The sequence below is a fragment of the Odocoileus virginianus genome, chromosome 22 (assembly GCF_023699985.2).
Source record: "Odocoileus virginianus isolate 20LAN1187 ecotype Illinois chromosome 22, Ovbor_1.2, whole genome shotgun sequence".
Taxonomy (NCBI): Eukaryota; Metazoa; Chordata; class Mammalia; order Artiodactyla; family Cervidae; genus Odocoileus; species Odocoileus virginianus.
The window spans coordinates 31,834,465-31,892,000 of NC_069695.1; the positions used below are offsets into that span (position 1 = coordinate 31,834,465).

Below are 57,536 nucleotides of genomic sequence, written 5' to 3' on the forward strand. Positions count from 1 at the left end.
CCCCCAAACTCAACGCTACAAGAGGGTGTTTCACTATACCACAGGAGTCCTTTGGCATCTTTTTTCTAAGGATGCTGCGCATCATGTACTTCTACTATAAAACCAATCAGGGTGGTAAGGTGCAATCAACACTGAACTGAGACTCAGAAGCCCCATGGTTGAGTCACAGCTTCCCCTCAAAGGGGCTGCGTACCTTTGGCCAAGACACCCAACCTCGAAAGGCCTCACTGTGCCCCACATCTGGACACACAGTTAGACATGATGTCACCAAGTTTCTTCCAGTGCAGAAACTCTGCAAATCGTAACTGGCTCCTGAATATTATTTTCATAACTTTGGTTGTAGAATCTAAAGCTGGAAGTCATGCTATGAATTACATAAGGTTTTTTTTATTTTGAACTATATGTTTTATTGGACTTTGCTGTAGCTCAGATGGTAAAGAATCTGCCTGCAATGCAGGAGGCCCAGGTTCAATCCCTGGGTCAGGAAGATCCTCTGGAGAAGGGAATGGCAACCCACTCCAGTATTCTTGCCTGGAGAATCCCATGGACAGAGGAGCCTGGTGGTTACAGTCCCTGGGGTCACAAAGAGTCAGACACAACTGAGCTAATAACACTACTACTACTGCTATAGGTTTTATTAGGAAGGAATCACCTTAAAGCAGGGCAGTTATTAGCTGTGAGAGGATATATTTTATCAAGTTGATAAAATCATTAAAAACAGCTACATAGCTTTTATCAGATAAGAATTTTCATACACCTATGGTGATCTTTTGTGCTATATATAAGATGTAAACATTACAATAAAATATTCTGGTTCTTGGAAAGTAAATAAGGTTGGTGGCAAAGCATATAGATACTATCTCACTGTAAGCTGAAAACAAGCATCAAGATTTTAAAATATATTTAGAACTAACTTGTCAAACCTCTCACTTAAAACAATGCTATTCTGATATGTGGAACAGAATTTTGTTTTTATTTATATAATTGACAGGAAAATTTCTAGAAGTATAGGCTATAAGGGAAAAAAAATACACTTATCTGATTCGTTTTTTTACTTGTATTAAACAGAATACCCTAGACAGCCTTAAATGACTGGTATTAGTACTGCTTGTTATAGAGCATTAAAAAATGTCTTCATCACACCAAAAGTTACATAGAAGCAAACCTCATCTTTATTATTTTTTGTTAATATAAATGGCTACGAAATTATAAATTTTAACCCCCCCAGTGGGAAAAAATGTATTTTTGCCTTCATATACCTACAGACTTCATGATGAACTAAAAAAATAAATGTTCCATTCTAAGATATATCAGGGCTTCCCTGGTGGTTCAGTGGTAAAGAGTCTGCCTGCAATGCAGGAGATGCAGGTTCTATCCTGGGTTGGGAAGATTCTCTAGAAGGGAATGGTAACCCATTCCAGCATTCTTGCCTGGAAAATCCCATGAACAGAGGAGCCTAGCAGACTACAGTCCACAGGGTCGCAAAGAGTGGGACATGACTGAGTGACTAAACAACAAGATATATCTCTATTACCCTAGTATGACCTACAATTTTAATAGCCTTCCAAATAATATCTCCCTGTAGAGTTGTAGCATAAAAGTCCTGCTCTCAAAATATTTCATGGCTCTTGAGACTCTATGATGCTCTCCTTCTTTCAAAGATATTTCTCTTTTTTAGAGAACTTTTGGATCCTGAGTATACAGTTCTTATGACTCCTGTTATACTTAAGCATTCAGGGAAGAATCCTTGTAAAGCAATGAACCTGTTGTTTGAGCTGCAGTGATATTTCCTTTTCTTTCCCACTTGGGATTGAGGTTGGAATTCTTCACTCACAGAGAGCAGCTCTGATGACAGGGTTGTCAGAGGAGAGACTGGAGTGAAACCTTCAGATATTACCTGCCTGAGAAATGTTGGTCCTGCCTTTCTACACAGAAAATTATATGGCTTCCAAACGAAAATGCCACTACTTAATATACCTTCAATTACAAACAAAAGTGGTATAATTAGGCTTGAACTTGGCATCTCCCTCTGAGAACAGCCATTGCTTTCCTCAATTATTTTTACAAGTGTTATTGAGGGGAGAACTGCTTATTAATAAATTGGTCCTGGGTGTGCAAATGACTTCGAAAACTGACTTCAAAAAGATAAGTTATGCAGGTGAAAAATAGCCTTGTTCTGTGGCTACAACTTGAAATACACTCAGTATGAAAGAGAGTAATATGTATTTCAACACTGCAGTCCGCACATGTAATGACTTAGATTCTCCATATCATATATAAAATCATCATATTCCCTCTAGTAGAAAGTATTTTAAAAGAAAACTAGACCCAGAAAAAACTTTAACAACTTGCCAAAAATTAGATGGCTAGGGAATATTATATATCCTATTATTCTTTCTAGAATATACACATCATAAAAGGTTGGAACTTGTACACAAAAGATAGTGCCTGTCACATAATATTTTGTCAATAAAAATTTGTGAATGAATGCATGGGTTTAATTTCTAATTTATCTTTCTTACCAAGTCACTTTACCATATTTCCCACCTATACACAACAGGCAACTTCAATGGGGCTGTGAGTTTCAAACTGAGTTTGAGGGTTAAAAATTGAGACAACCAAGGGGTTGGTCTCTGGTATCAGCTCTGTCACTGCCATCCCATTTCACCACCTTCCACTAGCAAAACATCTTACAGGTAACAAAGTTATTTCACACACATAACAAAAACCCTGAAAGATAAATAGAGATATCCTCATTTTATAAATAAAATTGGGGGGCATAAATGACTCATAAATGTACCATAAGGGGTACAGTGGAATTTGAACTCAATATCACATGTCCCAAACTCAATCTACAGTTCCAAAATGGACTCCTTTCCCGAGATGAGCCAACACTGTATCCTGCACATGCTTCTTTTACAATGTGTATGATATTCCAGTATCTTTTATCATCTGTTTTCCTCCCTCTTTTAACCTGTGAGCTCTTTACCCCATCTGAGTCTTCATCATATTCTTGGAGATTAGCATAGGCACATACATTTTAGTTTCCTTGGCATTTTTACATTGCTAGAAAAGGTCCTATTCAGGTTACTAAAGTTAATACCATTTATTTTAAGGACCTTCAGAGAAAAACAGGAAGACAGGAAACTCATCAACTGGGGCACAGAGACTGGGAGTGGCATTTCTGGGTCATATGATAGTTCTAGTTTTGGTTTTCTGAGAAACTTCCACATTATGCTCCATTGTGGCTGAACCAGTGTACACGTCTATCAACAGTGTACTAAGGTCCCCTTTCCTCCATATCCTCACCAACATTTGCTATTTGTGGTCTTTTAAATGATAGTCATTCTGACAGGTGTTACTTGATATCTCTTTATGGTTTTAATTTGCATTTCTCATTTCATCATGATTAATGATACTGCACATTTTTTCAAGTACCTGTTGGCCATATGAATGTTCTTTGGATAAGTGTCTATTCAGGTCTTCTGCCATTTTTCAATTGGGTTTTGGTTTTTTGTTTGTTGATGTCACCTTGAATAAGCTATTTACATATTTTGGATCTTGACTCATCGGTCATATCCTTTACAAATGTTTTCCCCCATTTTAGTACTTGTCTTTTTATTTTGCTGATGGGTTCTTTGGCATCAAATGACTACAACTTTTGGATTCTACTGGCTACATTTTAAAAGTAGTGTAACAGTTTTATTTCAAAATATCAACATTTACAATATTCTTAAATTCCATCCTTTACAGCTATCTAAACTCGTGATGAAATTTTTTAGATGTCTTAGGTTGTTTTCCACTGTATCCACCCTAGTTTCTGCCTACTTAAAAGTCTGCAAGGTTAATGCTGGATGTGTGTCATATGAAAACACCCGCTGGAGGATGGACCCAAAGCACTGATTTTTTGTTTAATTAATTGTTTAATTAATTAATTTAATTATTTATTTAATAAATTAAAAGATTAGGTTAAATTTTTTAGAAAATTTTGAAGAAGCACATCATTTTTCAAAAAACATTAGGGCCACATAAGCAAAAATTTCTGAAGATTTCTGTACGACAGTATTAGGAATAGTTCAACACAAACATCAATATTCTCCCAGTCAGAAGAATAATTATGTGACAGCAAGGTTTAAGCAAAACCAGGGCAATTTGGCAAAATAATATCAGGTGATTCAAGAGAAGCTTTAGGCACTGAGTAAATGAATTGTTAAAAGATAAACTAAAACATATTAAAATTTTAGAATTTATTTGAACAAAAACTGATTCAAATCAGGCATAACCAAACTGTAAGCAGTTAGAAACACTCTGCCCACAGAGGCTAGGGGAAAGCTTTTATAGAGAAAAAGCAAAGTACAGAAATTACTGGTGCTGCAGTCTAAAGCCTGGGATTTCCCAGGTGGCTCAGTGAGTAAAGACCTGCAATGCAGGAGATGCAAGAGGCACAGGTTCGATCCCTGGGAAGATCCCCTGGTGGAGGGCATGGCAACCCACTCCAGCAGTCTTGCCTGGAGCATCCCATGAACAAAGGAGCCTGGGGGGCTACAGTCCACAGAGTTGCAAAGAGCTGGACACGACTGAAGCCCACAAACACAGCCTAAAGCCTAGTGGACTATTTGTGAACAGCTATCCTTGAGGCATTTACAGGCTTAGATTTTGGTTTGCTTGCCTCAACACCAGAGCATCAGAGCCACCCCAGTTTAATAGCCTCCTGCTTAATTAACTTAACAAAAAGAGTCAGTAATTTGGATCCATCCTCCAGCAGGTGTTTTCATACCACACACATCCAATATTAACCTGGCAGACTTTTAAGTAGGCAGAAACTAGGGTGGATACAGTGGAAAATTACTGCCACATTACTCACTGAGTTATGAGCAGAACCCCGCTAGGACTCACTCTCACTACCTTCCAGTTAAAATTAGGTTACTGGGTTGATTATAGCTCAGAGAGGAAGTAGCATACTGAGGCTAGCATGATTCTCAGTCAAACCTAAGACAACATCAGGTAGGACAAGAGGAATAGGTGGAAGAGAATATCAAAGGAGAGAGAAAGAAGGAGGAGAAGCCGAGGAGAGAGAGAAGAGAGACGAGGGGGAAGTGAAGATGAGGACAGAGAGCTTCTTAGTAACTGTGGGCTCACATGCTGAGCTCACCGAGCATCTGACATCCACCAAGACCACCCTTAACCTCTCACTAGAGGACAGCACTTGAGAATCACATGTCAGTTTCGTCTCCAGCTCTAAATCACAGAATCTGTCAGTTCTCTGTTATCCTAATATCCTGATACCCTGAATGGAAGACATCTACTAAAGTGGTACATGAGGCAACCTTCAAAATATACAACGTCTCCATGTATTCACTGACATGGACCTTTACCCCAATAATCAGTGCAAAAACAAAATTATCAAATGGCATGTTATAATATGATTTCTTTTTGGTTAAAAAAAATTACAACTTGTATATGTGTTTAAAAAAAAAAAATTCCTGGAAGAATTTCTCCAAATATTAACTATGGTGATTTCCAAGTAGTGGGATACTGTGTGATTTTTTTACTTTCTTAGACCTTCCAGAATCATCTATTTTTCTAACAAAAAGAATACCTAACTCCCAAAAAGCAATATTAAAAAAAAAAAAAGCCTACTTATTTATTTATTTGGCTATGTTGGGTCTGAGTTGCAATACTTTGGATCTTCGTTGTGTCCAGGGGCTTAGTTGCCCTGCAGCATGTGGGATCTTAGTTCCCTGACCAGGGATCAAACCTGCATCCTTTGCATTGGTGGATTCTTAACCACTGGACCACCAGGGAAGTCCCCAAAAGGCAATATTAATTACAAAATAAGACATCTTATGCAACCAATTAAATCTGCTCAATAATAAACTTTCTTCCCAGGCCTAGATATTTTACTATGTCTAATAAAAGTATACATGAGTGAGAAAGTAAGTTAAAAGGAAATACTGGGCCCTACTGTCAAATTTCTCCTCCGTATTTTACCCTCTCTGGACTCACCTGTCATTCCAAATCCCCACCCTACCCTCCCTCTTAGCCCCCCATTTCACACCTGCAAAATCTGCTCTGCGCCCCTCCACCAGTCCCAGGCTTCTGTCTCAGTTCACTGACTCTCTGGGGTTCACAGTCGTGTCTGATCCCCTCCCTGCATCTCTGCTCTGTTCTTGACCACAAACCCCCAAACCAGAACAGCCCTCGTATTCTTTGTCCACCCACTCCCAGACTGTCAAGTACAGCTAGAAAAGGCACAGAACAAATGCACAATGAGCGAATAATCATTTCAAGAATGCTAGGCGGGCCGACGGCTCCTCTCTGACTCGGGCTTGTTGGGCTGGCTTCCTGTCACCTCCCCTCTGGCAGCTTCCAGAGGCCTTTGACAGTCTCTTCGAGCCATCCCCACGCCTGCTCACTCCAACTGTTCAGAACTACGGAGTAGGTATGCGTGTAGTTGTCCTCCAATTACACCTCCAAATGATTTTCTCTCTTCATTGTCTTCTTTTGACCCTCTGTTTCAAAAGAAGAAACAGTCTTCCTCCCATCTGGTCTCTTTCACCCACCGTTCTGATTCAGCCATTCCTATTCTCTCAATCAGGGCTTCCCGGGTGGCTCAGTGGTAAACAGTCCAACTGCCAAAGCAGGAGACATGAGTTCTACCCCTGGGTTGGAAAGATCCCATGGAGAAGGGAATGGCAACTCACTCCAGTATTCTTGCCTCGGAAATCCCGTGAACAGGGGAGCCTGGAGGGCTCCAGTCCATGGTGTCTCAAACAGTTGGACACAACTGAGTGACTAAAGAACAACAAAATTTCCTCAATCACAGTCGTAACCACCTTTGATTTCTTCCCCCTTCTCCCCCTCCATTTCCTTTCTCTTCCTATCACTCTTTCTCCACAGTCCCATTTCCTCTCCCTGTAGACTATATATTTGATCATGGTGTCCCAAAATATGACTTGATCTAGTTAAATCCTCACTGCATCTCACACTTTTAAAATCTCTGAACTTGAAAATGTAATCTATAATTGCTATTTCCATTTTTCTCAATAACTTATTTCTTGACTCCTGTAATTGGATTTATGCCCCTGGGAAAAGTTAGCAAAGACTGACTACTTTAGATCCCATGATGTCCTCATTCCCATTCTCCTTGTCCTTGTTACGGCATGTAAACCACTAAATATTCCCTCTTTGTCTAACTCAGCACCCCAGTCCACTCACTCTGCCTGCTCTTTGGCTGCTTCTCCTTCACCTACTTATCCAACTTCTTTTACTTTCTGAACTACACATCCTCTCCAGCCCTCCACTGCAAGGACCATAACCCCTACCCCTTCTTAGCATTCTCACACTAACAGAATCTGCTGCACACCCACAGCCCTGATCCCTTGACCTCTCTTTTCTGTTCGTCTCAGGGTGCCCTCTGTTTTCAGACTTCTCCCTTCTGACCTCTGCACAATACAAGCAGTTCCCATTAGATTCCGATCCCTGCCTACTTCTTTTATCTTAAGCTGTTTCAAGACATAGCCTCAATTCCTTCAACTTTAAACAGAACTCCTGTTTGGATAAATTCTACTTCTATAGGTGGCATACTTGGTAAAGAATCTGCCTGCCAATTCAGGAGTCAAGAGATGTGGATTCGATCCCTGGGTTGCGGAAGATTCCCTGGAGAAAGGAATGGCTACCCACTCCAGTACTCTTGCCTGGAGTATCCCACGGACAGAGGAGTTTGGTGGGCTACAGTCCACAGGGTTGCAAAAAGTCGGACGCAACTGAGCACACACACACATATAGCTTTTATATCTACTCCAAATTTCAGAAACCCACTGAAAACAAATAAAACAAACTTAGGTCACCATCTCCCTGCAGTGATAATCTCCTGCTGAATTTTCTGTTTCTATTAATAGTACCTCAATTCTCCAAGAAAGCCTCGCTCACCTTCCTCTCTTCTGCCCCGCAGCCCACAAGCTTCCATCCTCTCCCCTTCCCAGTGCCACCTCAGCACCGATGTTCATGTTCTATGCCTTACCTAAGCAACTGCTATCTAAGGCTGTCAACTTCAAGCACTTTCTCCTTGTAATCTCCTCTTTGTGTCAATGACGTGTTTTAAAAATCATGTTCTCATCACTCCCAGTCTCTTACCCAGTAAAGTCTAGACTCTTGAGCCTGGCATACAAAACTTCATGATCCAGCTCCAAGCTCACATCTAAGCCTTGTCACCCACAGTCCTCATCATTTCCTCTAATTCCTCAAGTCCCTTGGACTGCAAGGAGATCCAACCAGGCCATCCTAAAGGAGATCAGTCTTGGGTGTTCATTGGAAGGACTGATGTTGAAGCTGAAACTCCAATACTTTGGCCACCTGATCCGAAGAGCTGACTTATTTGAAAAGACCCTGATGCTTGGAAAGATTGAGGGCAGGAGGAGAAGGGGACAACAGAGGATGAGATGGTTGGATGGTGTCACCGACTCAATGGACATGGGTTGGGGTAGACTCTGGCAGTTGGTGATGGACAGGGAGGCCTGGCGTGCTGCAGTTCAAGGGGTCGCAAAGAGTCAGACATGACTGAGCGACTGAACTGAACTGGCTGAATATTATTTACAATTTCCAGAACATCCTCTAAAACTTAGTGCCTTTACAACTGTACTTGTGATTTCCTCTTGCGAAAATTTTCTTCCCCTTCAATTCCTCTTATCAAAGCAGGTTCATCCTGAAGACCCTTTCAATGGCCTCCTCTCCTATGAGTCTTTCCCAGGATTCACCTTGATAACTTGAGTGGTCCACTCTGTCCTTTCACTGAGCCCATCAGTATCTATGTTGAAGTATGTATCCTAACCTGCCTTGCTTTAAGTTAAAATTTTGTCTTCCCTGAAAGTTAAGCCTTTAGAGGGCAAAAAGCCTGTATTTTTCATTTTGCATTACCCATGTTTATTCCATATTATTAACAAAATAGTATTTAACAAATGAATTAATGAAAACTCTGTCAATGCTTTTCTGGTATTGCTTCCTTTAAATTATGAAAATTTATGCTTATATTTTTCCTTCCATAACAGGTGGTGCTGGAAGTAAACAGTGAATTTGTTGTTGAGGTAATGTATAATAAAACTATTTTTCAATTTAAAATCAAAAGAAAAACTGAATTTTGTAATGCATCATATATCAAAAATCAGAAACCATAACAGTTGAGATAAAAGATGAGAAAGAACTTCTTCCAAGTTGAAATAGCAATGGTAAAACCTATATTCCCCAATAGCCATGCATTTAGCCATGGTTTGTGACAGCTCAGTGCAGTAACTCCTACTTATCAAACTATGCCATCAGCTTATCTATACATTTTCCAACCTAAATCAAAGAAAAAGAAGCAAAGTTACATATTAGAGTGAGAAGAGGATTTTTTGACAGTTACATCAGCAAGAAGATAACTAACAGTAAATCAATGAGTAAAAGATACAAAAGTAAAAAATATGTAATCACAACTAAACAAAACAACAGAGAATCTAGTGCAGATTCTTAGAGCAGGAGTCAGGATATAAAGCTACTATCCTCTATCTCCAGCAGGACTTTATTTCAGTAGTTAAATTTCCATTTTGAGAATCTGAAACTTTTGAAAAAAAAAATTAGTTTTCTAATCTCTGTTGCAAACAGGGGAACATTTGTATCAAATGGAAGTTGCATCAAAATGGGGCAAAAATGAAAAATTCTTTGATTCTTGAAAGAACTTAAGAATTCTTTGATTCTTGAAATTCACTGATTTCTTTCCCAAAGTGGTAATTAAAGTCTTGATTAAAGCAAACACACTTATCCACATCTTGATAAATATATTAGGAGTTACTGCTAAAAATCTCTACACATAAGTACACATGTATACAAACACTTAAGTAGTAATATTTCTAAATTCTTTTCTTCTTTATTTATTTTTAAGTGAAGGATAATTGTTTTATGATATTGTGTTAGTTTGTGCCATACATCAACATGAATCAGCCACAGGTACTATACATATGTCCCCTCCCTTTTTGAGCCTGCCTCTCACCTCCCATGTAAATTCTTTAACGATAAAATTCTTAAATATCCTCCAACAATAGCAACATAAGACTACAGAGAAAAACATATAGCAAGCAAAGATATAAACAGACAATGCTGAGAAGCCATCTAGGCGTCCATGGGATTACTGCAGGTACCATCAACTCAGCTAAAATATCCCTCTAATCCTGCGCTAATCTATTTGGATGCCAGGGCAGTGTCCTTATCAAGAGGGAGAAAACTCCCTTCCCTCTCTTAGCTGAGCACACTCACCAGCACAAAGCTCTTTTCACAGGGGATATACTAACACGGAGCACTGCAGTTTTTACACTCTGGAGACCAGGAATCCTGGTCACAGCAGAGTGAAGGGTGAGGTGGGCAGGACTCCTCACTTGGCGAGGAGAGAGTGAAGAAAGAAAAACCACACCTGTTACCCATTTGAACATACTATAAGCTCCATACAAAGCTAAGAAAATTTGTTTCACTAGAATCCTATAGTTAGAAAGAGATCATTCCAAGAGAAGTTGCTAAGTCAAGGTGACCAGGCTGTGTCCATCCAGAGTTGTGAAATAGTAAACACTTTCTTTGTTTCTCAAATTCAACACTGTTGCTTTCTCTGGGTGCACCTTACAGTGTTGAATAAATGTCCTTACTGAGTAAAACTGCTCTAACACTGTGCAAAATGGGAACGCTTTTTGCTTAAGGTGAAGGAATTGGACGTAGAAAATGGCACCGCAAAATGGCAAACGGTCAGAAGACAGAAGCGGGAGTGGATCAAGTTTGCTGCAGCCTGTCGAGAAGGAGAAGATAATTCCAAGAGGAATCCGATTGCCAGAGTAAGTGGTGAAACAAACAGGAGGAGGCTGTGCTGATAACAAAGGCTTCTGGAGGCAGAAAAGGCCCCACACATGTTGAGGACTTGCAGCCTCCAGGACACCATAGTGACTTAGGAAGATGGGTGATGTGGAGCAATTTGTTCACATTGTTGAGACACTGTTTTGAATATCTGGGAGCTGATAATACAAAGCAGAGGGTCTTTGAGTGATCCGGGGAGATCTGGATCTCCTGCACAACTGAGCTTTATCTGTTGGTTTGCATTCTGTGTACTGTCACATGTCTATGTTATAGGAGGGGTATGCATGATGTATGCAATAGTTTTATATTACAAAATCAAAGGTTTACAGTATTGACTAATTCCCTCCAAGTCAGGATAGTGTCAAAAGTTTCCACTAGATTCCTGTCTGAAGTCACTTCCGTCGTGTCTGACTCTGCAACCCGATGTGCTGTAGCCTGCCAGGCTCCTCTGTCCATGGGATTTCCCAGGCAAGAATACTAGAGTGGGTTGCCATTTGCTTCTCCAGAGGATCTTCCTGACCCAGGAAATGAACTCAAGTCTCGCGTTTCCTGCACTGGGAGGCGGGTTCTTTACTACTAGCACCACCTGGGAAGGTTTACAGTATTTATTAATCCCTTCCAGGAGAGTCAGGACAGGGTCAAAAACTTCCACTAGATTCCTACATCCAGAAATTAGAAGAGTCTTAAAAGGTACTCTAAATACTGGCAATCAGTAAGGAAGGAGAGTGAAGAAAAGAATATATAATAAATTGATTCGTGAAGGAGGGGACCCGCATTAACAGCCTCATTAGCGCTTTCTGGATATCTTGGCCCTGCCCTCATGGTGAAATCAACAGTACAGTGATCTACCAGAATTCTCTCCTTAAATATTACATATATGCATTGCTTAAAGCTTTACACATATAAGCATCCCACTGATATTAAAGATGTAACCTCACCTCAAGAAAAGAGATTATTTTCTCTCAGAAGTTTTCAAATTCTTGGAAATTTTTGGAAAGCTTTAAATTGTTACCATTTCCATTCAACTCACAGTTACAGCTTTCTGTTATCCCATTTGTGTGACATTTTGTGTCAGTCGCTCAGTCGTGTCCGACTCTTTGTGACCCCATGGACTGTAGCTACCAGGCTCCTGCGTCCATGAGATTTCCCAGGCAAGAATACTGGAGTGGATTGCCATTTCCTTTTCTTCTCTTTTTATTCACATTTGGGGGATTTCCTGGATTTTCACTTACATAAATAAGATCTTTAGATTAAGGGGAACTAATCTAAGTTGTATTTTCAGCTGTCATTGTTCTAGTGTAGATATTTGGGCAACAAATCTTAGTATTTTACTGGGTGTTCTCATCTTCAATATACAGGTGAGATTTCAAAATTGAAATATCTTTCTTTAAATTTATGAATAGCATATACAAAACTACTCAAACAAAACCTATATGGCAGAATATTTGTCACAAAATCTGTTTGGCAAATGAGTGACACAGTAGGCTTCAACTGATAAAATTATTGCCAGTATCTCTAAACACTGTACTTCTCTTCTGGCTTTCCTAATTTATTGGTAATTTTGATTAAATCTCTAACAAAAGTCTAGGCTGTTCATATTAATGTGAAACACCTTTTTAAAAAACAGTAGAGATGGCGCTTTCTTCTCTCAAATTCTTTCTCCAGGAGCAAAGAGAACCAGAAAATTGAAGAATGTTTTCATAATAACAAGTGTAGCATCAAGCACATAAGTGCCATATGCCAGGAGTTGGGGTGAAGTGAGGAGGGGTGAGGTGACTATGTGCTACCTCATACAATCACCAGAGCAAACCTAGGGTATAGGTGGTATTAACAAACCCAGGGTATAGGTGGTATTATTAATATCTCATTATCAGCTGGTGCTTGGCAAAGCTAAGTGAATTTTCTAAAGTTACACAGACATAAGTTATGGCTCCAGGTTTTGGTTCAAAGCCCACCTGACTACAAAGCCCATTCCCTTCTCGGTCCACTACACTCGGCAGATTATGACCTGCTCTAAATTAAATCACACTTCTGGCCATTTTCTTCATAGATTCGGTCAGACTGTGAAGTGAGTCAGAAGATTACATACCGCATCTCTGGGGCAGGAATCGATCGGCCGCCCTATGGAGTGTTCACCATTAACCCTCGGACGGGGGAAATTAACATCACTTCAGTGGTAGACCGAGAAATAACACCACTTTTCTTGGTAAGTCACAGCAGTGCTCTGAGTTATGCATATTTTTTTCTTTAGAAACTATCATCGCAGGACTAATGCTTACTTTTGATAAAACACAGTAGACTAAAATCAAATAAATGACTTAAATAGATGAAAAGAGTATGAAAATATAAATTTACAGTTCAGGATTCTCTCATGTGTTACATTATGTATATAATCAAATATCTTGATAATATTTAAATCACTAGATTGTAATACAGTCTGAATTTACTGGGAAAATTGTTGCTTTGCACACTACCTGATATATTTTCAGGCTTTTTTTGGTGAAAACAGGGTTTTGGGTTTTTTTTTCCAACTTTCCACAGATTTATTGCCGGGCTCTGAATTCACGAGGTGAAGACTTAGAAAGGCCTCTTGAGCTTCGAGTCAAAGTTATGGACATAAATGATAACCCCCCAGTCTTTACACAAAATGTGTACACAGCCAGCATTGAAGAAAACAGCGATGCAAGTAAGTAGAGTGACATGTCTTCACTGTGTTACACCATCTATTTGTCTTGGTCAAAAGCTTTAGTAGATTGAAATACAGGCAGTTTCAATATCAGAAAAAGCCAAATTTGCATTTGAAAATGGAAAGTAATTTTTAAAAATTGTATTAAACAATTTTTAAAGTTTTTTAAAAATACATTTGCAGAAACGTGAGACAATGCCAACCATGTCACTAAATTCCATTGTGATATAGTTCATTTTTTATTTAAAAAAATGTGACTCATAAACATACTGAGTTTATTGTTGTCACTTTAAATAAATTAATAAGTACATTTTAAAACAAAGATTATTGATTATTTAAAAAGATTCCTATATTTTGCTAATTTGCCACCTAGTCATTTAAGGAGTATAAGTACTTTATAAATGGTAAAGGATTTTATAGAAGGAAACCACCATTATCTTTGTAATCAGCAGTGAAGCAGAAAGTCATGGTACTATATTCTCATGGAAAACAGAACAAGAGAATTCAGGAGAAGGCAGACTACTCTTTCTTCCTATGCCTGATGATTTGCAGAATTGATTCTAACAGACTCCCAAACCTTCTTCGCCTCCGTCTTCATTTCTAGACACCCTGGTGGTAAAGCTAAGTGCCACAGATGCAGATGAAGACAATCATCTGAATTCTAAAATTGCCTATAAGATCGTGTCTCAGGAGCCGGCGGGCTCACCAATGTTCATCATGAACAGGTACACTGGAGAAGTGCGCACGACGTCCAATTTCCTCGACAGAGAGGTAAAGCCTGCTGTGAATGAATTTTTAAAAATAAGGAATTCAGTTTTGAAGAGACAAAGATGAAATGATTCATGTGTGCCCATGCCTTTTTCGTGTAAAGGAGAAGACTAAAAATAGTCCAGCCATTACTTTTTAATGAAAATGATGAAAAGAAAAAAATATTGTATTAAAAGATGACAGAAAACTATAAAAGAAAATGGAATAATCAGAATGTGTTGGATTGTATTCCAAACTAGGTCAAAGTCTTAAAATTCTCTTTCATCTTAAGCAACACAGCATGTATAACCTCCTCGTGAGGGGCTCAGATCGGGATGGAGCTACGGATGGACTGTCTTCAGAGTGTGACTGCAGAATCAAGGTTTTAGACGTCAATGATAATTTCCCCACTTTGGAGAAAACTTCCGTGAGTTGTTACTCTTCTACTCCCTTTTTCCCCATAAGGGTCGATAACAGATTTACTTTCCTGCTAGTTTGTGAACCGGGTTCTATGACACATATGCTGCTGTACTGTGCGAAGTTGTGTCTGTAGCCCAGCAGGCTCCTCCGTCCATGGGGTTATGACACATGCAGACGTACTCAACTTTCTCACTGTATAAACTTTGGAACTTCTTACGTATAATCATATACAAGACCCGCTGGAGAAGGAATAGGCTACTCACTCTGTATCTTGGGGGCTTCCTTGGTGACTCAGCTGGTAAAGAACCCACCTGCAATGAGAGAGACCTGGGTTTGATCCTTGGGTTGGGAAGATCCCCTGGAGAAAGTAACGGCTACTGGAGAATTCCAGTAGCCTGGAATTCTAGCCTGGAGAATTCCCTGGACTGTATAGTCCATGGGATCACAAAGAGTCGGACACGACTAAGTGACTTTCACGTTCACTGAATAGTATGTATGCCTTTGAGTCACTATTCTGTGTAAATCTCTTCTTTGGCAGCAATGAACTATCTCCCCCACACTCTACTCACAGAAATGCAGCAATTTATGAACATAACTCTGGGAATCATGTAACAACGTTGATGTATTTTTCCATGCCTGATGATTTGCTGAATCAATTCCAGAAAAGTCCCAAACATTCCAACTTTCATATTCATAAAGAGGCACACAATTGAAAACAGTAGGGCCAAACCTGGCTCACTGCCTGTTTTGGTTAAAATTAAAATGTTTTATTGGGCCACAACTGTCCCATGTTGTCTGTGGCTGCTTTGATCTTAACAACAGCAGAGATGAGTAACCGACACAAACGCTCTGGTCCACAAAGTCTAATATAATTACCATCCCCCCCTTCACATAAAAGGAATAACTAACTTAAGGAAAATTTAAAATAAGCAAGAAAAATAAAATGAAGTGCCTGTTTGACCTTGATTCCACCTGCAGCACAAGAAAATAAGTTTTATTATCTTGTAATCATTTTATCCTTTTATTTCTGATAGGACAGATGGCTGATGCAAAAATCATTGGCATAGTCTGTTGTTAGCACTTCAAATAATAATTATGATAAGTCAATCTCTTTCCCTTTGAAAATGCATTGATTATAAAATTGATCTGTGCCATTTCAGTACTCAGCGAGTATCGAAGAGAACTGTTTAAGTTCGGAATTGATCCGATTTCAAGCAATTGATCTTGACGAAGAAGGCACTGACAACTGGTTGGCAAAATATGTAATTCTTTCTGGAAATGATGGGAATTGGTTTGATATTCAAACAGACCCACAAACCAACGAAGGCATTTTGAAAGTCATCAAGGTACAGTATGGGATCTGCAATATTTGCTTTCCAAGAAGGGCTAAAATACTGAGAGAGAGAATGTCTCTGTAACAAATATACCATAACCTTGCATACTACTTGTGTGGGCAAGTATCCTGAGTTAGTGGACTGTGTCAGTTCAGCAATGCAGTGTTTATTACTAAGAGAAATAAGAAGTCTGTTTTGTACTCACAGTGCCCAACATCTAGTTGAAACAATAAGGCAGGTACTTCCAAACGAGGTAATAATATGAGTTAAAAACCAAACACATAGTAGATGCTATGGTATTAGGCATAAACTGGAGTGGGTTGCCATGCCCTCCTCCAGAGGATCTTCCCGACCCAGGGATCAAATCCATGTCTCTTACATCTCCTGCGTTGGTAGGCAGGTTCTTCACCACTAGCACTACCTGGGAAGCCCCAGTGAATAGCCAGATGGGTGAAATATGAAATAAGTGCTAACAGATAAGATCTTTCTGAGCAAGAGGTGGCTGAAAGAGTTTCAGTCATGGAATCAGGTTTAAGACTTCATAACTGAGATTGTTAATGTGGGTAACAAAATGCACAAACACACAGGTGAGAAGGCAAAAGGCATGTTCAGGCATGATGAGCAGTTCTGTGGGGCTGTTGCAGAGTATTCATGGAGAAAAGTGATGAGATGCAAGAACACATGTTAAGAACCTTGAGTACTAGACTGTAGGGTTTGACTTCTTTCTTATAGATTAATTTTTCTTGAACTACTTTATGCTTTATGGACAACAATAAAAACTAAAAATACAAATAAAACTACAGACCAATAAGATTCAAATTAGCATTAATGAAATAAGTGAAATCAATTTTTCACAAACAAAATTACCACTAACAACATAAACAGAACTTATAGCTATGAAAACATATACTAGTAGACCTGTGTATGTATTTATTTTAGCATGCAGTGTGAACTGTGATTATTCAGTTGTTACTACTTTTCTCTATTCCAGTTACTGTGATACCTTTTTCCAGACAGTAAATTAGGAAGCCATTTAGCCCTCATCTGATGCAAACATATTCTTTATATATTGAATTTTTTTTCTGTCCTTTTTGCAACTGTTTGGAGAAATTAAAGTATTACTACAAAATATTTACTACAAAGTATTTACCACAAAATACAACCACTAGCACAGAAATCACGCAGTGTATCAATTTACAGGCAGTCATCAAAAACATGGAAAACATCTGTATGTTCTTTTAAAATTGCCATTCAAATCAATATACGACATTTCAGAATTCCTTAAGAGAAAACAAAGACTCCAAGAATACGCAATGAACTTCCTGTTTGAGAAACATGGCTCTGGGCCAGAGATCAGCAAACAGCAGCCAAATCTGACCTGCCAATTTTGCAAATAAAGTTTTGCTGGAACACAACCACACACATTCATTCATATATTTCCTATGGCTGTTTCCACACTCCATTGGCTGAACTGAATGCTCAACATGGAAACTGTATCTGACCTCCAAAGCCTAAAATATTTATATCTTCCCTTAACCAAAAAAATTCACCAGCCCTACTTATACACCAAGAAAAGCTTTAGGGTATATTTTTAAATAGCCATAACATTATAAGCTTAACTCCAGAAAGATGAAAGAAAATAATTATTATGTTGATGAACTCTTGAAGTTAGGAACCTGATCTAAAGTGAATGAAGTCAAAATACAAATTAAGGAAAAAATAGGAGCCACTGCCAAATGTGACATGGATAGAAAGAGAGAGGAGGTTGCCTGTCACCTCATCAAATTCTGAATATTTAGTCACATTTCTTACCAGGGATCAGAATTTGTTCTACCTTGCATCTTAGTTAAAAATCAAGATCTAGACATGTCATGAAATTCTTATCTATCTTCTTACCACCTTTATCACTGTCTTCGTATATTACTTGCAATATATAACTTTTTTTTGCTTTTAATCTGCCTCCTAAACTTCTAAAATGAGAGCAAAAAAAAAAAAATCTTTGAGCACAAACAACTTGACCTAAATATCTTTCCATCCCTTGAACCTGGTCCCGTGTTCAGAATATAGCAGCAGCTCACCAAACTTTGAGAGTAATGATGATGCCACTTACTGAAACTGCTGCTTTCACCAAAACAGGAGGCACTGAGCTTGAATGCAGAGTTCATCATTTCTACAAAATTAGAAAAATGAAAACACATTCATCACTCAGGCAGTGCACTATCTGTGACATACATAATGTTTTCTGTGAAAGCTAAAACTTTTTTAAAGATCTATTTACACTATTGCAAAAAAGAAAAAAAAAACTACTGGAAATTCAATTTCATGAAAAATTGGTCGAGGTAGTATTAGACATGGTGTAAACAAAATATGTATATTTTTTCAGAATGATAACTTCCCAAGTTTCTTACAAAGAGCAGAAAACAATATGCTTTAAAACATCAAAATAATGTAGAAGGGCTAGTAAAATTTAAAATATTTATGTGTGTGCCCTGATGCTGGGGAAAGATTGAAGACAGGAGGAGAAGGGGATGACAGAGGATGAGATGGTTGAATGGCATCACCAATTCAATGGGCATGAGTTTGAGTAAGCTCTGGGAGTTGGTGATGGACAAGGAAGCCTGGTGTGCTACAGTCCATGGGGTCACAAAGAGTTGGACACAACTGAGCGAGTGAACTGAACTGAACTGAATATGTGTGCTAGCACACAGCCAAAAGAGCTATGTATGTAGAGGATATATGTGCAATTTTCCAAGATTTGGCATTTGGAATGAGGTCACTAATGTCCTCTGGGACTCTCTCCATATTCACTCTAGCTATCACTTAACCCCGTAGATACTGACCTCTAAGTCACAAGTTTTTGACTAAGATTTCTAGAACCCTTTGTTTAGTCTGAGGACATTACAAATAATCCAGTTCAACCCAAATTTGAGAAATAAAGGGTGCCGGGAATATGAATCAGACATGGTCCCAGTTCTCCAGGAACTATCCCACTTTATAACCATCGCACTTATGAATCACTCATAAGGATTTTCTGAGCAGAAAATCCTAACAGATTCATCCTCACAGTTTTCCTTTTGTTCTGGAAACCTTGTTCTTTTCAGGGCTGTGATATCCTTAGTTTAGCAAACCTTTTTCTCCTTTTCCCCACCAGCTCTCACTATTGCCCATAATTAATTAACCCCATTTCTTGGGTATGGAAGCCTGGCAGTCCTACCCTCCTTAGGATTAGCCCCTGTGGTATAGCTGAACAAGAGAAAGATCTCTAAGAAAGTGAAAATCTTTTTGTCAATAATAATTTTTTTTGTATTTATGAACACGTACGTATAGATAACAAAGAATATAAATAGATGGGGGAGTATGCACACATTCACTTGAACATCAAGAAGAAAAGCAAAATACTATCCAACTGGAATTCTAACAAAGAAATACTGGTTGTGTATTTTTATAATAACTCTAATCAAGATTTATTACACATGTGCTGACCCTGTTCCTGCATGGCACATGGCAAAGAATCCACATGCCAATACGAAAGAGGCAAGAGATGTGGGTTTGATCCCTGGTCGGGAAGATTCCCTGGAAGAAGAAATGGCAACCCACTCCAGTATTCTTGCCTGGAAAATTCCATGGACAGAGGAGCCTGGTGAGCTATAGCCCATGGGGTCACAAAGAGTCATACATGACTGAGCACGCGAGCAAGCAGTCTCTGGACACCAGTTATTGGGCTATATTACGTGTATAAAGGCTCTATGCATATTATCTCAATCATCAGAACTAAGGGAAGAAAATATTATGATTCTTTTTTTTTATAGAAAGTGAAACAAAACCAAAGAGGAAAACTAATTTGTCTAAGTTCACCTAGGCAGCAAATGACAAAGACAAGTTCCAACCAGATCTCTCTGATTCCAAACTCATACTTAACTGCCACCTCTGTGCCCTACAGTGTAATCCGTAAACAGTAAACCAAGTTTTAGGAAAGAACAAGCATCTGAAGATTTTTCCCTCTATTGATCTCTGTAAGATCTTTCCCGACTGTGTGTGCCCTGCTGGTCTCTTCCAAACACATCTGTACCAGAAAATGTCAATTCCTGGGAATTTCAGCAATTGATATCCCCAATCTCAAGGGTTTTAGCTGAATTTTAAGTGAGGCATGTTGAGCCAGCCCCAAACAAGAACCCTAGTAAATTCCTGTGAATATTTTTATCTTATTACCTCCTCTGAAGAATTTAACCAAAATCTAGAAGAACATTCATGAGGTTATGGAATTTCCCTGAGAAGCAGAGATTCTTCTAAAATTCTTGCTGATGGTACTTATGTTTTATCTTCTGTTATTGGTAAATGTGTTGCAATTATGTTTATCTAAGCTCCCAGAGCACTTCTAACAGCACCCAGTACTCCCTTTTATACAACTATTTTTTTTACAAATGGAAAAAATGGATCTCTCCCAGTTGAAAATTCATTTTTGAGCCCACAATTCATTTCAGCTCTGTGCTGAATCATTGTTGGTGACTTCTTATGTCACCACATCAGTCATTCTGGATCAAAAGATTCTATTCATCTTTTATCCAAAGAACCCAGCTCAAAGGTGACTTTTCTCATTTGAATGTGCCCTATGAAGGAGTCTTCTTGTTCACCAGACTCAGCCCAATTAAGTTATAGTTGAGGGCTCTAATAGTCTATAATAGCTATAGACTATAATAGTCACAAATTCTCCTTTAGAAGTTGTTTGCATCATTTTTCAAAATTACAGTTTCAATTACATCATATATACTGGCTTCTAGGTTCTCTGATTATACTTCCAAGATATTCTCAGATAGGCATTCTACAAGAGCCATGGCTACTATTTATTCATTTAATAACTGAATATTTTTATTTCATTCTAAGTTTTACATATTATTTTTCATAAGCACCTCATTTGGAAAGAAGGATCATCTTTCATTTTAGGGTTTTATGTAGGAAGTTTGAAACTAGAGTTCAACTTAAAGTCACAGGCCTAAATGATCCATGTACCATGCACCTGATTATGCCAAAAGATAAAGGAAATAACATGTCTGATATATATAAGTGAAAGTGAAAATGTTAACCAATCAATCGTGTCTAACTCTTTGTGACCCTATGGACTGTAGCCCACCAGGTCCTCTGTTCATGGAATTCTCCAGGCAAGAATACTGGAGTGAGTTGCCATGCCCTCCTCCAGGGGAGCTTCCTGACCCAGGGATCGAACCAGGGTCTCCTGCACTGCAGGCAGATTCTTTACACCTGAAACACCGGGGAAGCCCATGATATACATAATGCGGTAACAAACAAAATTTGATCGGTTCAAGAGCAGAATTGCATAGCTTCTGGCCTAGTTATTCTAGTGTACTGCTTTTTTAATCTTGACTTCTAATTCTATCAAGAAAGTCTTTTTGCTGTTTCAGAGTTTGTTTTGTTTTTTTAAACTTTCTATCATTTCAGATGCTGGATTATGAACAAGTGCCTAATATTCATCTTAGCATTGGAGTTAAAAACCAAGCTGAGTTTCACCACTCAGTTGCCTCTCAATTCCGAATGCACTCAACCCCTGTGAGAATTCAGGTTGTTAATGTGAGAGAAGGACCCGCATTTCATCCAAATTCCATGACGTTCAGTGTGCGAGAAGGACTGAAAGGAAATTCCTTATTGAATTTTGTGCTTGGCACATACACAGCTATAGATTTGGATACAGGAAATCCTGCAACAAATGTCAGGTACTGCAGATATTTGGCTCGTGTTAAAGAGATAAACCTCAGCTCTTCCTATATTAATTCACTAGAAGGTGCTAGTGTGTGTGGGTTGAAGTACTTTTGAAGTTTTGCTTTGCTTTTTGTCTTCGTTTTAGAAGACAACTGCAGTATTAACTTTATTTCAGAATTTTAATAGTGCTTTAGAGGCAGTAAGGACTCCAATGGGTTAAAGGAGTAATTGCGTCCAGTGAGCAATTGTAAGATCAAAGAGCCACCTACAGATACTCTGTGAGTCTCTCTGACCTTTTGTGCCCGGCTGTACTACCCTGGCCCCAAGATGATTAAGCTATATTATAAACAATAAGACATCATAAAAGATGAGTCACTTTTTTTCTTAAAATCTGTGTTATCTAATGACTTTGGGGCTAATTTTAATCTCCTACTTGACCTAAAATGAAAAAGAAAAAAAAAGAAGAGGCTGAAACAGATGTTTCAGAAATTTGATGAATCTTAAGAGAATCAGAACTGAAAAAATAGAAAGGTAGGTATTAGGGTCACTAGATACACAGATTATATATGAGTTAGATCTATGTACGATATCCTGGAAAATAACTATAGCAAAATATACAAGTATTCTCTATATCTTTTCCTTCCAATATTTTTGGAATGAGCAAAGTCTACTGACCTATAAATTACTTTTTTTTTTTAGGATGGTGTAAATTACTTTTGACATAAAAATTTTTGATTAATTAGCTAATAAATTGGTAGACAACAAAAATTATGATGTCTATCAGAGGAAAGAATGTGCCAGATAAATGTCTTGGACGTTTGAATTTATGCCTGGTACAGAGAACAGATGTTCTATCAGTAAGGTCAAAAGCTTTGAATCCATTATATGTGGAAAAAAAAAAAAATCCACATACACAAGCAGACTAGATGATACCACAACCCCTAACAGGCCAACAATGAGGGGCTCTGAAACCAATATGCATTAAAATCTAAGAAAAAAATGTATCACATGTGAAAATGAATAAAGCACATTCTCACATTCTTTCAATAGACACTGCTATGATTTTATAAACAACCCTGAAATAATTTCATACATTCTATTAACAATTATATTAGGAGCCAGAAGAGTAAGAATTATGAGATTATAAAATTCTTTTGTGAATCTGTACATAAATATGTTCAATACTGGAATTTTATTCTCTATATATTTTATAAACTGACTCAGTTGTCACTATAAAGAATGCAAATACCATATATAAGATTAACACATTGTGCAGCTTAAAATGATTAACTTCTATATAAGCAAATAATGAATGTATTTATCTAAAAACAGGTATATCATAGGACATGACGCAGGCAACTGGTTAAAAATAGATTCAAGGACTGGCGAGATACAATTTTCTAGGGAATTTGATAAGAAGTCAAAATATATTACCAATGGGATATACACAGCAGAAATCCTGGCTATAGATGGTAAGAAAATTTATTGTCAATTCTTAATAAAATTATTACTAATACATTCAGTACAAGTAATATTCTTTTTTTTTTCATTTATTTTTATTAGTTGGAGGCTAATTACTTTACAATAGTGTAGTGGTTTTGCCATACATTGACATGAATCAGCCATGGATTTAGATGTGTTCCCCATCCCGGTCCTCCCTCCCGCCTCCCTCCCCATCCCATCCCACTGTGTCTTCCCCGTGCACCAGCCCTGAGCACTTGTCTCATGCATTCAACCTGGGACAAGTAATATTCTAATGTTGCTACTAGATTGACTCAAATCCAACATACAGTTTATTGGTGTCTTTAAGACTTACAGAGAGTTCTAAATACCTTAGATCAAGGACTGAGTTCAGTATCCTTATAATCATAATTTACATTTAAGTCATAATTTATTTTACCTATTTACAAAAAAAAATTGTATGTGATTTACAGTGTGAAGCATAAAAGTTAAAATATATAAATAAAATTCAGTTTCTGCTTTAGCCCTCATCTTTTGAGACAATTAATCAGCTTGTAGAGTATGTCAGAAATGTTTACTTAAGTAAGCGATACAAAGTGTGCTCAAAATTCACCAGCAGGTAAGGCAGTGTCCCAAAGTGTATAGTTATTTCAGAACCACTAAAATTGAGCTACAGTAAGAGGCCTGTGTGAGTACTGTTGTCCAAAGAAAAATGTTGAAGACCAAGAAAGCACAAGGTTATTCCAAATATAAGATTCAAATTACATTCATAAGTGCAGATGCACTGAAGTAACTTGTAATTGAGCAGTTCCTCACGTGGGAAAATCTATTAAGCATTCCTCTTGGTGAGTAGCAACAGGAATTTGTTTGTTTAGCAACAGTTAATGATTCTCCAGAGCAAAGGCTACTACTGCTATTTCCTAGCAGTAGCTAGGAAACCAGCCACTATGAAACAAAACAGCAGAAAAAGGCCAGTAACCAGGAAAGAAGAGAGACGATAGATGTCTCAAGTACATATCTAATAGAAGATAGATATTGCAGGATTGCATTGTTTATACCTGAAATTTACAGTAGCCAAACAAACAGAAAGATAAACAGTCAGTATAGGATTGAAAGAGAAACCATGGTAATACCCAATTACAGTCCATACATTCTGGTCTTCATCCTATGAGTGTCACTTTCAGCATCTGTGTGAGTTATATAAATATTATATCCTATTTATTATCAGTATTCTGAAAATGAATTCTAGCCAGGTTGATCACAGCCAATAGGTCATACGAGAAAATCTAATTCTAGTTCAAAAACTAGAATAAAAAATTAGTCAAGTAAATAAAAAGAAAACTACATGAAAATGTACACACAGAAACCTAAAAACAAGGGCCACTGTTTATTCTCCTAAACCAAGTATCTGCCCTGGCACAAGCCTTCCAGATACTTGGAATAAGTTTGCTCAAGGATGCTTGGCCAGTAGGTAAAGAAGCAGAGCTCTGCCTACAGCAGACACGACAAGGAGCAGATGCTGTCGACAGTAGCTTTAGCTGTGGTTTGCCACAGAAAGTGAAAGTCGCTCAGCCGTGTCTGACTCTTTATGACCCCACGGACTATACAGTCCGTGGAATTCTCCTGGTCAGAATACTGGAGTGGGTAGCCTTTCCCTTCTCCAGGGGACCTTCCTAACCCAGGGATCGAGCCCAGATATCTCGCATTGCAGGCGGAGTCTTTACCAGCTGAGCCACGAGGGACGCCCACGGCCCAAGGCCATAAGAAAGTTCCAGAGGATGAGAGAACAATACAGCACATAATCTAATCTGCGGGATAACCTAGTGTCTCTCTAATGAACCTAAATCTAGAATAGCAAGTCAACGCCCAAATCGGGTATAAGAATATACTGTGCAAAACCATATACAGTATGAATAGGCTCCTGGTTTGTTATCATTCGAGTAAAAAATGACTCTACCATTTAGGCAACAGAAAACATCTTTAAAAGACATTTATTAACTTCATAAAGAGTGACCAAGCCAAATACCTAGAGATGATAATGTTCTGACTCACAAATGAAAATACTACGACTCTCTGCAAGTAAAAAACAAAACAACTCTTTATTCAACATAAAGTATAAAAGTAGACTAAAAGCCCAGACTCCTATTTCTTGGTCCTCTGTCCCTTCTAATAACATACTAACCCCAAATTTGTTTCAAATGGGTTAGGAAAAAAGCAAATATATTTGTTTTCAGAAGTGCCATTTCAGAGAGAAACAGTGTCTATCTAATGGATGGATTTAAACAGTGAAAAAGGAAAAAAAAAAATACTCAAGCAATTATTTAACTTCAACTGCAGTTATTTCCACAAACACCAGACTCAGTAAGTACCCAGAATGAAAGGCTCTAAACTGGACTACAGTGGTCTCCTTTGGGGAGATACGGTGGACTAGAAAGCAGGAAACCTTCTCTGAGAAAGGACACTGAATTTTGCATTCTGAGATATGTAGCTGAATGAAACAGGGATGAAAAACATTTTAGGAAGAGTGACTAGAAGGCACAAGTGTTCGGTTTAGGAAAGAATGAGTTCAAAGAACCAAAAAGAAGCCAGTGTGTCTGGAAGGTACTAAGCTTTAAGCAGGTAGGATCCTATCACGCACCATCTCAGGAGTCAAGTCATACTATTCCTCTATGCTGTGGCATCATCATGGGATATGAGAAAGAACTTTCTCCCCATCACCATTCACCCCAACACCCTATATGTCTTGCTGTTTCAGATGGCTCTGTAAAAACCGCCACGGGAACCATATGTATCGAAGTTCCTGATGTCAACGATTACTGCCCAGTCATTGTTGCTGAGAGAGAAAACATCTGCATTGCCTCTCCCTCCGTCCTCATCTCTGCTGCAGACGTTAACAGTCACTCTTATGGGTCTCCCTTTACCTTCTGTGTTGTTAATGAACCCCCAGGGACAGCGAACATTTGGGATATCAGATCAGTAAATGGTAAGTAGAATGCAAATTTGCTTATACTCTAAGGCCAAAAGCAAAAACAATTACCAAGTAATTAGTCAAGTTACATAATAATACTTTCCAACTCTATTTCCACCAAAAGTGTAGAGTCCATAATAGTATGCATGTTTATGATAACTGTTGCTACTTTAAAATAAAGGCCTCACATTGATAAAAATTGAGATATAATTTCAGGCATCTTAACAATTTACATACCTTGGGTTCTTTTTCCTGAGATGTTAGATGTATAATAGAAAATGAAATGTTTTGAGACAATTTCATTCTGAACATGTGCATACTAACTCACTTCAGTCGCATCCAACTCTTTGCAACCCTACGTCTACAGAGACTGTAGCCCACCAGGCTCCTCTTTCCATGGGATTCTCCAGGCAAGAATACTGGAGAGGGTTGCCATTTCCTCCTCCAAGGGATCTTCCCAACCCAGGGATCAAACCCGCGTCTCTTACATCTCCTGCATTGGCCGGTGGGTTCTTTACCACCTGGTAAAGTGCCACTTGGGAAGCCCCCATTCTGGCCACAATAGCTCCCTCGTCAGACATTCATTTGGAGAAACAGGAGAGACATTATGAGTAGGGTGGTAAGATGGTGGTCAGAGTTCAAGGTAAGAGGAAAAACCCACCTTTCTGAGGCCACCAAGCTTTTCCATTCATCCTAAAATGATGCCAGAAAAAAAAACAAATGCCACCATTAAGGACTTGGAGGAAATTAGGTAACCTGTTTTCACCATAAACCTTTTAGCCCTTTTGCACAAAACCACCTTAATATTTTTAAAAGCTAAGCAATTCCATTAAAATCAAGATAACTCTGAATTCATCGTTCCATACAGAATTCAATATGTTATTCTTAAATAATTGCTAACTACTTTTTCCTCATTCATATCCTAGATTTTATGAGGAAAAACAAGAGAAAAATATTCAGCATGAGGTATTTATATCATAGATTTGCCAGTAAAAAATATAGTCTTATTAGAAAGAATATTCTTAGGGTCCTATTTACATGCTGGTCTTGAAGAAAAGAAAAAATCCCATTTAAGGTTGGGGCTATGCCTTATTTGACTCTTATTTTGAGCTCAGGTCACATTTTGGTAGACACAGCCAGCTTATTACATAGCTAACTGAAAGCAATAACCCATAATAGTAATAATTAACAATAATAATAATTGAGTGTTATTGAGTGTTGAGGATTCATCAATTACTATTCATGATTTAAGAGTAAATCACTTCTAAGGCCTCCTCAGGTTGATAAATTTCAACATGTTTTAAGCAATGGTTTCTATAAAAATCAATAGATAATCACAGCACAAAGAATTAGTAAAATAATAGTTTTGGGAATAATTTTAAATGTTAAGACAGTGATTTTGAATAAGAGATGAACAGTCTTCATGAGGGGATTTGGAGGCTGTCATCCCAAATAGAAAACTTCCAATATTTCCTTTCAGCTCAATATTCTTCATTCATTGGACAAATATCCACTGAGTGCATATTATATGCCAAGTAGTGTTGCTCTGGAAGTAAGCATCATAAGTGTTAATTTTTAAAAACTGACAATGTATTCTATGATGAGCATGAAAAAAGGTCAGATCATAAGTTAATCATGGGTATTAGGAAGAGTTACTCCTCAAGAAATCTTTTAATTTTTCCTGTATATTCGAGGACAGTCACTTGACAATTTCTGTGTTACTTTCAGATATACAACAAAGTGACTCAGTTAAACATACAAATATATCCATTCCTTTCCAAATTCTTTTTCCATATGGATTTTTACAGAGGATTGAGTAGAGTTCTCTCTACTATACAGTAGAACCTTATTTTTTATCTTTTATATATTTTAGTATCTATCTGTTAATCCCCAATTCCTAATTTATCCCCCCCCCAATCTCCCCTTTGGTAATCAAAGTTTGTTTTCTGTGTTTGTGAGTCTATTTCTGTTTTGTGAATAAATTCATCTGTATCATCTTTTTAGATTTCACATATAAGCTATATCATATGATATTTTTCTTTCTGTCTGACTTCACTTAGTATTATAACCTCTAGGTCTGTTCATGTTGCTGCAACATGACTTCAATTCTTTTCTATGACTGTGTAATATTCCATTATATATATATGTACCCCATCTTCAATTTATTTTCTCTCTTGCTTTTCAGCTACCTCTGCAATCCTGAAAGCTGAGCAGACTTTATATTCCGGATACTATGAAATCCCAATCCTAGTAAAGGACAGTTTTAACAGAGCATGCGAATTGCCGCAGATCATAGAGTTAAGGGCCTGTGACTGTGACATCAACCACATGTGCCTGTACCCGGGTACCACAGACATCAGCACCGGGGATGGTAGCTCTGTCACCAGTGTATCTGTCACTGATGACCAAACTGAGGCTTCAAATGTTGGTATAGGATCAACAGGGATTGGCATGATCACTATGGGCATCTTACTGCTGCTTCGTAAGTACTGGATTAAATCCCTCTTTTCAGCAGTTCTTCAAATTAAGAATGTAATCAGGTTCACTGGAATGGCCATTTCTTTTTGGTACCTATGGCAATGTTTGTGGAAATCTGGAAATAAACAATGGGACTGATATGGGCATGCTACTTGTTCAATAATGGTAAGTAAGAATATTCACTGGAAGGACTAATGCTGAAGCTGAAACTCCAATATTCTGGCCACCTGACATGAAGAGCCAACTCACTGGAAAAGACCCTGATGCTGGGAAAGACTGCGGGTAGGAGGAGAAGGGGAAGAGAGAGGATAGATGGTTGGATGGCATCACCAACTCAATGGACATGAGTTTGAGCAAACTCTGGGAGATAGTGAAGGACAGGCAAGCCTGGTGTGCTGCAGTCCATGGGGTCCCAAAGAGTCGGACACAACTGAGTGACTGAACAACAACAACAACAAAAAAAAAAGAAGTCCAGGGTTAGTGAAGATCAAAAAGACAGGAAACGTGCAAGCCCCTAAGTATAGTATTTCTGCTGTTGTTCAGTAGCTCAGTCATGTCTGGTAACAGAGCAGAGCATAAAGTAATCCCATCATGACAATTTCATCAGAGTCCTTTAAGAGCAGAAAGGCAGAAGTAATTAAGTCTAAATGGGAAAGTTGGGGAAGTCCTGATGGAGAAAGTGACTTTGAGCTGAAGATCTTAGAAGAAGCATGGTGTGTGGGGAAATCCAGAAAAGCAGTCTAGAACATAGGAAAAGCAGAGACATAAACACATGTATAAATGTGCACACATGTACATAGGGGACTAGGAAACATAAAACTGGATTTGAATCCTGGGTCTGCCAACAACCAGTTTGGAGTCTTAGATTAGCAAGAAGAAAGAACCTTATTTGCCTAATCGGTCATTAAAGCACCCAGTTTACCTGATCTTAAGTGATTAGTGGATTTGTATTTATAAACATGGATATGAATACTCAATCCTTAATGTTATTCGATCAGTTGTGTCCGACTCTTTGCGATCCCATGGACTGTAGCCTACCAGGCTCCTGGGTCCATGGGATTTCCCAGGCAAGAATACTGGAGTGAGTTGCCATTTCCTTTTCCTGGGGATCTTCCCAAGCCAGGGATCGAACTTGGGTCTCCTGCGCTGCAGGCATATCCTTTACCATCTGAGCCACCGAGGGAGGCCCACTCAACCCTTCAGGGGAAATTAACGAATTACATTTGCACTCTTCCCTCTAGTTCTGAATGTCATGCCGCACTCTCCCAAAAGGGCTGCGTCTGAGGACTCCCTAAACTGGGCAGTTTGTGTTAACTCTCGCTTTCCCCTTTCTTGGGCAGTGGCGCCGCTCTTGCTGCTCTTGTGCTGCTGCTGCAAACGAGAACAGCCGCAAGGGCTGGGGGCGAGTTTCGCTCCTGTGCCTGAGGGGGGAGAAGGAGTGGTGCAATCCTGGAGAATAGAAGGGGCCCATCCCGAGGACAGGGTGAGTGGATTCGTCAGCTTCCACATAAGCTCCATGTTCCAATGGGATTCAGCAGGCCCTGATAACTATACACTGCACAAAGTTGAAAATACAGCATTTTTGAAATGTTTAACGTAGGCACTTCCCTGGTCCAGTGGCTAAAACTCTGTGCTCCCCATGCAGGGGGCCCAAGTTCGATCCCTGGCCAGGGATCAAGATCCCACATGACACAACTAAAGGTCTCATGTGCTATAACTAAGACCAGTGCAGCCAAAATAAGTAATTAAATATATATTTCTTAAATGTTTAACATAAAACATTTATTTAAAGTCTTTTTTTTTTTTTTCTTTTCAGGATGTGTCCAATATATGTGTACCAATGACAGCCACTAATACCCAGGACCGTATGGACTCCTCTGGTCAGTGGATATCAAAATCTGTTTTCCTTTTTAAAATTTGCAAATTGTTCAACCAGACAAATCTCATGTATAAGTACCTTACCAAAAATCAGCACATCTGTCATTTTCCTTGGAGGACAGTATAAGTGGAGAGAAAGTTACATATTTGAAGTGGTGACTTTATTTTTCTGTCTTAAACTACTGGCAGTGAAGAACAATGTAGCAATTCAAAGGGCAAAGTCTGGAACCAGAATGGTTAAGTTTGATTCCCAGCTCTGCCACTTATTAGTAATTAAGTCCTTGAGTAAGACACTTCACCTCTCTGGGCCTCAATTTCCTTCTTTGAAACTGAATTTATGATAGTACCTACTTAAAAGTGTTGCTATGAGTAAATGATCATACATATATATATATATATTATATATTATATGTATAGTATATATATTATATATTATGTGTATAGTATACATTATATATATTATAGGCATAGTACGCATATTATATATTGTATGTGTAGTATACATATTAAATATTATATGTGTGATACATAAAATGTATCATATATGTTACATATATCATATACAAATGTATGTATATGTGCTGTGTGTATATATGTATATCACAAAATATACATTAGAATAGTGCCTTGCAGAGTAAGTGCTACCATTATTTGTAAAACTAGCAGTTCAAAAAGAAAGAAAGAAAGAAAAAACGAAGCAGCAAATATGTTCTCCTAAGAATACACTGAAGGGGACGACAGAGGATGAGAGGTTGGATGGCATCATGGACTTGATGGACATGAGTTTGAGCAAGCTCTGGGAGCTGGTGATGGACAGGGAAGCCTGGCGTGCTGCAGTCCATAGAGTCACAAAGAGTTGGACACGACTGAGTGACTGAGCTGAAATAAGGAACTTTTGCCTCACCACTCTTATTCTCTCCTAATTTACCAAGTCCAAGACACACCCTAAAATACTGGAAAAATACCCAGCATTGGGCAATAACTGAACAAAGTAGAGAGGCTTCCCAGTTCTAGAGCGGGCTTGTGATTTCTCAGTGATGGTTTCTGAGTATCCCAAGCCAGACTCTGGCTGCAAAGAGCCTAAGGGGACTGAACACTCCTATGGAAGACCACTCCCCATCCAGCACCAGGGTGAATGAGGACCCTGAGTTTCAGTTTCTGCAAACACGTGGCTGGCCTTGCTCTGGAGGGCTCATGAGTGAGTGCAAGTCTTCTCAGCCAGGCTGGGGGAGCTGCAAAGAGGCAGCCAGAGAAGGAACTCATGTGGGCAAAACGGAGGCCCTGCTTCTCTGGCCTATTCTACACCTTCAAGTCTTTGGGATGGAGGTTCCCAAAAGGTGACAAAGCCACACCTAATACCTGGCTCTCTTTGTACTGTTTATTTAGTTTTATTTTTATCAGCAAGCCTGAAGATTATAGATATAGTTGGAATTGCTCCTAGTGTTCCAGAGCCTTCCCTTTGTTGGGGAGAAGGGGTGGTGGTGTTGCTGACAGTGTTTATGTGGGTAAACAATGCAGATGACTCCAGCACCACTGAACGCCCTCTCTTTTCAGAAATCTACACTAACACCTACGCAGGTGGAGGAACAGTTGAAGGGGGTGTCTCGGGAGTGGAGCTCAATACCAGTCTGGGGGCGGCCGCTGGCCTGGCTGCCGGCGGAGCAGCGGGCACCGCGGGGAGGAGGACCTCGGCGGTGGGCATCCAGCGAGACTATGGGGACACAGGCCTGAACCTGGCTTTCCTGGACAGCTATTTCTCTGAGGTAACTTCCCTGCACACAGCTCCACAAAATAGTCTTGAGACTGAATAATAATAATAACAATGGCGGTAGAGTCTTCTGAAATATATTCGGGGACTCTTAACTCTACCCCAATCCTGAATAAAAAAATATTTCTCTGAGATAATTCCCCTGCATACAGTTCCATAAAATAGTCTTGAGACTGAATAATAATAATAATGGAAGCAGAGTCTTCTGAAATATATTCAGTGAGTCTTAATTCTATCCCAGTCCTGAATAAAAAAATATTTCTCTGAGGTAATTCCCCTGCACAGAGTTCAACAATATTATCATTCACTCTTGAGACTGCATAATAATAATGGCAGTAGATTCTCTTCTGAGATATATTCAGTTACTTTTAACTCTATCCTAATCTTGAATAAAAAATATTTCACTTTTCCTTAAAATACAAAAAGCCAACTTACTGAAACATGTTATATCCAATACATAATACATCTGACTACTGTGGAAAAGGCTAGTATCTCATCATTTTCCATTTCCCTTCTGCTATTTTCCTGTATTTTGTTTCTTTCTGATGTTCCCACATTGTTTCCCACAGCAAAGAGCAAAGAAAGAGAATCCTGATCAAGGAAAACTGTATGTTCATGTCTGTTCTTCATGGTGTCCTTTCAGTCCTGCAGATACCTCCAACAGAAAGGAGAAAAACTAAATCAAAAGCCAGAATTAGGGAAGAAAGAGAGCAGAAACTGAGGAATAGGGCCTCACCAAGATTTGATGACAGATTAGGGCCTGGAACCCAGGTCTCCTCATCTCTATCCAGGGCACAGGCACTGTGTCCCTCACTAGGGGCGAGGATCGTGGGTCTATGAGCATGCCAGGAGGAAAGACGCAAGGCACTGGGATGGCCTAAGAGGGTAGCACAAAGGATAAACAGAGGATTTATTTAAATTATCTTGTGAATTCCTATTTAGTACCTTTATTTCTTTTATTTAGCAGTCCATTTTATCTCATATTCTAATTAGCCCATTTTACTCCTTATGTGGCAACAAGTGAGTTTCACCACTGCTCTTAAAAAAATGCTAAATATGTTGTTGTAAGTTGTATCTTAAAATTGGTGGTTACCAATACCACTATAGACAAGGCATGAATAGTATCAGTTATTTAAATGAGCCATCATTACCACTCAAGTACATTTGGCAAATGGGCACAAATTATATACATGTCATAGAAGTGTCCTAGAAATTATATTCAAAGAATCATTCATAAAAGTCACACTAATATTTAAGGAACTTTGTCATTCCTGTCGAAATTGCACTGGGCTTTTTTTTTTCCCCCCACTTGGTTTCAGTTGGTGTTTTATGGGACCAAGAAAATCAAAGTGCATTCTTCTTTCTATGGGCAGTGAGGTCATGCCAAACATTTTAGCATTTTTTTAACACTAAAACGTGGCACTGAATTTCAAGCAGTGAGAATCAGCCTTTCCCTCTGCAAGGTAAAACCTCTGCAGAGCGGTATCCATGCTTCTTTCTAGTCACTTTTTTGCACCACCACCACCCAGCCCAGCAGCTAACTTGTGCTGCAGGCAAGAGAAGGCTGTCCCCTTCCTAGTCATGTAAAATATTCAACAGCAAAGTCTTAAGGATACCAAACTCATGAGTAATTAATTTCAAGACCTAAAGTCATTTACTTTTAAAGGTAGGATTTAGGGCCTTCCCTGGTGGCCCAGTGGCTAAGATTCCTCACTCCCAATGTGGGAGGCCCTGGGTTTGATCCCTGGTTGGGGAACTAGATCTGACATAACACAACTAAAAATTCTGCTTGCCACAACTAAGAACTGGCACAGCCAAATAAATAAATAGAAATTTTTTTTAAGAAAAGGTAGGGATGTAGACTCTGGTACAGACCGTAGGAAAAGCAGCATGATGCAGTGGAGAAAAGACCGGTGGATTTGATGTGTTGGACAACTATTTAAGTCTTGGGCATAACATTCACCTTCTCTGGGCTTGTGGTTACCTTATTTATAAAAGAAAGAAAGGGTCAGATTATATCAAGGGATTTTGGATGGTTTTGGGCAGGTCCTGTGGGATTTCCTGGAAACCACCAAAGGCTATAGCAGTTGAGGCAAATAGGGAAGGGAACCACCAGGTCTCTGCTCCCACCCCACATCTTTAAACAAAGAAGTTCTCATTTCATCACTTCTACATGTTGGAGTCATGCCTAGGATTTCATTTAAGGGGTCTGTCATTAAAAAAAAAATTTTAAATCACAGTAGATAACTCCCTCCTGATAACATAACTCCAAAAACACCCCAATTCTCTTCACCTAGGCCACATAAAATAAGCCTCTGAAACACAGAGCTATGTACACCTCTAGATGCTTTTATTTCAAATTGATCAAATATCTCTTCTTAAATAATGTTTTGCACATAAATAAATATGTTATTATTTCAGACCACCTCAGAAACAAAAGACTATGCACAATGATCTCCTTTCAGAATTCCAATTATTTAGAAATACGGCAATCAATCAGGGTATCTCATCTTAGATCAGATGTCTTTAAGGTATTGTTGTTCTTCTCCAATTATTTTATAGAGAAAAGAAACTCTAATTATCTGTTTTTCTTCCAAATGTAGAAAGCATATGCTTATGCAGGCGAAGACGAAGGCCGCCCCGCAAACGATTGTTTGCTCATTTATGACCACGAAGGAGTAGGGTCTCCTGTGGGCTCCATTGGTTGTTGCAGTTGGATTGTGGATGATTTAGATGAAAGCTACATGGAAACTTTAGATCCGAAATTTAAGACTCTTGCTGAAATCTGCTTAAACACAGAAATCGACCCATTTCCTTCACAGCAGTCCTGTATCCCCATCAGCACTGATCTCCCTTTACTTGGGCCAAACTACTTTGTTAATGAGTCTTCAGGAATGACTGTCTCAGAGGCTGAATTCCAAGAAGAAATGGCAATACCTGAACCCGTGATGCACGGGGATATTGTAGTGACCGAGACTTACACTACTGCTGATCCATGCGTGCAACCCACTGCAATTGTCTTTGATCCTCAGCTTGCACCCAATGTTGTAGTAACAGAAACAGTAATGGCACCTGTCTACGAGGTTCAAGGGAATATTTGTGTCCCTGCTGAGTTAGCCAACACACACAACGTAATCTATGCTGAGAGAGTGGTGTCTAGTCCTGGTAGGCCTGATGTGAGCAGTAGTAGCATGAGTGATGGCTGTAGGGGATCTGTGATGAGTGGTGGCATTTTGGTAGGGCCAGAAATTCAAGTGACACAAATGGTGAGTCCAGACCTTCGCATAAGCCAAACTATTGGTTCCACATCCCCAGTGACATCGCGACACAGAGTAACACGGTACAGTAACATACATTACTCCCAACAGTAATTATGGTCAATGCTCTCTATGGAGACCATGCACCTTGTAATCACCAACATGTCCATCAAAGATGCTCAGTGTACCATATTTAACATTTTAAGTCAACAACTGTTCAAAAATTCTAAATTCAGTGAGATTCTTTGATGATCTCTTTTGGGGTATAATATGGCTAAGCACTTTAGACAAGCTTTTAATTTTTTTTTCTGATTTTAAATTATGTGCAAAAAAAAACTTAAAGAAAATGTTACATCCTTTGATACTGTCTACTAAATAGCACATAATTCATACAGTGAATCTTAAGGACTTCAGGCCTGTAAAACTGGTCATATAAGCCAAGATGCTCTTGTTCTTGAATGTTGCGTGGAAAAGCCTTGTCTGCATTCACTAGCCATGTTAACTTATAGACATATTTCTATTTAAAACTTTTAAGTGGAAAGAATGAATTAAATGTACACTTCTGAAATGAAATTGAAAAAGAAGACAGAGAATCTATCAATAGAGTTCTAAAGTCACTTGTCTCATCAAATGGTTTCTCAAGATATGCAATGATTAATATAATATAATGCTTAATATAATACAGGGAAAGAGCTTCTTAGCTGAATGTGTCACTGAAAATGGTCCATCAAAAGGAATTATATACATATATAGATATGCATATATTCATATCAATATGGATGAATTCTTATTGCACTTTATTAATTTGTATCAACTGTAAATTAATTTAGACTAGCAGAAATATAATTACGACAACATGACAACAGAAACAGTTTCCAGGAGAAGTATTGGAGATTTTACTCCTTAGAGAACAATTTTTTCCCTGCTTTTGTTAATTATGTCAGAAAACCATATGCAATGTGCTTTAATCAGTTTCACTGACCTGAGTCATAGACTCTTCCTTTGGCAACCAGATAGCCTCTAAAAGCACCTCTGTAATTATGCATACATTCAACAATATTTGCTTGGAAGCTTCTCTGTGTTGAGTGCTGGTCTTGACTCTGAATGTTAGTTGAAGACAACTGGCAAGATTCCTGTCTTCAAAAAGCTTCTAATTCATTTCTAGACTTAAAACTCTGGGGATATGGCTTTGAGTTCCTACCAAAAATAATTAACAAAATATTTAATTCCATTACCAAGTTGTGTTTCTCTTTTTAATGCTACTAGTAATGTTGAATAAATAAAATGGAAACGCATGCACAGATTGCTTATTCTTAGTAGGCATCAAGTTGTCTTGAGAAAAAGAAATTCTAGCAAGATAGTTTTATTTAATTCTGTAAAATATGTAAACTATATAATAATAAGTATAATGATGTGACTAGTAAGATAATATAAATGGAATAAATTTACTTTCAGGGCTTATTTTCTTCAGGAAGGAAATAACTGTAGTGCTTCTTGCTTAATATTTTTATAAGTAAAAGTGTTGAAGAATTTGGGGCATCTCACAATCTCTTGTCCAGTTCTCTCATTTTATAGAAAAATTTTCTGTGATCTATCCCACTATCAATATGTAAAGATTTAATGGTGCTTTGAAAAGAGAAACCCCACTTCTGGTGGATGCATTCCCCCATACTACCCATGGAAACGAGATCAAAACCATTTCATTTTTTCTCTCAACATTATCAGTGGAGAGGAAATTCTCCATCATTCTAGGTATCAATCATATGTGACTCAAGCCTCTGAAACTGGCATGTTAAAAACATCATCTCAAACAAAATAAAAGGCATAAAGCAAGATTTCTCCTGCTTAAGAGAGTACTGATATAGCTAGGAGATAAAGATGACATAGCATTTATGTTAACATTTGAAAATGAACCCAGGAGTCCATGAAATTAGATTTAATAAACAAATACAATAGAATGTAGTTTGAGTTATATCTCCTGCCCCATAGAGTGAATAAATGGGTTCTCTTAGAAAAGTCTTATCAGGTGAAGGGAAAAGAAGACATTGACAAGACAGAATTTATAAACTTCTTTCAGAAAAACATTCTTTTAAAATATTCCCTCTTTTGGATTAGATACTTCTGATTGCAATATATTACTGAATATAATAATGTTTTATATATGTCTTCAATAAAAAATATGTGATAAGAAAATATATGTTTTAATTTCTCTTTGGTGCATGTGGTATTCCATATACAAATATACATTTGGAAAACTGTTTCCCATTTTGTTACTAGGTGTTTATCATCTTTATCATTATGTGCACAATACAGGAACATGAATCCACTTATAAACCAAAATTCAGAATAATGTATTTATCAGTGGTAGAATTTCTCAATAGCATCATTATTTTATGAGTAAATGGCTCATTATAAACTAACAAATCAATTGAATAAGCTCCAGAAATTGTTCTAGACATTGTATAAATTCTAAAACATCATCTCTTCTCACTGTATTTAAATTTAGCAAATAGGGCTGGCTTCCCTGGTGGTACAGTGGATAAGAGCCCCCACGCAGGGTACACGGGTTCCACCCCTGGTCCAGGGAGACTCCCAAGCTGTGGAGTGACTACAGCCCGTGGGCCACAACCAGAGCCCCTGTGCTGAAATTACTGAAGCTTGCACTTAGACCCTGTGATCTGCGACAAGAGAAGCCACCACAAGAAGCCCTCTCACCACGTGAGGAGTGACCCCCGCTCGCCGCAACGAGAGAAAGCCTGTGCACACCAACAAAGACGCAGGACACCGAAGAAATGAGTAAAGACTCAACCTCTAAAATTATTTTAGAAGTTATCAGTATTATTTCTGTACCAGAGGTATCAATTTCTGTTGAAATAAGAAAAGAATTATTAATTTCAATTATTTTTTAAAGGCTCCTTGAAGATGGTGACACCTGAGGTAGGCCAAGTAGAATTCTATCTGACAGTGGTTCCGAAAGTATCAAAGTCAGAAATACAGGATATATTCAGAAAGCACTAACAGTAAAACATAATTTAAAATGTCTGAAGCAAAATATGAATTATCATATAGTCAGCTGTTTTATATAATGTTTGCCATACGAATTACTCGAAATTATATTTTATTGAATTCTCCTTTTTCTTTTTTTTAAGTTAATTATTTTAATTGGAGGCTAATTACTTTACAATATTGTGGTGGTTTTTGCCACACAGTGACATGAATCAGCCACGGGTGTACATGTTATGTGGGCTTAAGTAAACAGCAGAGTTAAAATTCAACCGCAGAACAGCCTAACCTCAAAAACCTTATTATTATACTCATCAAATTCTTCCAACTTAATTCTAGAAGGACATATGGGGGGCAGATGGCAGAGGATCTTGAATTCCATTACAGTTTTGGATTTAACTTTGTAGAAAGTGGCTCAGACGATTTAAGAATCTGCCTGTTATGCGGAAGACCTGGGTTCAACACCTGGGTCAGGAAGAGCCCCTGGAGAAGGAAATGGCAACCCACTTCAGTATTCCTGCCTGGAGAATTCCACGGACCAAGGAGCCTGGCAGGCTACAGTCCATGGGTCACAAAGAGTCGGACACGACTGAGCGACTAACACTTTCACTTTTCATAGAAAATGAGGGTCCCAGCGAAAATTTCTGTGCTAATGAGTGGTGAGGTCCTATTTCATGAGATGACACTGGGGCAGGCCTCAGAAATCTCATGATATGTTACATGCTGTGCTGTTGATCATATGATAAAGAGACACCCCCGTGGCCAGATCACTAACGCAGAGAGCCCAGTATGGTGTCAGGATCTCCCGAAAAGCCAGCGTTCCGAGCTGAGCTTGCTGGCCCCAAAGCCTGGAGATGGTCTGCACACCGCTGAGGTGGCCAAGTCCATGCTGCATTGTCTAAAACAACTCCACTCAATCATTCTCTATGATAATTGAAGGTAGTGTACATTGCATGGCCCTGCCCTATTTCACGACTTCAGGTGAGGCAGATGGACTGTTTCAGGTTCTAGAGTAGGGCATGCTTTCTCATAACTATCACTCTGCCCCACCCTGGCTCCTTACCTGGAAACCCTCTTCCCTCGCTTCATCTGCTCAACTTCTTCCTTCTCATCTCTCAACACCCACTTCAAGCATTGTCACTTCCCAGGAGCATTTCTTGATATCTCTTCCTATTGACCCAACCTACTTGTGTGGCTACTTCTCTACTCCCTTCAGCAACTAAGATACTATATTTTTCCTATGCCTGCCAGTCTGTGAGCCCCCTGAGAATAAGGACAATTTTACCATTTCTGTTGGAGAAGGAACTGGCAACCCACTGCAGTATTCTTGCCTGGAGAATCCCATGGACAGAAGAGCCTGGAGGGTTAGAGTACATGGGATCGCAAAGAGTTGGACACAACTGAGTGACGAGCACGCACATCATTTCTGCATCTCCAGCATCAGCAGAATGCCTAGTCTAGCACATGCACACATTACTTCTGGAAGCGAAGAATACAGTCAAGTTCTCTCAAGCACCTAAAAGGAAGTGCCTATATTTAATCATAATATATTTCTCAAAAGTGAAAGTTGCTCAGTCGTGTCTGACTCTATGTGACCCTATGGACTATACAGTTCATGGAATTCTCCAAGCCAGAATACTGGAGTGGGTAGCTTTTCCCTTCTCCAGGGGATCTTCCCAACCCAGGGATGGAACCCAGGTCTCCTGCATTGAGGGCGGATTCTTTACCAGCTAAGCCACAAGGGAAGTCCAAGAATGCTGGAGTGGGTAGCCTATCCCTTCTCCAGAAGATCTTTCTGACCTAGGAATCAAACCGGAGTCTCCTGCATTGCAGGAGGATTCTTTACCAACTGAGCTATCAAGGAAGCCCATGTTTCTCAAAACAACCATGAAAACCAAATAAATGAACCCTAAACATTATACTGACTAAATATGTTACACGAAAAAATCCCATTCCCAGAAAGCCAATACTTCTTGTTCAGCAGTGTTGCCTCTAGACAACAGCTATTTGAATGACCTTTGAAAGGTTTGTGTAAATGCCACCCTTAGCAGGAAGACACAAATATAAACTCATGAAGACAATTACATTTTGGGAGAAATTCACCATTTTACACAAGAGTAATAAAGTCATTGAAAGCAACCTCATGTGCTTTCTGAAAGAAGTTATGAGATAGATGAATAACATATTAATAAATTCTAATATGTTACAGAGAAGATGTATCTGGGAAATGTATTTCCTTGAAGACCTTAAAAGTGAGTGATCGTGAAGCAAACCTGAAAGCTGGCCATCAGGTATCCAAAACAACTGCTTTTAAAGCAATGACGGCAGACTTGTTTTTTCTAGAGTATAAAGGTATTCTAGTTTAGCACCATGATTCTGTGATTGGATTCTGAATTTTTCTATTATAGTCCTCTTCTATAATTTTATTTACCCACATTATCATGAACATCATTCTTTCAAAATTCTGCAAAATATTCATAAATTTGTACACACACTTCTAACCATTCCCTGAATCCCAAAGAACTAAACTGATTCCAATTTTTGCTGTTAACAAAGCTTCAATGGACATTTATATATATACACACGTACATAATCACAGGAGCACATACATATGTTGAAATATTTTTATAGACTAGACTCTTAAAAAAGAGGTTGCCATATCAAAGATACATGCAAATAATTTTTTTAGTTCTCCTAAATTTCCCTCTCAAAAAAGTGTATCAATTTACACTCCTGCCAACAGTTTTTAACAGGACTTCTTAACCACAAACTTAATAATTGTTAATCAGCTGATTTAATCAGTTTTTAAATTTTTAATAATCTAGTAAGAATTATGATTACCTGATATATACCCATCATCTGCACACATGCTGACAATCAATAAATATGAGTTCATTGAATCATAGAATGAGCCATTAAATTATTATAAATTACCATATGCTTAGATATATTTCTAGTCTCTCCTTCATTACACTGACATATTAGTCAAGTATGCTGATAATCCTGACTATCATTACAGGTGTATGACATTGTTTTTAGTATGCTTATGATCTATCTGGTAGGTGTAGTCCCCATCCATTACTTAATTTCTTTTTAATTATTTTGACACTCTGATGCACTCAGTTTTGAAAAAAACAATAAACTTAATGGAATTTTTATTGAAAATAAAATTAAATTGAATTTATAGATGAATAACTTTGAGGCTTTCAAAATTAGCATTAATCTAATGCTTTGCCTTTTCCAGTGTGATATTTTACATAGGATGAATATTTCAGAAAAAATGTAACTTCTGGAAATTTGAGACTGTTAATAATAAGATTACTTTTCATTATAGCCATTGATTGATTGACAGTTTTTATTTTCTTTCAAAACCATTTCTTCTATTTCTTATGTGTAAGTTCAACAACCAAAAAAAGAAAAGAAAATCATACAGTAGAGGGTAAAATAAAGTTCCCAATAGTAAGATAAAAGTTCTTTACTTGTCATCATAATATATTTCACAAAACAATTATGAAAACCAAACAAACAGACCCTAAACAATACACTGCTAAACATGTTACATAGAAATTCCCAGAAAGCTAACACTTATTGTCACTAAATATGGTAAATTTTCTTGAATGTTACCATGTGTCCATGTATAAATGGTTGTTGCAATATTTAAACATGGACTAAATATTAAATACAGATGATAATTAATTTGCTCTTTAAATTCTATTTCAGCTTATTTGAAATAAAAATAAGAGCAAAAAAACAGAACTTGTATGAGGAAAGAATTATTGGTGGAGATCCGCCAGTGCTTTTATGGATTGTTGTGAAAAGTGAATAAGCAAGAGATTTCATGTTAACATTTTCAAAAAAATAATAAAATTAAGTGCAGAAAAAAATAAAGGAAAAGACAATAAAAGCCAGTCCAATAATGATGCAAATAAATTCTTTCCAGATAAAGGATGTGATTGGTACTGAACTGTCGGCATGAAGGTACCAGGTGCTGTTAACACAGAGTGCTTGTCCATTAGCTCACAGGCAGGCTGAATTGTACAAAAGAAAGGTAATGCAAGGATACCAGTACACAATGTGGAAAAAGTGAGTCAAACTGGGTGGGAAAAATGAAAGTCGAGGACTAAAAAAAAACAAAAACAAAAAAAAACAAAGTTCTAACACTACTGAGATTCCTATTAAAATTTGTCATTAAATTGGGTCTTACCATTGAATACCTTGGAAAAAAAAAAAGAAAGTCGAGGACTACCTGTATTTACTGTTGTTGACATAAAGGATCAACCTTAAGTATTGAAAATGTTTTTCTTAAACAGAAGACCACACTCAGGTTAGAAATCCTAGAGCTGAGTTTCCCTGTGATTAGTAAGATGACTGAGTTAAAGGTAAGAGAGATGCTGAATGTGTGTTTAATAGAGGCAGTGAGTATGTGTGGTGAGTGATGATGAGGTGTTAGTACAAAAGTCACAGTGTTTACATGTGATCAGCATAAATATTGGTTGACTGGGAAGTCTTGCTTATGTATTTAACAAGGAGGTACTGATAGGGTGGAAACTTTGGTACCAGTGAGGCATAACCACCACGTATGGGAAATCTGAAACCTTTACAACTCGTAGATAAAGAGTTGTAAAGAAAGAAGAGTGAAAGAACAAATATTTATTATTATTATGCACCAAGCATCATGGTGATTACTTTTCAAAAATTTTCTCATTTAATCTACTGTATGATCTTCCTTTTCAAGATGAGGAAAAGTAAGAAAAAGAAAAATGCTATGGGAGCCATTGTGACCTATTTCCAATGCTCATTCATTCATTTACTAAAAATGTCTTTTTCTTAGTTGCTTAATCCTGTTCAACTGTTTGTGACCCTATGGACTGTAGTCCACCAGGCTCCTCTATCCATGGGATTTCCCAGGCAAGAATACTGAAGTGGGTTGCCATTTCTTTCTCCAGGGGATCTTCCCGATCCAGGGACTGAACCCAGGTCTCCTGCATTGCAGGCAGATTCTTTACCATCTAAGCCACCAGGGAAGCCCTACTCAATCCTTTAGAGGACACTAATGCTGTGTTACATTTGTATTTATGCCTCTAGTTCTAACTATAACCCGGGTCTTCTACATTGCAGGCAGATTCTTTACCAGCTGGGCCACCAGGGCCTATGGGCTGAGTGCTAGGAATGGAGAGGTTGAATTAGGGTCTTTGCCGTTAAGGCCCTCACAGTCAAATGCAGGAAGTAGTAAGAGTTAAAATACAGTATGACATGGGACTTCCTTGGCATCCAGTAATTAAGACTTTGACTTCCAACGCAAGGGGTGCAGGTTCAATTCTTGATTGAGGAGCTAAAGATCCCACATGCCTCACGGGCAAAAAAACACAACATAAAACAGAAGTAAGATGGTAAAAAAAATTCAATAAAGACTTTAAAAATGGTCCACATCCCCCAAAAAAAAAAAAAATTAAAGAAAAAAAAAATAGTATAACAAGTGTTTCATTAGGGGTATGAATGTGAGGACTAAGGGGAAAGAGAACGGTGCCCAGCTGAGTAGAGTCAAGAAAGGCTTCTCCTAAGAAATGACCTTTGAGCTGAGTCTGGCAGGACCACAGGAAATAGCCGAGTAAAGAAATGGGAATGGCATTCCAGGTCAATAGAACAGAATGGGGGAGAGACTCGGGGTGGGGTGGGGGTGGGGGACATGAAGAAAGAGGCGTGCTTTTTCTGAAACCTGAAACTAGTTTACTAAGGCTGGGAATGAAGGAAGATGCTTGCACAAACGAGAAGTCAGAGGCCTAAATATGTACAACAGCCTAAGGAATTTTAATTTTAATCCGAAAGTCAGAGTGAAGTGAAAGTTGCTCAGTTGAGTCTCACTCTTTGTGAACCATGGACTGTAGCCCGCCAGGCTCCTCTCTCCATGGGATTCTCCAGGCAAGAATACTGGAGTGGGTTCTCATTTCCTTCTCCAGGGGATCTTCCCCTCCCAGAGATCGAACCCATGTCTCCTTCATTGCAGGCAGACTCTAACGTCTTAGCCACTCAGGGCTTTTTCAAGTTAGAAAGTTAACGAGAAACTTTCTCTAAAGAAAGTTAAAAAGAACCATTAAAATATTTAAAGAACAGTGACAGTGGAATCACTTGTGAAGTTTGCACTGGAGTAGACGGGAGGACCCACTCCAGTGTTCTTGCCTGGAGAATCCCAGAGACGGCGGAGCCTGGTGGGCTGCCGTCTATGGGGTCGCACAGAGTCGGACACGACTGAAGTGACTTAGCGGCAGCGGCAGCAGCAGACAGAAGGAGGAGGAGGCTGTCAGAGAGGGGAGAGAGGAAGCTCTTTCAATGAAACAAGGCAGTGAGGGCCTGCTTGGAGCTTCCTCTGCACATCCTGATCCTGGGGCTAGCTGAGTAATTCAAAATCCTATTTGAATTTGTGCATTTCACATCATCAGCCAGGGTGGCAACCAGTTATGCCAGCTCTCCCCCAAAGATGGCACTATAAGCTAAAGACATGGAGCCCATCAAGGCCTTGGAAATGGGGCAGCGCTCCCTGGAGGACCATCTGCAGAAGGAGCAGAACATGGACACAAGACTAAGCCTTTCACCTTGAGAATAACATGTTTTCTGCATTTACAAGGAATAGAAATGAAATCAAAGCAAAGTCAGTATTAGGAGTTTAAGCCTTTTTTTTTTTTTTTTTTTTTGCTATTAGTGCACCACTGATTACTTTCCTTACTCTTGCGGTTGTTGTTCAGTTAGCCGTGTCTGTCTGTTTGCAACCCCATGGCCTGCAGCACCCCAGGCTTCCTTGTCCTTCACTGTCACCTGCAGCTTGCTCAAACTCATGTCCATTGAGTCGTTGATGCCATCCAACCATCTTATCCTCTGTTGCCCCCTTCTCCTGCTGTCCATAAATAATGTGTTAGCCCTGATCTATGTACGTATAACCCTACAACCAAAGTAATGGGTTACAGTTTTCTAAGAAAGTACCAAATTATCATCTAACAATTTAAACCCTGAAAAACGTCTCTTCCCACAAAAAAGTCACGAGAAAGTCTGAACCGCACCGGCACACCCAGGAAGCACCTGTAGGCTGACTGACAGAACTAGGTTAGCCATCCATCAGAAAGGATCCTCAGATTTATGTATGTGCTTTAGAGAGAAAAAAAAAATTTCCCAATAAAAACAGGACAGACATGACCTGACATAATGACAGTAAATCCCATCCCAGGATGGCACTTATTACTTACCTTTGTTCTAAATTTCAAGAAATTTGAGATTTTTTCACCACCTAGAATGCATTAAACCCTGACTAATCTTTCACAATTGGTAGATTTCAATCAAGTTCTAGCCTATTCCCTGTTACTTTCCATTTCCACAGTTTCAAACCAATGTTTTGCCCTTTCACCCTGCCTCCCTCAACTTAGAGCATTTACATCTTCTGCCTCACCTACACTGAGATACTGAGAGAAGATACTGTGATAAATAACATTGAAAAATTAAGACAAAATGTTCAGCTCTTGATGAGAGAGAATGGAAGACCTGGACCCGTGAGCAAACCTGGCCTCTATAGTCATTGTCTTCACAACAGTTACAGGCTGAAGTGCAAACCCCAGACAAGTGTCACAGGCTAACAAGATTCATTAACTGTTTCTGACGGCTGTTAACTATTCACACAGAGCATAATCTTCATGTTCATACAGAGCAGAATCAAGATGCTTCCAATCAACTACTAAAATCCAGCAGTACTTTTGGACCAAACCACACAGCAAGCGCTAAAACAGTTAACTGGAATCTTAACACTTTCCCACCCCTTGCAGTTTCATAAAACAGTTAACTGGAATCTTAACACTTTCCCACCCCTTGCAGTTTCATAAAATTTATCAGTGAAAAACAACTGATTATCTATAGAAATGGAAAAAAAAAAGGTTAAATTCTTTACCATATTCTGGTAATCAACTAGTTTAGGGAGTTAACGCCTTCCTCTCTGTCTTCAGATTTTCTGACGGGAGGCTCTGAGGAGTCATGTTTCCTGCTAAGAGGAAGCAAGCGTGCGAATCAGAGAGAGAGCAAGAACTAGAGGGAACAGGACACATACCCTCCACTGACTCCGGCCTCTCCCAGTCTCTCTCTCCAAGTCAACAGTTCCTTTCTGCCTGCACCACAGGCTTCCTCAGACAGGAGGATCCAGGTCAGGAGGGCATCAGACTCCTCCCGAATTCCTCCCTCCATGCTTCTCCCTCCTCTAGAGAGAGAAGAAGGGAGGCAAGGAAAGACCACAGAAAATCCCACTGGCTTGGCAATTATGGTTTCTCGGGAATCGAAAGGGATGTCCTTTCTCTGAAGATAAGGGTGTGTTCAGCTCACTGCATGTTTTGGCAAAGTACTTGACAAAACAGAAAAGTATGTAGCTTAACAGGAAAAGAAGGGCTGAGAAATAGTACCTGAAATTGAAGCCACCAAGCTCCATGACAGACTGATTAGCAGGGATAACTTAGAAAACATCCATCACGTTGTCAGCTGGAAAATCTGGGCAAAATGAACATTGCTTTATATTGAGTTTTGAAATCTGGAATAACTGGTGATTCTTAGGGTTGAGTACAATAATTAACAGTGACCATACCTCCTGGATTTCTAAGATGGGTTCATATTTATGACCAGTTCTTTTAGTCTTAACTTAAAATCATGTCTGTTTCCCCCTTATGTACCTATTCTTTTTAGACTAAATTGAGTTTTAGAAAATACAGTCGCTCTTGTAGGCATTCATTCAATATCTGTCAATTTCACATGACAAATTAGTCATGTAAAAACATTCACAGCATGAATTGAATTAGCTCAATTCTTTCCAAGCCTATGGATACACTTTGATCCAAGACTCCACGATTATCTCATTAATCTTTGTATCTCAAGGCTTAAATTGTGCCTGGTACATTAGACTCTTAATAAATATAAATAAATATATAACATATATGTGGAATGTATACTCATTGATTGAATTATCCTTATTGAGTCAATAAGGATAATTCAGTCAACTCTTAACATTGTCATCAAAATTGTCTCTTCTAGTAGCTGTAGGTTATGGGAAGATCTATGTTTCTAAAAGAAAAATCATGAAGAGATATTATTAAGTTTCTACATTCCAAGGTTTACAGCTCTCATAACAGGTCTGAGAATTGTATTCATATTTGGATTCAGTTCTTGGACAAGTCACTTAAATTTGGCAACATATGTTTCTTATTCGTAAAATTAGAGAATTGGATTAAACCAGTGTTTTTTATAGGGCTTCCCAGGTGGCACTAATGATGAAGGATCCGCCTGCGAGTGCAGGAGACACAAGAAACTCAAGTTCAAGCCCTGGATCAAGAAGGTCCCCTGGAGGATGAAATGGCACCCACTCCAGTATTCCTGCCTGGAAAATCCCATGGACAAAAGAGCCTGGTGGCTACAGTCCATGGGGTCGCAAAGAGTCAGACACGACTGAGCACTGACACACAGTGTTTTTATTTATTTTTATTTAATTTATTTTTTTATTTTATTTTATTTTTTTTACACAGTGTTTTTAATACTGCGGGTCACACTCCCCCAATAAGGAGTCACGATGTCAATTTAGCATGCCTGTCTAGACAAATGTTTTTAAGGAACCAGATAGAACATAAAAGAAAAGGAAATAGGAGAGTATATCACACAGAGTCAGAGTACACATTTATATATCTATGTATTGGTTGTTGACATAACTCTATTTTTGACCATGGTTAAAAGAAGTTTGAATACCACTAGACTAGATCATCTTAAGCTTCTTTAGTCTCAAATGTTTGAATTTTAGGAATAGATTTAAGGAGAAACAGGAAGGGCTTCAGTGGTAGGAATGGGGGAGTAAGAGTGACAGATAGAGGACAGTGCCTCTTGGAGCAGAACAAAAGTTGTGCCAGTGAGAGATGCTTCAGTCCCTTTAATATTATTCACATTGCCTGAAGATAAGCAGTAGGTAAATCTTTTTATAGAGTACCTCTTCCTGGAGAGCACTGGTAAAGTCATCAAATCCCTGGAGGACTAGAGTTTGTAAAATGAGGACTCAACCTTCCTCAGTGACCAAAAGCCTATTATAGTGGTTACTAAGGAAAGGTGTGTGCGTGCTGTCTCTTAGTCATCTCTGACTCTGCGACCCCATGGACGGTAGCCCATGAGTCTCCTGCATCTCCTGCATTGGCAGGCGGATTCTTTACCACTGACTGAGCTACCTGGGAAGCTGGAAGAAAGATCATGTATATTCAAAGCTATCGTTTTTCCAGTAGTCATTTAAGAGTTGGTCCATAAAGAAGGCTGAGCACAGAACTGATGCTTTTGAATTATGGTGCTGGAGAAGACTCTTGAGAGTCCCTTGAACTGCAAGGAGATCACACCAGTAAATCCTAAAGGAAATCAGTCCGAATATTCATGGGAAGGACTGTTGCTGAAGCTGAAGTTCCAATATTTTGGCCACCTGATGTGAAGAGCTGACTCACTGGAAAAGACCCTGATGCTGGGAAAGACCGAAGGCAAGAGATGGGAGCGATGGAGGATGAGATGGTTAGATAGCATCACCGACTCAATGGAAATGAGTTTGAGCAAACTCCAGGAGATAGTAGAGGACAGAGGAACTGGTGTGCTGCAGTCCATAGGGTCACAAAGAATCATACACAACTTAACAAATTAACAACAAGGGAAAGACAGTTCAACTACATGGAAGAAAGAAAGGCTCCATGTAGGTTTTAGGTATATCCTATCTTCATTCATTTAAACTGAACCTAGCAAACCCTACTCTGACTATCTTTGCTTTGATCTTCCACTTTTGGAGTATGATATAGCTTGCCATTTGTAGATGATGAAACAGGTGCCCATAAGTCCTGCCCACTGCGGTCTTGTCAACCTTACCTGGATACGGGATTGGTGCCCGGTCTTCACCACTGAGGAACCAGGGAGTGACAGGTGAGTCCCTTACCTCCCTGGGCTTCACAGGCATCACCTTCAAAATATCAGTTTCCTGGACAACACATATTTCTGGGTATAAAATTGCCCCGATAGCATCTGCTCTCACTTAACAAGATAATCCCTATAGATACTAAGTCCTTCCCTAAAAGGAGAGTGACCTGAGGCACTCCAGGCACTTGTTCAAGAAGAAACCAGTTTCAGAGAATCCCCTTTGTGAGTAAAGCCCCAGATATGCAATTTCTAGGGTGTTTTATGGTCAACTGAGAAAATTAGGAATGAAGGCTCTTGAAGAGCAATGAATTGTTCCCGAGGGATAAGTTTTCTGAAAGAAACTTCAGAATTCCTTGAGATTTTGTGTTACCCCTCCCCTTTCTGCATGCTCCCCGTCTTAGTGGACCGAAGGGGGGTGGTCAGACTCAGTGCATCCACGCCCACATGCTCACTCCCCCCTCCACACAGAAGCTTGATTTTCCTCAAGTTCTAGCAGAATGGGTTTTAATTAAGTCCCAATAAATACTGAGCAATTTTATTAATTGGATTTTCTTTTAAGAGTGAAAAAAAAATTGGGAGAGGGGGCAATTGCATGTTAAGAGTGAAAATACAGAACATAAAATTTCCTCTGATAAACAGAGTAACACAAATTTCAGATCTACACTTTGCCCAGAGGTAGTATGAAAAGGGAAAATTAATGGAAAGAAAAGAAAGAATGGGTTGGGGGTGGGGCACTGCTGAAGGAGCAGGAAGTAAAAGGATGAGAGGGAGGGAGAGGGAATAATAATTAGGAATGGAAAGAGCAAGCTACATCCAAACAGGCAAACTGGAAGGGGGATGTGCCTTGAAAGGCAGTCAGGAGCAGATGCTGGGTTCCCTAGCCCCAAGGAGCCTGCCACACTCTGGAACCTCACACACACACACACACACACACACACACACACACACACAGGAGCGGATCGGATGCTGGGTTCCCTAGCCCCAAGGAGCCTGCCACACTCTGGAACCTCACACACACACACACACACACACACACACAGGAGCGGATCGGATGCTGGGTTCCCTAGCCCCAAGGAGCCTGCCACACTCTGGAACCTCACACACACACACACACACACACACACACACCCCTCCCACTCCTCCACCCCAACTTCTCCACCCCCTCATCCCCCCCAGTCCAGTCACGGTGAGATCTCTGACCTCCTTGCCAGGAAGCTGACACAAGACAGAGAAGAGAAGAGATAATCCTTGTTCTAGGATAGACAGTCATTTCCTGGTTTGGAGCTTGTTAAACTGACTAGTTGCCTGTTCTTGTTCCTAATTTGTATTCCATCTCCATTTTTGTTTTTCTCATCTTAGTCAAAAATGGCAACCTCCTTGACTTTTATTATGACTGCATCTCCCTTAGACCTGACTTCGAGCATAACAAGAACTTTTTCAGACACTGAAAGGTGCCCACAGTCTGACCAGAAATCTCTGACCCTGGTCTCAGACTTTCTCCCAGGATTCCCGGATCTGTTCTTTCAGAGTAACACTCAGAGGCATGATTCCTAATGCACGTTTTGCTCACACTTTCAATTCAACAAGCACTGATGATCTGTCATGGACAGGTGAGGGATGGGGGCTACAAAGAGGTACCAGACACAGCTCCACCCTTGGAAATGCTACAGACTAGTGAGAGGGATCAACATGTAAGCAAACATTTCAGGATAATCTTTAAGAAATTCCTACCCATGTGTTTCCCCATTGGCTCAGGGGTAAAGAATCCACTCAGCAATGCAGGAGACATGGGTTTGAGCCTTAGGTCAGGCAGAGAGGAGAGATCCCCTGGAGAAGGAAATGGCAACCCAATCCAGTATTCCTGCCTGGAGAATCCCATGGAAAGAAGAGCCTGTCAGGCTACAGTCCATGGGGTCACAAAAGAGTCAGATACAACTGAGCAACTAAACAACAACAAGCCATGTGTGGGAATGCAGACCCAGAGCACAGGCTAGTTTGGGAGATAGGAGATGGTGTCTGGAGAAGATGAATCCTCAGCTATTAATATATTATATATATGCATGTATATGTATATATATACATATACACTACTCTTTGTCCATTCACCTTTTTTAATATTTATTTTTATTTATTTATTTGGCCATGCCTGGTCTTAGTTGCAGCATGTGGGATCTAGGTCCCTGACCACAGATCGAACCTAGGCCCCCTGCATTGGGAGCAGAGTCTAAGCCACTGGACCACCAGGTAGGCCCCTATTCATTCATCTTTAATGGACACAGTTTGCTTCCATATGTTGGCAACTGTAAATAATGCTGCTATGTAGCTTTTTGAATCAGTGTTTTTGTTTTTGTTTTCAGATAAATACCCAGGAGTGGAATTGCTGGGTCATATGGTAGCTCTATTTTTAGTTTTTTGAGAAACCCCCATGCTGTTTTTCACAGTGACTGTACCAAATTATGTTCCAATCAACAGTGTATGAGGGTTCCCTTTTCTCCACATCCTCTCCAACATTTGTTGTGTTCTTTATGAACACAGCCATTCTGACAGGTGTGAGAGATATTTCATTGCAATTTTGACTAGCATTTCCCTGATGACTAGTGAAATTGAATATCTTTTCACATACCTGTTGGCCATCCACATGTCCTCTTTGGAAAAATGTCTATTAATGTCTTCTGTCCGTTTTTTAATTGAGTTGTTTCCTTTGATGTTCAGTTGTATGAACTGTTATATATTTTGGATATTAACCACTTAGCAAGTATTTTCTCCCATTCAGTGGGTTGTCTTTTTGTTTTGTTGAGGGTTTCCTTTGCTATGCAAAACTTTTTAAGTCTAATGAGGTCTCATTTGTTTATTTTTATTTTATTTCCTTTGCTTTAGGAGATAGACTCCCCAATATATTGCTTGTGTCCTGGGGTGTTCTGTCTATGTTTTCTTCTAGGATCTTTATAGTTTCTGGCCCTTCTCTTAGGTCTTCAATCCATTTTTAATTTAGTTTTATGTATGGGATGAGAAAATGTTCTAATTTCATTCTTTTACATTATCACAGTCCAGTTTTCCCACAATATTCTTGCTGATCATTCTTAATTGGCTGGTGGGGACATATATTTTTCTTCCATACAGACCTTAAGTTTTTTTTAATCTTTCTCCACCTCCATCCTTCACATAGACTTTGGATCAAGTCTGAGAACTGCATTGAGAATTTATCTCTGAGGAATTGACATAGTAATTCATTTCATCCTGAAACACATTAATATCTCTATTTTCTTAAGTCTTATTTTATGCCCTTCATTAACAGTCTTCTAATCATTCATAAGAAAATTACTGCAAATATTTTACAGTTTTTCACTGAGTCTGAATGGATTTTTATTTCACTTTCTAGGTCCTTTTTTACTACTAGGGTAAAAAAAAAAATGTTACTAACTTATTATATATAAATCCACCTTAAAATTTCTAAGATAGGCACTACATGCAAATGTGTGATAATCAATTTGAAGATGCTAGAAGATATGGATAAAATGCTAGAAGATATGGATAATTTCCTTGAAAAATATAAATCATTGAAAGGTAGCCTCCAAAACAGAAAACTTCTACAGACCAACTGACCATAGTGAAACTTGGAGTAACTGGAGATAAATTTCCTAAGCTCAAAATACTTCCTTAAGATGCAGGCTGACCAATCCAAATGAGTATAAACTACATCACTTCAAAGTCTAAAGAAATAAAAAGGTGTTCTGAAATTTGTCAAACATGACTTCATGCAAAGAACTAAAGATTAATATTGTCACCATGTTGCACAAGTTAATCAACGTGTACAAACATCCATAAAATTGGCCATGTGTCTAAGGCTTCAAAAATGAAGCCCAAACTGACTCATGAGCATGATGTAAAAACAAGGGAGACGAGAGGTGGAGTTTTCTCGACTTTAATCTCTCTTGAGGTGTAGCCTTCCAGAAAACCAAATAGGCTCCACCTGTGCCAACACTGGATCAAAAACTATAAAATTACACTATAAATATTGTGCTTTGAGAAATGCTCAGCCTAAGTGAATCCACAGGAATCTTCAGAAGTTTCAATAAAGGAAAGTAAACTGAAATGATGTTCAAAAAAGTTAACATGAAATAATAGAGAACGAAATTCCATAGGCTAAGCAACATTTTCCTGTAAGACATAGATTTATTCCCTATTCAGGTACATAATGGATTCTGATCCTCTTCTTAATGTCAGCAAATAGAATAATGGTGTTTATTCAAAGGAAGGCCAATTAGACATGTCCCAAACTGCAGAAGAAACATGTTCATGTGTTTGAACAGGAAGTTAAGTGCCTTCCTAAGTCTTATGTGACTATAATACTGATCTGTACAATACGAGAATTATAGGGCCCCTGAAAAACACAAGCAACAAAATACACTTGCAATTTTTTTCCTCTCATTAATCTTTTCAGGAGGTTTTGTCGCTCCTAGTCAGGACCCCAGTGCTTAAAATGCACTGGATGATCAGTTGCGCAAGTTTTACAGGTTTGCCAAACTTCCTTGCAACTTACTAATCATAAAAGTATCAGTGTATGATGCCTCACTAGGTAAAATGTCAGCAACCCATGAGTCTTTGTAGAGTTTAAACACATCTGTCTTTGACCCAGAAGAATGAAGAGTGATGGACTGCTCATTTTTCGGAAATATCCTTTCTTGCTTCATTAGAGCTAGTAGTTCTTAACTACAGTCGTTGCTAAAATCCTTGGAGATCATTTTCTCAAATGTTCCACGCTGTTTTCAGAGCCCATCCGAGGCAGAGCAGGGAGCAGGGAGCTGCTGGAGCAAACGATGCAGTGCATCCCTCCCACCAGCAGCCCCGCCTCATGATGTGTGATTTGAGAAGCTGGTAGAACATTCCACATGGTATTGCTTCCCACGGGTGGAGTGCTGGCTTGAGCTTTATTTATTTACTTATTTATTTGACTCTGCCGGGTCTTAGTTGTAACATGTAGGATCTAGTTCCCTGACCAGGGATCAAACCCCCAGGCCCCCTGCATTGGGAGCATGGAATCTTTGCCACTGGACCACCAGGGAAGTCCCTGGGTTGAGCTTTAAATTCTAAAAATTATACAAAAGTATTTTTCCTTCCTTAGAAGTTACCAGTAATAATACTGGTACAATTTGACTCCTAGAAAAACATAAGTCATGGCCCTCACGATACTTAAAAGTATTTGAGAACTTCTGTGAAATGTACTCTTTATCATCAAAAGGAATATTAAAAATATACAAATACAGGGATGTAACAATAACTAGGGAGTATAGGAAATTAATACTTGACTTTGCATATTTCATTGTCCTATCTTTTCAAATCGTATCATTTTATCACCTGAGACGGTGAAAAATCATATCGTTTTGTCACCTCCCCTGAAAAGGTCAGGATGAGGTTAGATCGAGGAGGGATGCCAGGTTCTTTGGATCGAACCAAGATCCAGAACTTACTTAGTTTTGGCTCCAGTTTCTTAGATTGCTATACTCAGAATCTTAACTTCATTTATTATAATCCAATAAATTATTATTTGCATTTACAGGAACCACATTTAAATCTCTTGAAAGTAGAAGTGAGAGTGTAGCCACTTAGTTGTGTCCGACTCGTTGGGACCCTGTGGAAACCCTTCATTCTCCTCTGTCCATGGAATTCTCCAGGCGAGAATACTGGAGTGGGTAGCCAATTCCTTCTCCAGAGGACGTTCCCCACCCAGGGATACAACTGGGGTCTTCTGTACTGAGGCAGATTCTTTACCACTGAGCCCTCAGGGAAGCCCCCTTTAAATCTCTTACTATAGATAATCCTTTTCTACTTCTTCTATGAGAAAATAGTACTCATATAAAAATATATATTTTAGCTCTACTAAGAGAGAGTTTAGCTCTACTAGGAGATTTAAAGCTAAAATCTCTTAGTAGAACTAAAATACATATTTTATACCAGTACTATTTTCTCATAAAAGAAGTAGAAAACGATTACCTACAATAAATGTTATGCCTCAGGGGGAGGGGGAAGAGGAGAGACAATTTCTTACACTATCAGTGGGAACATAAATTCATAGAGCCTTCTGGGATGATGAGCTATTAAAAATCTGAAGTATATGTGCCTTTTGATCCAGCAGACATACTTGCACAAAATTGTTAAAGATATGTTCATTGACTCACCCTGCAAAGTGCTGGGAATATGCTATTAAGTGAAACAGACATGATCCCTCCTGATAGAGCACAAAGACAAGTGGAGAAAGGTCATATAAGTATTTCAACTAAGAAATAACAATGGACACATGATGCTGACCCCCGTGTGTGTGGGCATGTGTGCACTCAGCCCAGTCATGTTTGACTCTTTGTGACCCCATGGTCTATAGCCTGCCAGGCTCCTCTGTCCAAGAAATTGTCAAAGCGAGAATACTGGAGTGAGTTGACATTTCCTGCTCCAGGTAATCTTCCCTACCCAGGGATCAAACTGGCATCTCTTGTGTCTTCTACATTGGCAGGCAGATTCTTTTCCAATGAGCCATCTGGGAAGCCCCATTATGCCCTAAAGAGGCGGCAAACTGGGATGATGGATAAAATAATGGAGATGAGCAGGCCCACGTTACAGAGGAGGAAGAAAGGACCCCTCTGAGAAGGCCTCAGAAGCCACCACCTGATGAATGAGAAGCAGCCAATCAGGCAGGAGAGAAACTGAGTGACGACCTGAGACAGGACAAGAGTTGATGATTTTCAAAGAACAAAAGAAGGTGCATGTGGGAAGAAGGGAGCCTGTGATGTGGCTGGAGAGGAACCCAAGGAGTGGACCAGGCAGTTCCCTGGAAGCCACACCAGGAGGCTTTGATTCTCTTCCGAGTGCACTGCAAGCTGCGATGCTTTCACAAATAGCAGTCAGGTGCTGACTGAGAGGCAGACTGGGTGAGAGGCGAGAAAGAAACAGGAACTGCGTCCTAGGCCCCTTGCCTAGGCTACCTTGAGAGACTCCAGGAATCTGGCAAGTGTGGGAGCCCAGAGAAGGAGGGAACCAGACGGATTCAAAAATAGGTCTTATAAGTAGATTCCACCTTATGGCTTCCATGATAGCTCAGTTGGTAAAGAGTCTGCCTGCAATGCAGGAGACCCCAGTTTGGTTCCTGGATTGGGAAGATCCGCTGGAGAAGGGATAGGCTGCCCACTCCAGTATTCTTGGGCTTCCCTTGTGGCTCAGCTGGTTATGAATCCCCCTGCAATGTGGGAGACCTGGGTTCGATCCCTGAGTTGGAAAGATCCCCTAGAGAAGGGAAAGGCTACCTACTCCAGTATTCTGGCCTAGAGAATTTTATGGACTGTATAGTACATGGGGTCGCAAAGAGTCAGACACGACTGAGTGACTTTCACTCACTCAACCACAAGAACCAAAGAAAAGTTTTTTCTAAAGAAACTGTTGAAGTGAACATGAGGTTCATTTGGAAAATTCCTCCCTTCTCACTCTTTATTACCTAACAAAAATATTTCCACAAATAAGCAATTGCCTAATCAGACTAAACAAAGCCAAAAGAAGTAGACCCTGGTCCACAATATAAATGAAAATTTTTAAATGCACGTTCACCTGTATTTACTCTTCTGAAGTTTGGGTTTGAATCAGTATATGATAAAAATTACACAAATCTTTTGAAAAAAAAGAATTCCAGGAATCACAGAACCATGGTGACCATGTTGCATACCATCTAATAGAAAATTAGATCAAAGCTCTATTTTCACTGATTTTTACAGTTGTAGGCTGTTCTCTCCAAATGCACGATTATGATGTTCTCTGACATTTCTGGATGCCTTCAAGTGATGATCTTCATGGAAGTGCATGATTCCCACTATCTTGGATAACAAAAAGTGATGAATCACTACGGTGACAGGCCATTTTGGGATGTGTGTAACATTTTGTTAATGCATAATTTGTGGAACCCATACTTTAATTCATGAATTGGTGGACATTCAAGAACCATTAAATATCAAAAAGTAGTGATGTCTGACAT

General features: G+C 39.1%; 1 protein-coding gene across 1 annotated transcript; it reads left to right on the forward strand.

Annotated features, from left to right (window-relative positions):
- The first annotated feature begins 6,444 nt into the window (after positions 1-6,444).
- DSG4 (desmoglein 4) lies at positions 6,445-37,734 on the forward strand. The gene is made up of 16 exons (XM_070453029.1): positions 6,445-6,450; positions 9,048-9,083; positions 10,719-10,850; positions 12,920-13,075; positions 13,411-13,555; positions 14,160-14,326; positions 14,595-14,729; positions 15,883-16,068; positions 21,511-21,782; positions 23,101-23,240; positions 25,985-26,212; positions 28,383-28,679; positions 30,016-30,158; positions 30,492-30,555; positions 32,108-32,316; positions 34,925-37,734. The coding sequence occupies exons 1-16, from the start codon at positions 6,445-6,447 to the stop codon at positions 35,690-35,692; spliced, it is 3,084 nt and encodes a 1,027-aa protein (XP_070309130.1). The 3' UTR covers positions 35,693-37,734.
- The last annotated feature ends 19,802 nt before the right edge of the window (positions 37,735-57,536 follow it).

What these genes read in the sequence shown, in the direction of transcription:
- DSG4 (XM_070453029.1), top strand. An exon ending in AGAAATCCTGGCTATAGATG is followed by an intron (nt 23,241 to 25,984) that starts GTAAGAAAATTT and finishes TTGCTGTTTCAG; the next exon opens with ATGGCTCTGTAAAAACCGCC. An exon ending in GGGCATCTTACTGCTGCTTC is followed by an intron (nt 28,680 to 30,015) that starts GTAAGTACTGGA and finishes TTTCTTGGGCAG; the next exon opens with TGGCGCCGCTCTTGCTGCTC.